This window comes from Trachurus trachurus (genome assembly GCF_905171665.1).
Source record: "Trachurus trachurus genome assembly, chromosome: 7".
Lineage (NCBI taxonomy): Eukaryota > Metazoa > Chordata > Actinopteri > Carangiformes > Carangidae > Trachurus > Trachurus trachurus.
Window position 1 is genome coordinate 32,983,932 of NC_139901.1, and position 72,089 is coordinate 33,056,020.

General features: G+C 41.5%; 3 protein-coding genes across 4 annotated transcripts; 1 reads left to right on the top strand and 2 right to left on the bottom strand.

The window, feature by feature from the left end:
* Positions 1-8,677: 8,677 nt before the first annotated feature.
* On the top strand, positions 8,678-26,430 carry nckap5l (NCK-associated protein 5-like; the record flags this gene model as incomplete). Its single annotated transcript, XM_083975680.1, has 12 exons — positions 8,678-8,818; positions 10,002-10,070; positions 10,174-10,212; positions 10,493-10,612; positions 11,708-11,800; positions 12,927-15,560; positions 16,458-16,933; positions 20,780-20,909; positions 21,019-21,091; positions 22,084-22,359; positions 23,458-23,609; positions 26,121-26,430. 12 exons carry the CDS (start codon positions 8,678-8,680, stop codon positions 26,409-26,411), a joined length of 4,494 nt encoding a protein of 1,497 aa, XP_083831806.1. The 3' UTR covers positions 26,412-26,430.
* A 2,930-nt stretch (positions 26,431-29,360) lies between these two features.
* tegt (testis enhanced gene transcript (BAX inhibitor 1)) lies at positions 29,361-41,026 on the bottom strand. The gene is made up of 10 exons (XM_083975372.1): positions 40,909-41,026; positions 38,891-38,994; positions 38,605-38,713; positions 37,583-37,703; positions 36,931-36,979; positions 36,354-36,451; positions 35,400-35,479; positions 35,188-35,288; positions 33,688-33,763; positions 29,361-30,428 (listed from the first exon to the last, which is right to left on the bottom strand). Exons 2-10 carry the CDS (start codon positions 38,944-38,946, stop codon positions 30,405-30,407), a joined length of 714 nt encoding a protein of 237 aa, XP_083831498.1. The 5' UTR covers positions 38,947-38,994; positions 40,909-41,026; the 3' UTR covers positions 29,361-30,404.
* Positions 41,027-46,016: 4,990 nt separating this feature from the next.
* ctdsp2 (CTD (carboxy-terminal domain, RNA polymerase II, polypeptide A) small phosphatase 2) lies at positions 46,017-65,388 on the bottom strand. 2 transcript variants are annotated; one of them, XM_083975366.1, is made up of 7 exons: positions 64,362-65,378; positions 57,785-57,948; positions 54,636-54,737; positions 51,989-52,045; positions 49,289-49,381; positions 47,514-47,699; positions 46,017-46,214 (listed from the first exon to the last, which is right to left on the bottom strand). In XM_083975366.1, exons 1-7 carry the CDS (start codon positions 64,432-64,434, stop codon positions 46,089-46,091), a joined length of 801 nt encoding a protein of 266 aa, XP_083831492.1. In that variant the 5' UTR covers positions 64,435-65,378; the 3' UTR covers positions 46,017-46,088. The 2 variants fall into 2 exon arrangements, with proteins under 2 accessions (XP_083831492.1, XP_083831493.1); XM_083975367.1 differs by lacking the exon at positions 49,289-49,381 and having other exon boundaries at positions 64,362-65,388.
* Positions 65,389-72,089: the final 6,701 nt, after the last annotated feature.

A 72,089-nucleotide genomic window follows, 5' to 3' on the forward strand; every position in this document is an offset into this window, starting at 1 on the left:
ATTTTACAATGAACCGATCAGTCTGCATTAAGTTTTATTTTATTAAACTATAGTTACGGTACACGGCTACACTACCGTCTTTGGTTACGCTCTGGTTACGGTTAGGACGTCAGGGGCGCATTGCATTGTGGGATACAGAAGGCCATGTAGACTGGTCAGATACTGGAAATATTTTCCGAATCAGTACGACATCCGGGAACTTTTCGCATACTGCAGATTTTGCTTTTGTTCGCATACTGCATGATGCATACTACATTTTGGCCAAATCAGTACGTACTAGCAGTATAGTATGCGGTTTCGAATACAGCCTCAGACTGTATTTCATTTCCTTTGTTGTCATGACAACCGCTGCTGTCTGCAGGAGGCTACACAGCTTAACCCGAGAGGAGGGGCCCAGTTTCAATGTTTTGTTTACAAACTGCAACGAACAAAACTCCAGACTCTACCTTTAAGATCAAGATCAACTTTATTTGTCATTAACAGAACGACACAACCACATAAATACTTTGTACATTACAAGACACAGGACAGAGCGTTGTAGCTACACGTGGACAAAACATCTTGACAGCACACATGACATGAGACTTTTTATTGATCCCACATGCGGGAAATGAACTGGCAACCGTAGCAGAACAGGACGCGTAAAGACTGAAGGAATAAAAATATAAAGACTTCACTATGTACAACGATACCTAAACAAAAAATATGTGGGTCAGTGACAGATAAAAAATTGTTTTAAAGGTATGCATCAGATTTGTTAAAATGTAGCTACATTTTGTATTCATGTTGGGTTTATGCTGTTTCAAATGACATGAACCATTTGTTTTAACAAAAGTAAGACTGAATACCTCTGAATATCAAATGGTGTAACCACAAAAGAATGATAAATATTAAATAGGTTATCCACCTACAGTGAATTTAAGTGTACTTATAAAAAGTATAGCCTACTTTCTTCTGAAAACATTGAATTGAAATAGATTTTTTGCTGAATTTCTATATTCAAATTTTAATGCATTTTAGCAACACTGGACTGGACATCCTAAACACAGCTTTTCTTCTAAATGATGTGACAAATTATGTAAAATTTGTCAAGAACCATAGTCTTGCATTGCCAAAGTGAATTACATTTATTCCACATTTGAGTCTAGATTTATTTTCCTGTAAATCAGATTTTTATGAAAAAAAAAACCTTGACATTGGGTTGCATCACGTCATTGACCCATGTACTATTATGTATAAAAAAATATTTAAATAGAGAAAAAACTATACATGATGTTTGATCAGAGTTAGTGCTGTTTGGATGGACATGAACTGTTAATCATCACGTTTCTAACAGGCGTTAACAACAATAATAGATTTAATCATTTAAAAGAGACTAATTGTGACAGCAGACACGTCTTAAATAAAAACAAAAAGAGTAAATGAAGCTTAGAATAAGTTTAAAGAAGTAAAAGAGACCGTGTCCACCAGTTTCTGTCTCACTGAATCACTTCAGTTTTTTTCTGTTTTGACGTCGTCAATAAGAAAGATAAATCTAAATCTAAACTTCACCTTTCAGTCGGTTTCCATATTGAGTCAGTTGATCAGTTTGTTCATTGGTCTTTGGTTTTATTTGTTATTTATTGATTAATCGATCGATCTATCGCTGCGGCTCCAGTTGGTCTTGAATTTATTAACTTTAACGTCGTTGTCGTCGTTGTGTTAACGAGAACAGGTCTGACCTGCTGCAGTGGCTGCTGGGTAATCTGTCCACCGGGACACATGGCTGTCTATTTACACTGTGTGTGTGTGTGTGTGTGTGTGTGTGTGTGTGTGTGTGTGTGTGTGTGTGTGTGTGTGTGTGTGTGTGTGTGTGTGTGTGTGTGTGTGTGTGTGTAAGAGGACGACACTCGATCCTGGGCCTTTGTTCACTGACTGTGGGACTCGAACCTGCGGCGGCTCTTTTGTCAGAGTCGGTTAACCCTTCGTTTACTGACGGGCGGAAACAGAGAGAAGCTCAGTTGATCTGACCTCAGGTGTTTGTTCTGCTGTGTGTGTGTGTGTGTGTGTGTGTGTGTGTGTGTGTGTGTGTGTGTGTGTGTGTGTGTGTGTGTGTGTGTACATAAGGTGTGGAGGGAAACATTACACTCATGTCTCTGATTGGTCACAGCACAGAGTCAGACTAACGATTAGTTTCATTATTGATTAACTGCAGATTATTTTCTAATGTATTTTATTTGTTATTTATTATTGTCTGTTATTTGTCATTAGTTTAGTATCAGACATGAAAAATCTAATTATAAAAACCACAATAATTTACAGTCCAAGTTGAGTTCTTATGTTTTATTTTCAGATAACATCAAATAAAATGATCCAATTAGAGAAGATTTATTGAACGAGGATCAATAATTCATTACTATCTTGATTCTCATGAGTTGTTTTATCCGTGATGATCATGTGGTGAGATTCTGATCTGAACACTGAGGTCAATGACTCCCCCCCCTCCCCCACCTCGCCCCCTGGTACGGCAGCCCCACTGGGACACACTGAGCCTCTGTTCACAGGCTACACACACACACACACACACACACACACACACACACACACACACACACACACACACACACACACACACACACACACACACACCAACTGTAACTTTAATTGCACGTTAAGTTTTAAGTGTTTAATGTTAAAGATAGACGTTAAACAACCAAATGTTTTACACCAGTGTTTTTCAACCTTCTTTGAGCCACGGCACATTTTGTTCATTAAAAGAATCCCGCGGCACACCACTAGCCAAAAATGTTACAAAATGACACAGTGCAGCCTAATACAGTAAATATAATACACATTGTAGTGGCTATCTAAGTTCTCTTCTTTGTTCTTCATTTCTTGATCTGTTAACCAGTCATGAGAGATGACAGGAGACCGTTTCTACTCGTCGAGCTGCAGACGTGGCGGTAAAACGACTTTGTCGCTTCCGCCATCACTCATTTATTCAACACTTTCTTTACAACAACGCTTCACTTCCTGCTCTCGCTACGGAAGCCGCACAAGCCCAAACATCAACACAGACGGCTCAAAACTCAAAGCACATTCAAACATGTTACTAGTTAACATAAATCGGCGCAAATGACAGACAATAATAAATGGCGCTTACACACATATTGTCTCTTACAGTGTAGTTAGTTTGTTCTGAATCACTAACGGTCATTGCTAAGGCCAGGTCATTGTGCAGGCTTCTGCCACTACACCCACTGACATAAAATAGTCCTATTTTATTAGCCGACTATTGCAGACACAGATGCTCAACAAAACCAAATTATTTTAGGAGCTAAATGATATTTGTTTGGACACAAACTGTTAACTGATAACAAGAACTTTCTTCTTCTTCTTTTTTTTTTAGCAGCTCATGGGGGCTTGTCAACTGGTGCCTTCAGCCGTATTTCACAGCAAAGCGTTACATGAGAGGACTTACACTTAATGCTGTGCACTCCCTGTGATAGAAAGTCAGAACAAACTTTAAGTGCAACGCGTGCTTCGTTACACACGGTCGGCACAGACACTGGATGGAGAGTTGAATCTCATCCGTTAACGGTTATAATTGCTTAGGAAAAAAAAAATCTAAATGTGCATCCCTAGTTTGGATCAATTAAGTTAAATTTGATCATTCATTCAGTTTTATACAACAAACGAACATAAAAACAGACTCGGTTCAGTTTCACAGCAGCAGTGAAGAGTCTGGTCTGAGTTTATCTTTAATTAAAATCAGAGTCTGAAGTCGTGAAGTGAAAGAGCTGAGAGTTTAAAGGTTCAGGCCTGGTGCATTGTGGGTAATGAGGCCTCCTCCTTCTTCTCCTGTGGTGTCTGATGGAGCCTCATGACGTGAACCAGTGCAGATGAAACGAAGCCACAGAACCACTCGGGTATATTTAGACCCTCTGCTGTTGTCTTTGGGTCCACGCTGTAATTTCACTGTGTGTGTGTGTGTGTGTGTGTGTGTGTGTGTGTGTGTGTGTGTGTGCGCTGCCCGGAGCTTTAATGTGCATTAGTGTATTTATAACTGCAGCTCTCTCTCTCTCTCTCTCTGGTTCCTGGATCTGGGCTGGGATGGACGATGATCTGCATCGATCACTCGTCCATTAAACCTGCTGCTTCGTGTGTGTGTGTGTGTGTGTGTGTGTGTGTGTGTGTGTGTAGAGTCGATCGTGGATCAATAATCCTCCTCCGACTCTCTGATGTTCAATAATCTTCCTGTAAACACTCGGCTCTCGGCTCCAGTTACAACTCACTGCTGATGGAGCTCTGCGTCCAGGGCCGGCCCCTGGCATAAACCCTCTATGCGGTTGTTTAGGGCCACAGCCGTTAGGTGGGGGGCCACATGATCAGAAAGGTACCGGGGTTCATCAAGTCATTTAAACATCCTGAGGTCTGCACGTGCAGCTATGAGCTTTATATGTAATGTGAAGTCAATATTCAGCTTCTTTTATCTCACATTTGAGACATTTGGTGAAAATAGAACGGCAGAATGACAACATTTGTGCTCAAAAAGCAATCTTACAAAATTTCATTTTAGACTTGTTTTCTACACTTATCTATTACTGTATTCATATCCTATTTCAAGCACCAAAACAGTTCATTCTCATGACTGAAGGAGTGTTTTCACAAGGGATTTGACATTTTTCAAAAAGCAGACCTCAAATTTCCAGCATTTGGCCTAAATTATTTCTTTCTACAGTGTTGTAGGACAAACTGGCCTCAGTGTGCTTACAGCCGAGGTTCTAATATTTAGACATAAAACACTTGAGTATTGTTACATCTGCAAGTATCTTAAAAAGATCAATTTAAGAAATTATGTAAAAGTCGAGAAAATGGCCTCAAACCTCAGAGGGAATAAACATGTCTGTATTCAGTTTTAACCAGTTTAACCATTTGGTGTTTGCGCTTAGAGTGCAGGGCCACAAACAAAAACCTTGTTTAGGGGGCCACCAACATCCTAGGACCGGCCCTGACTGCATGCTGAGGCTTTCACCCTGTGTGTGTGTGTGTGTGTGTGTGTGTGTGTGTGTGTGTGTGTGTGTGTGTGTGTGTGTGTGTGTGTGTGTGTGTGTGTGTGTGTGTGTGTGTGTGTGTGTGTGTGTGTGTGTGTGTGTGTGTGTAGAGCTACATGTTGTGTGTGTGTGTGTGTGTTATCATCCAATACCAATAATCAATAGGAAACCTGAGACAGGAAGTGATGCGTTCAGGATCCTCCACACTATAAGAATCTGCAGCTCTGATTGTTTCCTCTTTTATTCAGAAAATGATCTGAATCTTGTCGGTTTCATTTTAACGTCATGATGTCACTGATGATGTGTATTATACATTATATATCATATATCATATAGTATACATTATATATTAGTATATGAAGGACAGTGGGAAATGCAGAGACTGCTTGATGAAAAACTGTCCCTGAAGGCAACGTGCATCAGTGGTTTTGCATGAATTTCCCTCTACAACAACTCTGTGTGGTAACGTTGTGTTATTATCTCATAGCGTGGTGAATGTGCAGCTCACAACTTGTCCACCAGAGCGTTGTGGAGTTGTTGGATTGTGTATTTGATGAGTTTGATGAGGGGAAACCAAGAAATCCCATAATGAGCCTCCGTAGCGTAGCTCTGAGCAGCTCACGGCTCTGCTCCGCCGTTCTAAAAATAGCTTGCACCGACAATTAAAGGTAATGAACCTACTGCTATGACTATAGGGATTATGGTGATGGGCCAGTTTGTCAAAATGTTGAACTATCCCTTTAACAGTGTTACAAGAAAACACAGTTAGAGTCGATAAAATCAGGATTTAAATGTTTAAATAATAAAATCACATCAGAACTCATGAGTCACTCACATGGAGCTCTGTAAATATTTGAGTGTTTCTGTGTATACAACCGTGTGTGTATGTGTGTGTGTGTGTGTCAGTGTATATGTGTCAGTGTGTGTCAGACTGTGTGTGTGTGTGTGTGTGTGTGTGTGTGTGTGTGTGTGTGTGTGTGTGTGTGTGTGTGTGTGTGTGTGTGTGTGTGTGTCAGTGTATATGTGTCAGTGTGTGTCAGACTGTGTGTGTGTGTGTGTGTGTGTGTGTGTGTGTGTGTGTGTGTGTGTGTGTGTGTGTCTGACACGCTGCTGTAAACTGTGCCAGTTCCTGATTGGCTTCCGGCCACAGATCCAGGTTCGTCTCATCCGCTCTAATGATCTTTAAGATGTAACAGTTGGATCTGGGTCCACGTCACACACACACACACACCTACTACACACACACACACACACTGACACACACAGACACACACACACACACACACACACACACACACTGAGACACACACACACACACACACACACACAGTGACACACCTGGAGCTGAGCCTACTCTGCTCCTGGTCGTCGGCCATGTTTCCTGCAGAGCTGCAGTTGCTGCTGAAGCTTCAGACATGAAGAGAGTCAGTGTGTGTGTGTGTGTGTGTGTGTTTGTGTGTGTTAGTGTGAAACAATCAGGGATCCTCAGATACAGTAGGTGGACAACAAGTGTGTGTATTATGTTGTGTTGTGTGTGTGTGTGTGTCGTCAAAGTCCTTATACATACAGAACGTCTGTGTGTGTGATGGTGTTGAAACTGGACCTGGTGTGTGTCATATAAACAGTGTGTGTGTTGTTGTAATGATGTCAGTGTCAGTGTGAAGTGAAGCAGACGTCCTCCTCTGTGTGTGTGTCCGTGTGTGTGTGTGTGTGTGTGTGAGGCGTTCGCTGACAGTGGGAGACAATCAGCGTTATAATCTGAAGTGTTTGATAGTTTTGATTCAGAGACAAACATGTCGACTTCCTCCTGGTGAACGATGCGTTCAAAGACCTCAGGACTGTGTGTGTGTGTGTGTGTGTGTGTGTGTGTGTGTGTGTGTGTGTGTGTGTGTGTGTGTGTGTGTGTGTGTGAGACCATCTGCTGCAGGCCTCTCTGAACACGGCTCTATGTTCAGTTCAGTTCAGTGAATCAGAATCAGAATCTGAACATTTAGTGGAAAGATCAATAACTTTGACGTGTTATTAATGTGTGTATGAAGATAAATGAAGTGTAAAAATGTGTAATATGTGAGTAAAACCATGACAGTGACCAGTTTTGTATTTATTTTTACCGTTAGTGATCATAGTTCCTGCTCCAACAGTTTATTATATGAGTCATTGTTGGATATTAATCAACACAGGAAAACAGTTGTTATATCATTTATTTATTTTGTTTATTATATTTCTGTTACTTTTTGGTTATTTTATGCCTTTTTAAATGTATTTATTTACTCATTTTAAAGGATTATTTGATTTATATTTTAGGCGTTTGTTGCCTGTATTGTAGAGGGACAGGACAGCACTAACTGTGTGTTTGAGGAGGTTTGTTTTTGGGATGGAGGAATTCAAATCTCTGAGCTGTGGTGTTGTGTAATGATCGTGTTTGTCACATGTGGTTACGACCTGGTAGATGAAACACTGAGGTAACTCTCTAGATAAGGAGTTCCCAACCACCGAGAGAGAATGAAAACAATATATAAATGGTTGTTTTATCTAATTTACACTTTCAGATGTTTTATTTTGGAAATTGAAACTGTAAAGTTGTCCACCAGTGACCGGTCAGCGGTGGTTTAAAGGTTGGGGACCACTGCTCTATAACACGTTTCTATAGAAACACCAACAGGCTTCATATGTGAGTTTTGTCGGGTGTTCATGTGATAGTCAGTGTTGGGCACGTTACTTTTGAAAGGAAATGAGTTATAGTTACTATGGTAGTTAATTTAAAATAACTGAGTTAGTAACTGAATTGCTACATTATGAAAGTAACTAATTACCAGCGTAAAGATTACAAAGCGTATCTTTTTCCAAACATGCTCAAATATGTCAAATTGGGCCTTAGTGTATCGATCGATACCCGACACCGATCCGATACCACCGGTGTTTGGCACGTTACTTTTAAAAGGTAATAATTAGTTATAGTTACTTTCCCCCAAAAGTAATTGAGTTAGTAGCTGAATTACTACATTATAAAAGTAACTATTACAATATTTTTTATATAGGCTATATAAGATGATCAAATATGTCATATTACTCGCCCCCCCCGAACCTCCGTTTATCTGGAACTAACCAACTCACTCAGTATTCCTCCACACAAGCGGAGGACTGAAACAAATGTGTATATAACATATAACTACACTTTAAGAGGTGTATTATTATTATTTAGTGACGGGACTTCTTGAGTCAATTAACGGAGCATTTTATTGTCAGTAACAGTAACGGCGTTGTAACGGGGGAAACAGTAACTTTTACTGGAAAAAGTAGCGCCGTTAGTAACGCTGTTTATTTTACAACGCTGTTATTCCAGTCACTGGTGATATTAGATGTAGAATAACAACCTGCTGAAGCAACGAGGTGAAGACGATGAGACGACCTGTCAGTCACCTGCTTCCTGTGATTCTACACGTCAGAGAATAAACTCTGATCCTCGTGTCTGGTTATAGATAGAGGAAGTTCTGTCTCGGCTTCGTTTCCCTTCCACTGCATCTGATGCTTCCTGCCTCCTGTTTGCAGAAGTGATCATCTGTCTGTGTGTGTGTAGAGATCGTGACGCTTCACAGTTTCCCTCTAAGTGTGTGTGTGTGTGTCTGTGTGTGTTGTTGTTGCAGATGAGAACAATGTCCGATGAGACTGAGCAGAGAATGTGCGACGAGGACTTTGGCTCGGACGAGGAGGGCGAGGAGGCGGACGTGGAGTCGTACCTGGAGGACAACAGCAGCGAGCTGATGGACCGACTGAGGGAGCTGGAGGTGAGACACACACACACACACACACACACACACACACACACACACACACACACACACACACACACACACACACACCCAAACAAACAAACACACACCCAGCGAGAGACACAGAAGAAAACATTTCAGTTTCATCCTGAACTCTCTGCAACAAACTGGCCTGAGGAGAAACGATACTACAACAATTTACAGAATCTTGAACTTCTGTGTTTGAGACACTTGTTTAGTTTTAGTTTAGTTCCTCTAGTTTTTGAAAAATTATCTATTTTTAAAGGAATAGTTCACCCAAAATAAAATGTTTCACTCATTATCTCCTCCCCCTCATGTGGACTAAGGGCTGGGAGAAGTTTCAGAGTCCTCCGTGGCTTCTCTGAGTTACAGGGGGTCTCGGTGTAGCAGTGCATGTCCATATAACGGTTGCAAATGAATACCAACTGTCTTCGTAACAAAAAGACACACCAAAAAACATCCAAATACCTCCATGCTGCTCGTATGTAATGTCCGTCTTCTATTGAAGCCCCAACATGAGAAATTGTTCCCAAAAAATTTTAAAAAGTCTATGTTTTAAGCTTGTTTGTAGCGGAAGCTCCCAGTGTCTCAGTTCACTGCTTAGTGCAAATCGTGCGAGATTTGAGACTTTGAATTTTGGGTGAACTATCCCTTTAAAAGTGTTACAGCCGCTGTAAATTAGGGCTGTCCCAATCCGATATTGATATCGGATATCGGTCCGATATCAGCCAAAAATCGGATTATATCAGGCTGCATCTAAAGTCTCTGATATAAACGCTCCGGTAGAAATTAAATAACTTAAATGAACTTGTCTTGAACTGTTTGCACTTTAAAAGTATATTTTTTTATGGATTTATGGAGTTTATTTTTCAGGGTCTCCTAATTTATTTTTTATTTATTCTATTCAATTGATTTGTTAATAATAAATGGGTCAGTTTTTCTCATACTGTTGCCTTTTCTAACATCCCACTCTACAAAATAAGTAATGAAAGTATGTATGAGTCGTGCTGATATCATATCATATCGGATCGATATCGGTATCGGCCGATATTCAAGGCTGCAATATCGGTGTCGTATCGGAATGAAAACACTGAACAATATTTACTACTGTGACTCATCTCTGATTGATTTGGTGTCAGGTTCATGATGTTTTTTTATTTTTATTTTCTGGTCACAGGCAGAAAACTCAGCTCTGATGTTGGCCAACGAGAGTCAGAGGGAGGCGTACGAGAGATGTCTGGATGAGGTGAGGTCTTCACGCTCATCAATAACTAATAATTGAACAGTAAACGACAGATTTAGTGGAGTCGGTGTGTGACGTGTGTGTCTGTGTGTGTCTGTGTGTTCAGGTGGCCAACCACGTGGTCCAGGCGCTGCTCAACCAGAAGGTAAAACACCTGGTAGACCGAAATAAACACACTTAACTAAACTAAACTAAACCTGAGTCTGTTCTCTGGACGGTTTCACTGTAACATCGTAGACTAAGGTGTGTGTGTGTGTGTGTGTGTGTGTGTGTGTGTGTGTGTGTGTGTGTGTGTGTGTGTGTGTGTGTGTGTGTGTGTGTGTGTGTGTGTGTTTGTGTGTGTGTCTGTGTGTGTGTGTGTGTGTGTGTGTGTGTGTGTGTGTGTGTGTGTGTGTGTGTGTGTGTGTGTGTGTGTGTGTGAACAGGATCTGAGAGAAGAGTGCATCAAGCTGAAGATGTTGGTGTTCGACCTGGAGAGACAGAACCGAGCACTTTGTGAACTTTTCCAGCAGAAACTGCCAAACCAGCCCACGGCTCACTATCAGGTAAACCAGCTCCTTCACAATAAAAGCAGACGTTTGTGTTAAAGCTCCTTCAGAATAAAAGTAGATGTTTGTGTTAAAGCTCCTTCACAATAAAAGTAGATGTTTGTGTTTAAGCTCCTTCAGAATAAAAGTAGATGTTTGTGTTAAAGCTCCTTCAGAATAAAAGTAGATGTTTGTGTTAAAGCTCCTTCACAATAAAAGTAGATGTTTGTGTTTAAGCTCCTTCAGAATAAAAGTAGATGTTTGTGTTAAAGCTCCTTCAGAATAAAAGTAGACGTTTGTATTAAAGCTCCTTCACAATAAAAGTAGACGTTTGTGTTAAAGCTCTTTCACAATAAAAGTAGAGGTTTGTGTTAAAGCTCCTTCACAATAAAAGTAGACGTTTGTATTAAAGCTCCTTCACAATAAAAGTAGATGTTTGTGTTAAAGCTCCTTCACAATAAAAGTAGATGTTTGTGTTAAAGCTCCTTCACAATAAAAGTAGACATTTGTGTTAAAGCTCCTTCACAATAAAAGTAGATGTTTGTGTTAAAGCTCCTTCACAATAAAAGTAGATGTTTGTATTAAAGCTCCTTCAGAATAAAAGTAGACGTTTATGTTAAAGCTCCATACAGTATAAAGGTAGATGTTTGTATTAAAGCTCCATACAGTATAAAGGTAGATGTTTGTGTTAAAGCTATTAATGTAGATGTTCTCTTATTCTTTATTTTTTATTTTTTATCTGTCTCTTTATCCATCAACTCTTTTAATGTGCATGTACAGGATGAGTGCTGCTCTGAATCTAGTATATTAATAACTGAAGATATTTTATAAGATGATCTGGTGTTTTGACCTCAGCTGATGTGTGTGAAGGAGCTGAAACGGTTAAAACACGTCGACTTCCTGTTTGTGCTGAGCTCTGATTCTCCAGCTGACTCACTGAGTCATGGATCTGAGTCTCTTCACTCGGCGTCTTATTGTTCCACCAGATGCCAGAACAATGCAGCTCCCTGCTCGTCTGTGTGTGTGTGTGTACAATGGCCTCTAGTGTGTGTGTGTGTGTGTGTGTGTGTGCGCTGTCATCATAATAACTGCCTCCTGCCTCTCCTGTTACAGGTCCATGCAGGACCGCTCCCAGACTACAATGCACAGCTGCACAATGACTCTGCCAAACAGGTGGAGCCTGCACAGACTGAAGCACAAGCCAAGGTGATTATTCTCCAGCAGCAGCTACTGTTTCACTGTGACGTCACAGCGCCGCTCTGACATTTCACTCTGTATTGTGTTTTCAATGCTGCGACTCCTGCTGCTAATCTCACTTCCTGTAGGCTACGCATGCACCCAAAGCCCCACCCCGACCACGACCACGACCAAGTCTTGATCTTTAGGGACCGGTCGATATTTATTGAAGGGGCCCCCAGGGAGGATAATAGGGGAGGGTCGTGCTTCTTTCATTTCAGTCTGAGGGATGGTCGGCTAATTTTACTTTAAAGGTTGGGTCTGGAGTTTTGTGCCCAAAAATAAACATTAGACTTATACAAATGAAATCCGTCTTAATCATCACCTCTGGGCTTCTAGTCCTGTGTGGTGGTGTCTGTGTCTGCAGCCCCTCCCCCTGCCTGTATTTTGGTCTTTTGCTTTGTTTTGTTGTGCACGTACGTCAGAAGCTGATTTCATTTTAGCTCTAAACTCTGTTTATCAACATTTCATTTTTAGGCGAGAAAGTAGCCGTTTAGATCAGCAGTGTGTCGTTAATTTGTCTAAATACCAGCTGTTTACAATTTTTAATTTGGCGCTACTCAAGCTAGCCGTTGTGACCAACGCACTTCCGGTTACTTTCACAAAATAAAACACCCGTTGCCCTTTACATACAGAAAACCATGACGATAGAATTTGTGCTTTTACTTTGAAACAGGAAGCTAACCTACCCTCGATGTAGCTAGCTTGAACCAAAATAAAGCGTCTTTGCTTGAACCCTCCGTTTTGACCGATCTCGTCCCGTTAGCGGCATTTGACCGCTCAAGATGCCTTACCGGAGAGTTTTGTCAGCTCTGAGATGAAGATCGGCCCGCCGGTTTCCCTTTAGAGTTGCTGAAGAGTTTCTCTGATGACTTTAGGTGGAGGCAGGCTAACACTACCCATACACTTCCAGTGTTTGAGCTAAGCTAATTACGGGCGATACGGCTCTATCTCCCTTGTTACTGCACGCACAGTCGAAAGGATGGTGTCTATCTGCTGGTCATGGACTCGGGAGTGAGGCAAGACACGTGAAAAAAAAATGTTGGCGTATCTCTTTAATGTGTCTTTTCTTTTTTTCCTGTCCTTCCTTCTGCAGGGAAACGGCTACCGCACACAGCACTCCTCCCCGGGCCCCCGGGGGCCGGCCGCCTCCATGGAGGCGCTGTCGCCCTTCTTCAAGAAGAAAGCTCACATCCTGGAGGTTCTGCGCAAGATGGAGGAGACGGACCCGCTCAAGTTCCACCCGTCCACCGCCGGCCTGTCCTTCTGCGACTACAGCCAGGTGCTCATGTCCACCGAGGCCGTGCTCGCCACCGCCGCTGCCACCGCCACCGCCGACCCGCTGCCCCTCCCGCTGCAGTGCAAACCCCACCACAACCACAACCACGCACACTGTCACTGCTCCTGCTCCGACGCCACCGCTGCTGCCACCGCCGACACGCACCAACACGTCAACGGGGACGGGGCGGTGAAGAGCGAGGGGGGGAACGCCAACGCCGCCGCCTGCTGTTTACACTGCAAGAGGAGCCCGGACGGCCCCAAACCGCCCTGCAACAACCACGTCTGTAGCTCCGCCCCCAAAGCCTCCGCCGCCGCCGCTGCTGCAGCTGAATGTCACAGTAAAAGCCGAGCAGCAGACAAACACCATCATCACCATCATCATCATCATCATCACCAGCAGCCGACGGCGGCGGCGGCGGCGGGAGGCTCCGTCCACCCGTCGGCGCCGTCGGAGATCGAGGAGGCGCCGGAGCAGCAGCCGGACCGTCCAGACTGTGACCTGCAGCCCAGCGACGGCGTTCACAACGGCCTGGCGCTCTCCGACGACCCCTCGGAGAAGGACGGCGGCGCCGGCGGTGTTGGCGGTGGTGATGGCGTCTCGGAGCAGGAGGAGGCGTCGTCCTCGGTCAGAGCGAGCGCCTCCGTCAGCCCCAGCTCCTCCTGCCTCAGCGACGTCAAAGCCGCCGCCATCAACTCTCCGTCCAAGCTGCTCAAGTTCTTGAAGATCCCCTCGATGGGGGACAAGTCGCCGACCAACGCCGCCAACGCCAACGCCGCCAACGCCAACGCCGCCGTGCGCCTGAGCCCCCAGCTGACGCGCAGCTCCCGCATCCCCTGCCGCACCAACAACTACGAGGTTTACCACTCGCCCGTCCCGACGCGCCGAGCCACGACCACGGAGCGGTGCAGGCAGCCGCCGCCGCCGCCGTCCAGGTCCGAGTCCTACCCGGCCACCACGCACTCGGCGCCGACCTCGCCGCCGCAGCAGCCCGAGGGCGAGGACGTCGTCTGCACGCCGCCGCCACCGCCGCCGCCCGCCAAGGACGTCAGCTACAGCAGCCTGTCGGCGCCCAAAGCCAAGGCCACCGCCCACAGAGTCCCGCACTACGAGAACGTGTGCGACGTGGCGGCGAGGGACGAGGAGTCGCCGCGGCTCCTCGCCCCGTCGCAGCCGAAGACCAACGGAGGAGGAGACAGGAAGCTGGTGAAGTCTCTGCCGGAGAGCGTCCTGAACGCCGCGACGCCTCAGAGGAAGCAGTCGTCGACCTCGTCCTCCTCCTCGTCCTCAGATGGCGAGGAGGACGAAGACGAGGATGGCGAGGAGGAGGAAGAGGAGGAGGAGGAGGAAGACTCTGACAGCCCGGTGTGGGTCAACCACCACCGCCACCACCACAGCCTCCCCAGCGCCTCCTCCTCCGCCGCTGCCTCCGCCCGCGGTAAAGCTCAAGGCCGCGTTTCCACCGCCGGCTACTCACGCAAACAGGAAGCGGACATCAGGGAGGAAACGGCGACAGTGGCACAGACTCCTCCCCCTGCTCATCATCATCATCCGCCACCGCCTCCTCCGACGAGGAGGAGCGACTCCTCCTCCATCCCTAAGAGGCCGGGTGCAAGTGCGAGTGCGAGTGCCGCGGCTGCAGCGGCTGCAAGGGGGCCGGCCGACTCCAGCCACCACGCCTTCAAGGACCGGCTGGCCGCGCTGGGGAAGCTGCGGAGCTCGGAGGACCTGCAGGCCGGCGGCGGCGGCGAGGGAGGAGGAGGAGGAGGAGGCGGCGGCTTCGTGGAGGAGCAGAGACACTCCAGACACACGGACTCTCTGGACGGGAAACATAAAGCAGGAGCGCCGGCGGTGGCGCCGGCGGGGCTGAAGTACCCGGGCTCGGCTCAGATGTACGAGCAGCAGCAGCAGCAGCAGCCGCCGCCGCCGCCGCCATCGGCATCGGGGAGGTCTCACCCACCGCCACCGTCGTCATCGTCGTCGGGGAAACAACAGGATCTGTGTGTGTCAAAGAGTAAGATCGGCCTCCCGTCGCCCAATGCCGACGCCCCTCAGGTGCTACGCAACAACATCAAGTGTCCCGGCTCCTTGAACCTTCCCTACGGCGCCAAGTCCGGTCCCCACGGCGGCGTTAGCAGCAGCCCCAACAAGATCCCGCCAAAGTCTCCGTCCAAACCGTGTCACCACGGCCCGCCGCCGCCGTCCGTCCACCGGAGCGGCGGGAAGTCGTCATCCTCCGACGCCGCTGCTGCTGCTGCCGGTGCCCCTCGCTACTCGTCCAAGTCCGAGGAGAGGACGAAGATCAGCGGGAAGGGGAAGAAGAACCCAATGTACGGCGACAGCCTCCCGCCGCCGCCGCCGAGGCCTCCCGCCTCCTCCGAGGTGGAGAAGCTGCCGCCGCCGCCAACGCAGCCGCTGGCGCCCAGCCCGCAGTCGGCCATCGAGCAGAAGGTTGGTTTGTTTGTTTATTATACGGATCCCCTGGGGTCCAACAGTATCAAATATACATTCAATAATACAAAAACATTATAGAGAGACTTTATATAAAAAAAACAAAAATTAAAAACAAAGAAAATACAAAAAACAAGTGAGCAATATACCTCACCTAACAAAACAAAACCCATACTCTATACCCCATAGACCAGAGCGGCATTTTTATGCAAATGAGAATGACTGATGCATCCTGGGTAATTTAGGGGCAGCACCCGGCATTTTTAAATTGCACTCAGTGGCTTTTTGTGTTTTGATGGAGCGTAGACTAACTAACAATCAATTTGAATGTTTTATTTTTTGTTTCTTTTGTAGCACTATGTCTCATAATTATTTTGACACCCTCTTTGAAACCCACCGTTCACGCTATCTTGAAAAATTACAATTAATTAATCTACCAGTATGCTCCTTTAACCTCCCACAATGATCAATGACTCCACAAAGTGGCCAGAAATGTCTGAGCCAGACATCTACACGTATTTGGTGGAATCACCGGGAGGTTTTGGCTAAGTGTTGTCTGTAAATAGCCTGTTAATAGCCAACTTTTTGTTAGTTACTTTGTCAATTCAGTTAGGCTGAACTTTTCAATGGAGGGATGCCGGGCACTGCCCCTAAATTACCCAGGATGCATCAGTCATTCTCATTTGCATAAAAATGCTGCTCTGGTCTATACTCCATACTCCCTACTCCATAGTGAGCAATATGCCTCACCTAACAAAACAAAATCAGAGTGAGCGTTTCCACTTTAGTATGTGATGACTTACTAACAAAAAAATGGATAAAGCACAGTAACAAACGGGTTCTCTCACACACATAATATCTGCATATTATATATGTGTACATTATTTCACAATCAAGGTGATGAAGGGCATCGAGGAGAACCTGCTGAAGCTGCAGGAGCAGGACCGAGGAGGCAGCGGCGGCGGTGGCGGTGGCGGTGGAAGCGGCGGCAGCAGCGGGGAGGTGAAGCAGAAAACGTCTAACGGCATCGCCAGCTGGTTCGGCCTGAAGAAGAGCAAGCTGCCGGCGCTGAGCAGGAAGACGGACGGCGCCAAGGCCAAGGACGAGAAGAAGGAGTGGAAGATCAACATCGGCAGGGACTCGGCCAAGACGGCGGCGAGCAGGTGCAAGGAGGGCGTGGAGGGGCTGAACATCTCCACGCTGATGGAGAAGGCGGAGGGGCTGCGGCGCGCGCTGGAGGAGGAGCGGGCGTACGTGGAGCGGTCCGGCCGCGGTCACTCCTGCGAGGTGGTGATGGACCCGACGCAGGGCCAGCTCGCTGTCATGTACCGGGGAGCGCGCTCCGACAACTTCATGCAGCAGCTGCTCAACAGGTGAGAGGACGACATCATCATCATCATCATCCTCTTCCTCTTCATCTCCACTTCTTCATCTTCTTCCCACAGTTTACTTGGACAGAGCCCCATACTCCCTACTCCATGCTCTCTACTCTCTACTCCCTATTCCCTACTCCCTACTCAATACTCCATACTCCCTACTCCGTACTCCATACTCCATACACCCTACTCCCTACCCCCTACTCCCTACTCCATACTCCCTACTCCCTACTCCATACTCCCTACTCTGCTCAACAGGTGAGAGGACGACATCATCTTCCTCATCATCTTCATCTCCCCTTCTTCATCTTCTTCCCACAGTTTACTTGGACAGAGCCCCATACTCCCTACTCCCTATTCCCTACTCCATACTCCCTACTCCCTATTCCCTACTCCGTACTCCCTACTCCATACTCCTTACTCCTTACTCCTCACCCCTTACTCCATACTCCCTACTCCATACTCCCTACTCCATACTCCTTACTCCTCACCCCTTACTCCCTACTCCCTACTACATACTCCATACTCCCTACTCCTTACTCCATACTCCCTACTCCCTACTCCCTACTCCATACTCCCTACTCCATATTCCCTACTCCATACTCCCTACTCCCTATTCCCTACTCCATATTCCCTACTCCATACTCCCTACTCCCTACTCCGTCCCTACTCCATACTCCTTACTCCCTACTCCTTACTCCATACTCCCTACTCCCTACTCCGTCCCTACTCCATATTCCCTACTCCATACTCCCTACTCCATACTCCCTACTCCATATTCCCTACTCCCTACTCCCTACTCCCTACTCCATACCCCCTACTCCATACTCCCTACTCCGTCCCTACTCCATACTCCTTACTCCATACTACATACTCCCTACTCCATACTCCCTACTCCTTACTCCCTACTCCTACACTCCCTACTCCATACTACATACTCCCTACTCCATACTCCGTCCCTACTCCATACTCCCTACTCCTAACTCCCTACTCCATACTCCCTACTCCCTACTCCGTCCCTACTCCATACTACATACTCCCTACTCCATACTCCCTACTCCTTACTCCCTACTCCTATACTCCCTACTCCATACTCCGTCCCTACTCCATATTCCCTACTCCTAACTCCCTACTCCATACTCCATACTCCCTACTCCATACTCCCTACTCCATACTACATACTCCGTACTCCATACTCCCTACTCCATATTCCCTACTCCCTACTCCATACTCCATATTCCACACTCCATACTCCCTACTCCATACTACATACTCCGTACTCCATACTCCCTACTCCATATTCCCTACTCCCTACTCCATACTCCCTACTCCATACTCCATATTCCACACTCCCTACTCCCTACTCCATACTCCCTACTCCCTACCCCCTACTCCCTACTCCATACTCCCTACTCCATACTCCCTACTCCCTACTCCATACTCCCTACTCCCTACTCCCTACTCCCTACTCCCTACTCCCTACTACATACTCCCTACTCCATACTCCATACTCCATACTCCCTTTTCCATACTCCATACTCCCTACTCCATACTCCATACTCCCTACTCGGGCTCCAGACTGCAACTAAATGGTCGCATTTTGCGACTAAAATTTGATACAATGCGAGTAAATTTTTCATCTACTCGCGCATGTGCGACCAGTAAATTTGCCCCGATATTTTTTTTTTTTTTAATGACCACTGCGATTGGCTAATGTGTGAAAAGAAGCGTGTGTTTCTTTTCTCTACATCTCGGAGCGGAGGAGACGTCTTTCCACAGCGCAGCTCCGTGTGAAACAGCAGGAGACACACAGACCGGCGACCTGCGTGTGTGTGTGTGCTGTACGTCACCCGTGATATTTTTTTTTCTTCCGACGGCTCGCTACAAACCTTAAACATCCCATAATATGCTCGCGCTCTCAGCAGCGGTACTCAAATCGTCATAAGGGAACGAAGCAGGTTGACTCGCATTGCAGAACAGCGCTGCACAGAGGCTCCCAAACGGAAATGATTATTGATTGATTGTTGATCGATAGATTTTTTTTTTTTTTTGGCCGTGCGGCGGGGAGGTGGGGGGGGGGGGGATTGATGCCAAGGAGTCTGTGCACATGTGGCTCAATCAGGGTCAACAGCCAAAGAGGCCAAACTACAGGGGCTGTCCTACACAGGGACCTTGTCCCCCAGGGTGGGGGGGTCTGTGGGTCTGTTCTTGGATGAGTTTACCACAAGGTGTGTGTCTAAACATTATAGTTTCTGCATTTATCAAAGTTTTTATCAGTAATACAGTGAAAATTTACTTTGCAAGTCGATTTCGGTGTGCGCCCCTAAATTTTCTGTTTGCGCTCCTAAAATTTTAAGTTAGGGGCCACTGTGCTCCTAGTCAAAAAAGTTAGTCTGGAGCCCTGATACTCCTTACTCCCTACTCCATACTCCATACTACATACTCCCTACTCCTTACTCCCTACTCCATACTCCTTACTCCTCACCCCTTACTCCATACTCCATACTACATACTCCCTACTCCCTACTCCATATTCCATACTCCTTACTCCATACTCCATACTACATACTCCCTACTCCCTACTCCATATTCCATACTCCATACTCCATACTCACTACTCCTACACTCCCTACTCCTACACTCCCTACTCCCTACTCCATACTCCATACTCCCTACTCCCTACTACATACTCACTACTCCATACTCCCTACTCCCTACTCCTACACTCCCTACTCCATACTACATACTCCATACTCCTTACTCCCTACTCCTTACTCCCTACTCCTACACTCCCTACTCCATACTACATACTCCATACTCCTTACTCCCTACTCCTTACTCCCTACTCCATACTCCCTACTCCTTACTCCCTACTCCTTACTCCTTACTCCCTACTCCCTACTCCATATTCCCTACTCCATACTCCCTACTCCCTACTCCGTCCCTACTCCATACTCCTTACTCCCTACTCCTTACTCCATACTATATACTCCCTACTCCTTACTCCCTACTCCATACTCCTTACTCCTCACCCCTTACTCCATACTCCATACTACATACTCCCTACTCCCTACTCCATACTCCCTACTCCTTACTCCCTACTCCATACTACATACTCCCTACTCCTTACTCCCTACTCCATACTCCTTACTCCTCACCCCTTACTCCATACTCCATACTACATACTCCCTACTCCCTACTCCATATTCCATACTCCATACTCACTACTCCTACACTCCCTACTCCCTACTCCATACTCCCTACTCCCTACTACATACTCACTACTCCCTACTCCTTACTCCCTACTCCTACACTCCCTACTCCATACTACATACTCCATACTCCTTACTCCCTACTCCTTACTCCCTACTCCCTACTCCTTACTCCCTACTCCTTACTCCCTACTCCTTACTCCATACTCCCTACTCCATACTACATACTCCATACTACATACTCCCTACTCCCTACTCCATACTCCCTACTCCATATTCCATACTCCATACTCCATACTACATACTCACTACTCCATACTCCCTACTCCCTACTCCTACACTCCCTACTCCATACTACATACTCCCTACTTCCTACTCCCTATTGATTGATTAGGACTATCTGAGTGTTGATCAGCTGACTGGTTGTAACCTGCTGCATCATCCTCACCAACTCTGCCACAGTGACTCAGCAACAACACCAGCAGCAGCTTTTTTGGGGGCTCCTGTCACCATGGCAACACGAAGCAGCAGAACAAAACCAAGCAGCAAGGAAGAAGAGACAGAAAAGACCGGATAAATAAATAAATAACTGAATAAATGAAATGTTTTCTGTCTCTCTCTGTGTCTGCAGAGTGGACGGGAAGGACGTGATCGCCGTCCCTCAGCGCCGCCTCTCCTTCGACTGCAAGACGTCCAAACCCGTGTTCGCCCAGCACAGTGATGTCATCAGTCACACCAGCAGCCGCGACGACATGGACAAGGTGAGTGATGATGACAGTATTACTATTTATTTTATTTTATTTTTAATATCTGTGGACTAAATACTGGTGAGATTCAGATTTAAATCTTCTCCTCCTTCTTCTTCTTCAGGGATCAGAGAGAATCGGGAAAATCACGTCCGATGAAAACCTTGCAGACTCAGTTCACTCTCAGCACTTCGCAGGTGAGTTTGTGATTCTCTGTGAAACTGCATCTGGATTCTGGACTGATGTGGACCTCGGCTTGAGATAAATAATAAATAAGAGTGATTCTCTCCTGCTCCTGTGAACCAGTCGATCAATAGGAGGATATTATCTGTAACCATATATCTTGGGAATTCAAACTACTGTAACTCCAAAGATAGAAATATTCTCTGAGTTTGTTTCAGGAAACTGTTTTACAGATCAAACAATGACTCACAGAAACCTGCAGATGAATTAAAATGAAAATATTAGTTGTTGCTCCAGAAAAGATAATAAAGTTACTTAGACCGGGTAGAAAACCAGCACGTAATTTGAATGAGAACAGTAGTAACGAACTAGAGTTTAGCTATATGTTTTTCACGCCCTATCACTGTTTAGACAAATCTGAAATGATTGAAGAAACATTACTATTTCTGTGTGTGTGTTTTGTGTTGCTATGTGTTGTATTTATTCAGTTTGGGGGAATCACAGTGTCTAGAAAGCATCAGTGGCTGCAGCTGACAGGGACAGCTAACAGTAGCTAAGCTAACGGCGGTAGCTAAGCTAACAGCAGGACGTCAGCTGTTAAAACCCTCCCGTTGTGGGACACGACATGAAACTACTCCAGTTAGCTCAGTCTTGTTGGAACTCAGATATCTGCTGGAGAAAATATTTTTTCATGGAGCGTTTATTGAGTCACTGAGTTATTAAAGTTAAACAGGTAGCTAACCGTTAGCCCGGCTAATCTATGATAACCATGACTAATTACAAAAATGTGCACACAGAAATAGTAATGTTTGTCCAATCATTGGTTTTATAAACTTTACAAACATCAGATTAGTCTAAACGGTGATAGTGACATGAAAAATTAGATATATATAGTGAAACTCTCGTCCGTCACTATTGTTCTCATGCTGGTTCTCTACCCGGAAGTAGTTGTAAACAACAAGGAGATTCGTTCTGAGCCTTCCATCCTCTTCCTCTTCGTCCTCAGGTTCTGGAGCCTCCACCTACACCCTGGACAGCGGCATCGGGACCTTCCCTCTCCCCGACTGCAGCAGCGGCGCGGCGGGTCGCGGTCTGTCTAAGACGCGGACCGGGTCGGACCGCCACTCCTCCGGGTCGCCGGGCCGCGCCGGCCGCCGGGCTCGAACCCTGGACCGCGAGCTGACCAACCAGGAGGAGAGCTACATCCCACACAAACAGCTGATCCCAACCATCCAGTACGGAGCCGTGATGGAGGGACGAGGGACCGGGGTCATCAGAGAAGGTGCCGGCACACGGACACGCCGTTGTTATAACTGTTATAATAACACCGTGATTATTACACTGTTGTTATTACACTAAACACTGTGGTTGTAACACTGTTATTATAACACTGGTTATTACACTGTTGTTATAATACTGTGGTCATTACTTAAGCAATATATCACGACATGTGATATATTGCTTTTATAAAACAGTTATAAAACAGTTAACAATAATGACAATATAAAAGAGGGATACGCAATCAATTTCATGTAGTTTTATTCAACCAGAAATACATATTATCCAATAAAAAGCTGTTCCCAGCTGTCCAGACGTTAGCTCCAAGTAGCTCTGCATCTGGTCTTTTCCTCTGTCACTGCTCAGTCCCCTCTACCATTGTTAACCCTCTGGAGGTCAAAGTTCACCTTAAACATGTGAATTCAACTACTTTAGTCCATTTTTTAACATCGTAGAAACATCGACTGTCTGTTGCTACGGACTGCAACAGTCCGTTGTCATGGATACATGACAACAACTTCCATTCACCAGTCATACGTGCCTGAGGCGGAGTGATAGCCTACACTGTGATAAGGCTTTAGAATAGTAGCCGTGGTATATGCTCAATATACCACGGTTAACAACCAATCAGATCGCTGGATTTCACCTTTCTGTTCTATAAACTGTAATTATAACACAGTGGTTGTTACACTGTTATTATAACACTGGTATTGTAACACTATGGTTATAACACAATTAAACTTACAGTGTGATTATAACACTGTTGTAATAACACTATGTTTATAACAAAGTGGTAACACTGTTGTAATAACACTATGTTTATAACAAAGTGGTAACACTGTTATTATAACACAGTGATAATACAATAATTTTCCATTGATCAAATCGATCAGTTACTGGAAGTTTCTAGTTTCTTCAGTTGTCAACATTAAGTTTCATGATGATCAATCCGATTAATAACCAATATCTGTATTGATCAATAACCGATATCTGTATTGATCAGTAACCAGTATCTGTATTGATCAATAACCAATATCTTTATTGATCAATAACCAGTATCTGTATTGATTAATAACCGATACCTGTATTGATGACTCCACAGACAGAGAGGCGCATGGGGCCCACGTGTTCTCACCGCGCTCTAAGACCTGGACCTTCCCCAACCTGAAGACCCCGGCCGGACCGGCGGAGGTTTACCTGGCCGTGGAGGAGGAGGAGGAGGAGGCCGGGACCTTCGGCTCGCCCTTCAGAGGGGTGAGGTCACCTACACACACACACACACACATACATCTACACACATCTACACACCTACCTACACACACACCTGGACACACCTAGCAGACAGGCTGTCAGACAGTAGGAATAAAGTTAAATTGGAAAAGGTTGAAGGTTGACCAGAGGTTTTTATCAGACGGTTCAAAGGAAACGTTCCTGAAAATGAGCTGGAATTTAAAGGGATAGTTCACCCAAAATTGAAATTTCACTCATTATCTCCTCCTCCCCCTCATGTGGACTTCTCTGAGTTACAGGGGGTCTCGGCGTAGCAGTGCATGTCCATATGACGGTTGCAAATGGATACCAACTGTCTTCGTAACAAAAAGACACACCAAAAAACATCCAAATACCTCCATGCTGCTCGTATGTAATGTCCGTCTTGTATTGAAGCCCCGAAATGCAAAATTCTTCCGAAAAAAATTAAATAAGTCTATATTTCAAGCTGTTTTGTAGCAGAGGCTCCTCTTCTTCCGCTACACACATATGGAGGTATGTGGATGTTTTTTGGTGTGTCTTTTTGTTATGAAGACAGTTGGTATCCATTTGCAACCGTTATATGGACATGCACTGCTACGCCGAGACCCCCTGTAACTCAGAGAAGCCACGGAGGACTCTGAAACTTCTCCCAGCCCTTAGTCCACATGAGGGGGAGGAGATAACGAGTGAAATTTCAATTTTGGGTGAACTATCCCTTTAATATAAATATATAAATATAATATCATATTATTTTAGATCTGCTTCTGAATTACATTTACATTCATGCAGATTTCATTTCAGGTTGAGTTTGATGTTTGTTTTCAGCTGCTTTAGAAAAGTTTTGTCTTTGAAACTGATGATTATGAACAAACACAAAAACACACTGTAACATAAAGTGACTGTGACACGGTTTAGATTCAGTTCTCGACTCGTCGTTCAGATCTTTTCAGCAGAAAACAGAAGAAATCAGATATGAGGAATGTTTCTTGTTGCCCAGAGCAGTGAAGGTCAGTTTACAGCACGGGGAACTTAACGTGGTGTCAGGTGCAAACACAAAAGGTACAAAAAATAGTAAAAGGCAGTGATAAAATAAGATAAAATAGAAATTAAAAATATTCTGGTGCAAAAAATATGCATATACTATATACACATTTTATTTTATTTTTTTCTTTTGTCATGAAACAAACTAAACGAAGCTCCAGTGATTGAACTGATAGTTTTCTGGATGTTTTGTGGTGAACAGAAACAATCTGGGTCAGTGACAGACTGAAAATACACAGGCAGTAAAGTAGAGTTACATTATTAAAATCTGCACTCACGTCTTACATAATGTAAAAAAAAAACCACTGAGCCACATTCTCCCTCTACAAATTATTAATAATCTGAATATTAAAGTCTCCCGGTGGAGGTCGACCCTCTGTGACCCGGAGCGGCTGTTACATAACCAGCGCTGCCGGGAAAACGCCGTTTATAAATAAAGAGAGTTACTACTTTATCAGTAATGAATAATCAATCAATAAAGTTACAGTTTCCCCTGTTGCAACCTTGACTCAAGAAGTCCCTTCACTAAATATTAACACACCCGTTAAAGTTAAAGTTAAACGTTATAGACACATTAGTTTCAGTCCATCAACTGGTCGGAAAGAAGCCGTTTATCTAGAACTTAACCACCTCACTCATAGTCCTCCAAGTAATTTGACATGTCTGAGCATTTTTTTAATAATAGTTACATTTCCTGCCAATTACTCACTTTTGTAATGTAATAACTCAGTTAAGTACTCCACTGTAGGTGGATCAAATTTTGAATATTGATCATTCTTTTGTGGTCACACCATGCAGCATTTTCGGGGGCATTCAGTCTTACCATTGTAAAAAAAAAAATGGTTCAAATGTCTTTTCAAATGACATAAAAATGTACATTATTATAACAGAACTGATGCTTTTAAAAACCATTTTCTTTAAAGATATTTTTGAATTGCTCATCTTACTAACCTTTCTCTGTCTGACCCATATGTATATACTATATATATATATATACAGTAAGAGTCACAACTACAGACAGATGGATGGATGGATGGATGGATGGATGGATGGATGGATGGATGGATGGATGGATGGATGGATGGATGGATGGATGGATGGATAGATAGATAGATAGATGGATAGATAGATAGATAGATAGATAGATAGATAGATAGATAGATAGATAGATAGATAGATAGATAATCTAATCTCGATCTAATCCTGAAGGAAATTCCTCAGTCAGCTGCTCCATACATTCTGATAGAAATACTAAAAAGAAGAGAGAGAAAAAAACAAAAGCAAAAGAATACAAGATAAATATATATATGGCGGTGCGGTTGCACATCTGCACATCGGAACGTATTCTTCATGTTGCATTCACGTGAAATCGGGCAGATGTCAGACAGACAACAGACGCTTTTCAACGTCACGTACGTAACGTAACGTGTCCATCACTGTAACATCATCTCTTCCTCCTCTTCCTCCTGTCAGAGCCTGAAGGCCGGCGTCCTTCCTCCCTCCTCCTCCTCCTCCTCCTCGTCCTGCAGCCGTGTGGTCGACCCCGGCAGCCTCCCGGTGCCGGTCCAGTCCGGTCTGAGCCGGCGGGGGGGGAAAGGCCGCGCGCCGAGCGTCCCCGAGATGAGCCGCGAGGCCGGGCTGGAGCTGCTGAGGGAGCGGCCCGAGGAGGCGCTGTCGCCGAGCCGACCGCCGGTCCCCGAGACGCCCGAGTCCCTGAGCGACTCGCTGTACGACTCGCTGTCGTCCTGCGGCAGCCAGGGGTAACCACGGCAACCGGCTGAACGGACGGCTGAACTGTGATGCTGCTGCTGCTGCTGCTGCTGCTGACTGAAGAACCTGTGGAAGATCAATCAGCTGCTTCTCTGTTGCAACTGGAAAATACAAATAAAGACGACGACGGATCGATGGATCGATTATAGACTCTCCTCAGGATTTACAATAAACATGAAGCCAAAAGCCACAGAGTAACACACACACACACACACACACACACACACACACACACACACACACGTTATGCCACATGATCTAATAATAACGCCACATTTTGTAATAATTAGAGCCGCAACAATTAATCGATTAATCGTCAACTATTCTGATAATCTAATAATCCGTTTATTTAAAGAAAAAAAAATCCAGATTCTCTGATTCCAGCTTCTTAAATGTGAATATTTCTGGTTTCTTTGTTCCTTTATGACAATAAACTGAGTCTCTCTTTGGTTTGTGGACAAAACAAGACATTTGAGGACGTCGTCTGGTGGTTTGAGAAACACTGGTTGATGTTTTTCAACATTTTTTTACATTTTATTGACCAAACAACTAATCGATTAATCGTTTAAATAATCAACAGATTAATCGATAATGAAAATAATCGTTAGCTGCAGCCCTAGTAATAATGCAATATGTTCTTGAACGCAATATGTAATGAACTTTGCTGCATTTTGTAATAAGTTGTTACAAGATGCAACAAATTATTACATATCATTTCTATATTTAAAAAAAGGTGCAACACTCGCATTTTGTAATAGCTAATGCAATATGTAACAACTTATTATTGTAATAATTAGATAATTGATAATTATTCAGTCAAGATGGTTTTATTTTTCCACATTTATTTAAGCAAATGTATCAATTTTACACCAATAAACTAAATCCTTCACAGTTTACACTTCCAAAACGAAAAGAAAAAAGAAGCCAAATTGCGCCTTTTGTAATAAGTTGATGCATATTGCACCAAATTATTACATTTTCTATATAAAAAAAAGTGCAAGACTCGCATTTTGTAATAACTAATGCATTATGTAACAACTTAATACAAAATGCTGCAAAGTTTATTAGATGTTGCGTTGAAGAATTTTATCACAAAATGCGGCAGATTGTACATTGTACAGATTTGATACATATTGCACCAAATTATTAAATTTTCTATATAAAGAAAAAGTGCAACACTCGCATTTTGTAATAACTAATGCATCATGTAACAACTTATTACAAAATGCGGCAAAGTTTATTACATATTGCGTTGAAGAATTTTATCACAAAATGCGGCAGATTGGTGCAAAATGCGGCGTTATTACATCATGAGGTGAACATTTAATACGTTATTATTACATAATGTGGCGCAACACACACACACACACACACACACAAACACACGCTCTGAAGTGACTGTGGACACTTGGACTCTGATGTAAAACAGGACTGCAGACGCATGGCCGAGCTGACGATTTTTAGCACAAGACGCTGTCACTTCCTGGTAGTTGTTCTGCTGCGTGTCTCTTTCTGCGCTGACATCATCGCCATGACATCATCGTATCGTCATGACATCATCATCATGTACTGTACTGTACCTTTAAAAACTCTTCTTTCTGTTCTCTGCATCGTTTCATCTTCACGTCATCATGTTATCTGCTCTGGGAGGATAAAACAAAACAAAACAAAACACGGAGCTCCTTAAAAAAAATGAATGTTCATGTCTGTGATTCTTAATTACTAAAAAAACTCATCATGCATCACGGTTTTAAATGTATAAACGATTTTATCGATCATGTTGATTTTTTTTTTTCTTTGCGACCGATGAAGGTTGTCAGAATACGTCTGTTTTAAATCATAATACATTTAAAGGTAATATATACCAGCAATAATAACATAGATAAGAGAAATGGCTACACTATTCAATGAATATGTATTTCTATTATTTATTTATTTTAAAATGTACATCGTTTGCATTCATCTTTTAATTTTGTAATCTTTCTGTGAAACTTGCTCCTGGCTTTTATTAGTAGATTCTGTTCATATCTCGTATCTCAACATCTCATCTGTTGCTGTTTGTTCTTTAGCCGATAGAGGTATGATCTGTACCGACTGCCGTTTTTCAACTTTCTAATTAAAATGTTTTCATTTAGCTCCTTGTGCTTCTTTAAAGTTCATGTATGAAACTGTGACGGCGTTAACAGAGCTGAAGGGATTCAGTGCAAATCTGAAGGTTACTTTATTTTGAAGTTATTTGCATGGGGGGATTTCTATGCTTTTATTTTGACAGGACAGTGAAGAGAGACAGGAAACTGGAGTAAAACTGTTTCAACTGCTCAACATCAACATCTGTGACTTTTTAAATATAATTTACAAGAAGAATTAACTCACTACTAAAATCTTACAAAGTCTATAGAACTGTTAATTAGCTCTATTTATGTAATTAATATGTGAATTACAGATTAATGCACTGGTGACATTGTTAAGGCTGCAGCTGACAGCTTTAATTACTTTAATTGACTGATATAATGACCTTTCTATTTTTTTTAATCTTTGAAATACATTATTGAACTGTTTGTCTGAAAAATATGAAATTTACAGCGAAGTGACAGAAAATATGCAAATTTAAGACCAAATATATAAAAAAAACAAGTGTTAATGTCTGGCAAATGTTGATCAGTTCTTCTAATTATAATTCAGCAATGGCGTTCAGCTGCTTTCAGCATTCACACGCATTTCCTTCAGGAAATACAATTTCTAGTTATAATATGTTGAACTGCTTCTTGTCTGATGAAGCAAAGAAATATTAAATCAAAGCAAAATATTTGCACAAGCATTCAAAAAGCTGATGACTGATCAACATGTTTTTTTATTTTCTGGAGCTCAATTGGATAAATTCTTCCAATTATAACCTAATAATCTAATAGTAAACCAACAGAGACACACTCACTCACCTTTCAATACGTTCAACACATTTATTTGAGCAAATGTATCAAATTATTAGTTTCAATTTTACATCAATAAAATAAATCCTTCACAGTTTACACTTCCAAAAAGAAAAAGAAAAGAAGAAAGAAGCCAAATTGAAAGGTTAACGTCACGTCATTTGGCAAACTAGTTTCTAGACAACAGATAATTAATTAATCAGGAGGGAAATTTACAGGGAACTGGTTTTTAATCATTGATTATTTATTTATGAACTGGTTTTGTTTAAAGTTGTAAATCTGAACAGACTGAACCGACTCCTCCAGCGGCCTCGATCCAGAACCAGAGCTCAACGCTTCCTCTCCGCACCGACATTATTATTATTATAATTATTATAATTATATCCAGATATCTTTAGGTTTCATCATCATTCACACTCAAAACCTGGTCACAAAACTAAAACGATCAGGTAGGAGGAGGTTTCTGAGGGGAACTGTTGTCAGAATCCGGAGGGAGGGGGACATTTTATCGTGTGACACCACTAAAGAAAAAGAACAGAGGAAAACCTATAAATAAGCAAAATCAACAAAAAAATAAAATAAAATAAAATCACAGAAGTTCAAAATGAAACAAGGATCATTCTGAGAAGCTGGCGACCCGCTAAAGAGGAGGAGCCTATGTTTAATTAATTAATCCATGGCACTAAATGACAGTAATATAAAAGTCCTCGTTAAGTGCTGCTTCACAAAGCAACGGCGCCCTCTAGAGGCTGCGGCCGATCACTGCAGCGCCAACACGACTCTCCATTCACAAGCCAAAGACGACGGGACTAAGCATTATATTAGTGTACCATCAACTTACATTCAACCCCGGGTGTAAGTTCCAAAACTAAAAGAAAAGAAAAGAAAATAATGTAATATAATAATAAATCAAAAGGAATTTTTAATAATAATATTATAATAATAAGACCACAGAGGAGTTAATTCAAGAAATGAAGACAGAAAGTGAAAAGCACCAAGTGCGCCGCAAATTGTGCCTTTAATGACTGATTGTTGTTATTTTCCAGCCTCAGATGTTTCTCTACTTCTTCTCCTTCTTCTTGTCCTGAGAGGAAACACAGATAAAAAACAGAATTAAAACACACATGACTCACTACAGATACAAAGAAACAAAGACCCAACTCTCATGTTTCTCGGAAGAGTAACCGAGTACATTTACTGTTGAGTATTTCCTCTTCAAACAGAGGTAATAAATTAAACTCATTTTAGAGAACAACGTTTCTGTCCAGAGTTACAGTTTTTCTTTACGATCGCTATGACCCGTTTTTCAATACTTTTAACACTTCACACAGTTACCACAACATCAACATAGATGTTAACTGGTACATTTTCAATTGCTTTCACACGGTTTGTCAAAACAGAAAACCTCATGTTCAAAGCCAAACCTAAAGGTCAAAGTGAACAGCATTATTATTCACATCGTAGACTGAAACACATTCATGACCTGTATTTTGTTTCATTGCTTTTGAAAAACAGTTGATTGAGCTCACAGCTCATCGCAGCCGATTCTTTTTTTTTCTTTTTAGTGAATAGTGAATGACAGCAAATGTAAATGCAGATTTTCTTTCTCTTTACTCTAAGTAATTTTCATTTGCAAATACTGTAATACAGTTAAGTGTTTACTGCAAATCCTGTCATTTACTGTCTTCTTCTTTCATAAACTACATTCTGCAAAGCTGCTCTGAGATGGGCTGAGTGTTACAAAAAAAAGGAAGAAAATTCATGCCCAACAAATGAAAAATGAAGAGGGGTTGTAGCAACCAAAAACGTAATAACTGCAAATAATGTAATAAAACATTTGAGCCAAAAACGTAATAACTTTTTGTCGATAATGTAATAAGTTATTACATTATTGGCTCCTTATTATGTTATTGGCCTAGTATTAAAACCCTTTGAAAATGTAATAACTGGTGCCAGTAATGTTATAATACATAAATATGACTGCAGTTCTTGGAAATAAAATACTTTTTTGCAGTTTTTGTGCAGTTTGCTAATAATCAATAGTGGATGACAGTCATAATATTTATTCATCCAAGATACGTACTATCTTTCATCTCTCTGGTCTTTCTCCTCTTTAGCCAAATAGATATGACATTGGCTCAAAAGTTTTATTACATTTTTGGCATGTTATTACATTATTGGCTTTATTACATTTAAAATGGCCAAAATTATTACGTTATTGGCTGTTATTATGTTTTTGGTTGCTACAGGGGTTCAAAATAAACTACAGCACGTACATCAGTTTATGATCAATACAATAATCCATCTATTGTAAAACAGCAGATCTGACACATGTAAAGTGATTGGAAGACAACATGTGTCAGTGTTTTAGTAGACTGGGTGAGTTGTGTTAGTGTATTATTGTATTTTAGAAATGTGTGTCTGTGTTTAGTTACACTGTGTGATTCTGAGCATGAAATTAACTGTTTGGGGAATTGTGTGTTTTAGGTGTGAAGAGTTTTGAAAAAGTGTTTTTAGAGTTGAAGAACGGGTCATAGCGATGGTAAAAAACTGTAAACTGACTGAGCTGCAGTGTGTGTATGTATGTGTGTGTGTGTGTGTGTGTGTGTGTGTGTGTGTGTGTGTGTGTGTGTGTGTGTGTGTGTGTGTGTGTGTTTGTGTGTGTGTGTGGTCAGACTCTGAAAACTAAATGAGACACTTGTTGTTGTGGTGATGTAACGTCGTTTAGAGGGAAACATAGTGAGTCATTAAAGGATGAGTCTGGAAAATGAGTTCAACGAATCCCTGTGAAAACACAAACAGCAACAGAAGCAGCAGTTTGAGTCTGAAGCTCTGAACCATCTGTTCATACGACCATGTTAATCTGTCCAAATAGGTCAAAATAAATAAATAGAGTTTCAGTTTTAAAAAGCCTGAACCACTTAACAAACGACACATAACCATCATCATTATCGTCATAGGAGGAGAAGAGGAACTAGTGAGGACAGACGTGACCAGACTGAATGAATAAATTAGATGTGGGTTTTTTTAGGGACGAATGAGTTCATGTGAAGAGTTTCTGTTGAATTTCTCATGTTTTTTTTTCATGAGGTAAAAACTCTGCAGTTACAGAGTCAGAGTTTATTTTAGTTTAATCATCAGAAGAGACGACGGGTTTCAGTCTGAAGCAGCTGATTCTGAACTATCAGGAAGTTTTATTTGACGATTAATGATCGTAAAATGAGTCGTGATTAATGATTTAAATCGTCTTGTTTTGGTCATTTCATAGTTTAACCCTGAACATAGTTTAAAGGGATAGTTCACCCAAAATTCAAATTCCTGGTCCGTCCAATTTGGACGAACCGGGAAGAGGAGCTTCCGCTACAAAACAAGCTTGAAATATAGACTTATTCTATTTTTTTCGGAACAATTTTGCATTTCAGGGCTTCAATACAAGACGGACATTACAGACGAGCAGCATGGAGGTATTTGGATGTTTTTTGGTGTGTCTTTTTGTTACGAAGACAGTTGGTATCCATTTGTAACCGTTATATGGACATGCAGTGCTACACCCTAACCCTCTAGATAATGAGTGAAATTTGAATTTTGGGTGAACTATCCCTTTAATACACATATACCTGATGAAGAAGTAGAATTGTTGCTGCCTCTTTCCATTGATAATCTATTATTAATAATAATCTTATTGATTTAGGATAAAAGCATCATGCCTGTTTATGGGATGTGACTCAACAATTCTCAAATAAGCAGCTTTGGACATTTTGCACATTACACCTGTTTATAACCTTTAATAAGGTAAACAATCCTTTTCTTCTTTTGCTCTTGTAGTGAATGTGGTTAGTGAGTCTGAAGAAGAGCAGCACGCTCCAAACGTTACTATTATTGGATGTGCTAAATAAAATCACGTAAAGGGAGCTTGAGTGTGCGGTCGCCTCTTTTCCTTTTTCTTTATGTATTCATTCATTTTTGAGACCAGCACCTTTTTATTGGATGTGCGCGACTTTTCTACTTCTACTGAATGTCTGAATGAAATTTTGTTTCTGTGGCTGTTTTAGAGAAGCACTATATATAAAAAAAAACATATAAATATACATAAATACATTAAAGAAAGACAGGTTATACTGCACACCAGAACAGTCTCGACCAGGCATTATCCCCAGTTAAAGGTGAAGCTTTAATCATTACAATTAAAAAGAAATTAATGTTTCATTCTGTGTGTAATGGATCTATAAAATGTGTTAGTTTCACTTTTTGAATTGAATAACTGACATAAACTTTTCCATAATGTTCTAATTTATTGAGATGCACCTGTATAAGTCAGTATGTGTTGTGTTGTTGTGTTGTACCTTATCGTTCAGGGCGAGGATGACCATCAGTTTCCTGAAGATGGTGATGAAGTCGAGGAACAGGTCCACACAGTGCCTTCAGAGACAAACACAACACAACCACAGTTTAGACTAGGGGTGTACAACCAGAGCAGTATTTGTATTCGGATTTGGGGAAGAAACCGGAAGTGGGCGCACCGACTTCAGCTACGCCGAGCTAGTGCTACGCCGAGCTAGCCGGCTAACTTCCGCTTTAGCTCTCGGCTAACTAGAACGGGAATAAAATAATTTAATGGTGCGGCTGTTCTAGACTTTCCAAATGTACTCGGACTGAATGGATCAAATTCTGGTAGAGAAACCAGTCGTTCTGCGGGAGTTGTGACACTCAAAAAACAATTATCCAGCGTTTTATAGCCGCTAGCCTCTTTTCCCATTATTGTCAATGAGAAAAATGCTAAGTTTTTGAACGGTGACCCTGGAAGTATCGGCAAAGATATTCAATAAATGGAAAGATCCTCCATGAGCGGCTCCAATGATAGAATTGGTTTCACTTCCTGTCTCTCTAAATGGGCGTGGCCAACCGTCACCACCTCGTCTGTGAACGTGTGTGTGGATTTATACAATCTGTAGGTAGATGAAAGTGAGATATTTATATTTTCTTCTGATAACATTAAATATTTACACTACTAACAGTCATATTTAACATGACAAAAATTTTCACGGGAGTTTGCGGCCGTTTGTTTGACGTTGCCATGGAGATCTGAGCCAAATCTGGCGAGAGTGTGTCGTCGTAGAGACAGATCAGGTCTGGAACAAAGTGGATTTTCTCCTGATGTGTCCGTCTGAAAGTTTCCATTTTGGTGTCAAACTGTTCAGAAGAGATGTGACTTGTGACAAATGAGTCCAAAATTTACTTCAGTGACTGTGGGGAGAAAGGACAGACCATAATCGGTGTTCACATTAAATTGTCCCATTGGAGTCAATACACTCCAGGCTGCCTCTGGTCTCTCTAAAGGGGCGTGGCCGAGCAGAAGCCTAGTGACATCATACAGGAAGCTGACTCATCATGGAAGCTCTTGGTTTAGAAACCGTCTTTGGCAACCCTAACGTGTTTGGCGCTCTACTGGTGTTGTGCTTCTATGGCGGCGCACCAACGTTAAGGTGCATTAGCGCCACCTACTGTGTTGGAGTGTGAACCAGAATCACCTGGTTATGTTGCTGTTGCTGCTGCTCATCCAAACGTTTCTTTTTCTTTAGAAAAAAGCTCCCGAATAATGAGGAGAAACTTCGGACAGTAAAACTATTCGGGATCAAAGCTTTATTCCTGTACTTATAAATACGTATTCGGGTTCGGGTACACTCCTAGTTCAGTCTGTGTCTGTGATAAAGAGTGACAACCGGCTGTGACAGCTGAGCTCCTGTCACCGTTGTCAGACACTGCTCTGTCTCAGCTGTTTCCTGTGGGACTGGTGGATTTGCATGACATTTGGTTCAGAGTGATGCGGTGGATGAAACCCTCACCAGACGTAGTCCTTGTCTCCGTTCTCTGCTTTCTCGATGATGAGCTGAGTGTCGAACAGGACGAAGCCGCACATGATGAGCAGCCCCAGGTACATGTGAGCCTGTCGCAGGAAAACACACAAACAGACACACACACGGGTCAGGATCCACAGCTCAGCGACACCGAGCTCGTCGCAGCGAGAAGAGAAGAGGATCATCTTCATCTAAAATACCTTGAAGAGCATCAGAGATCCAAAGAACATGTTCATGATGGAGAGCAGGAAGAGGAGGGAGAGGCCGGACATCAGAGTACCTGAGAGAGGACAGAGCTCGTTGATTCACTTTTAACCACGTTTCCATTCGCTGATCAATAAAAATATTAATGAGAATAATGTTGGTTCTAGTGTGTTTCCATCTAAGAGCTTAAAACTGCTCAAATTATCTATAAAACAAATAATAATAATATGTTTCCAGGTGGCGTCCAGAGGATGTTTCAGACTGGAACCAGTAAATATGAACTAATAACAAAAGGTACGAACAGATGTAAAACAAAGATGTTTATCAATTAAAGGAGTCAATCTATGGAATAATTTAGAAATAGAAAAAGAAAATATGTAATGTGATGAAAAACTGTCCCTGAAGGCAACGTGCATCAGCGGTTTTGCATTAATTTCCCTCTAAAACAACTCTGTGTGGTAACGTTGTGTTATTATCTCATAGCGTGGTGAATGTGCAGCTCACAACTTGTCCACCAGAGCGTTGTGGAGTTGTTGGATTGTGTATTTGATGAGTTTGATGAGGGAAACCAAGAAATCCCATAATGAGCCTCCGTAGCGTAGCTCTGAGCAGCTCACGGCTCTGCTCCGCCGTTCTAAAAACAGCTTGCACCGACAAATAAAGGTAACGAACCTACTGCTATGACTATAGGGATTATGGTAATGGGCCAATTTGTCAAAAATGTTGAACTATCCCTTTAACAGCTGGACTACGAAGCATAATCGATATACAATTTATCAGACAGAACTGTTTCCATCAGAATCTGTCATCAATCAAGAGAAAATCCGATGAGATCGACCGTATTAACTTTTAATCGACATTCATCATGACATTTAATCTAATTTCACTGTTTCCATGAGGAGTTTTTTTTAATTCAATGTTGTTTAATGTGAATAAAAAGGTGAATCTACCTCCCAGGAACAGGTAACTCCTGCGTGTGGCGTAGAGAGCGCTGAGGGTGAAGCAGATGAAGATCATGGAGGTTCCCATGAAGGCCGTCACGATGATGCTGAGGAGACAGAAAACTCTTTAACACACACACACACACACACGACTGTGTTTTACAGAGGATGATGGAGTTCCCTTTGTTTCCAGTCGTTAGCTTCTCATTTTCATTTTTAATTGGACCTAACCAACTCACGTATCCCTCCGCCCAGGGTTAGCGCCCGCCGATCAGCAGTTGGTTAGGTCCAAATAAAAACTGTGTTTTTCCTGAACTTTGAAGGGCTGGAAAAAATTATATTATAGTGAACAATGGAACTGTGTATTTTTTTTCAGGTAAAACCTCTTTTAGGCCGTGAAAATAGGCCGTTTCTTTGGGTCTGTTCACAACACTGTATGTTGTAAATCTCTGGGCAGGGCTATTATGGGCTGGCGTTGCTAACGGGAGGAGTGCAGAGAGTCTGCTACTGCAATTAAAGTACTTAGGGGCTATTTGTAGATCATACAACCCCACTTTAAAAAAAAGATACTATCCCTTTAACAAACCTGGGATTGACAGCGATGACAAAGTCCAGAGTGGGACCGAGGCCGACACCTGGACACACAGACAGAGAGACAGATGTTAGACTCTGATCAACACTGGTCACCTGCTGAGTTATGTAACACTAATAACTAACTGACAACTACTTCATCACCTATTCTGTCATTCATTGTTTTGTCTGAAGTACAGAAAGACAGAGAATGTCTTGTTTTAACTGACCAACAATCACAGACACTAAATTTAACCAGAAAACCTAAAGACAGACAATTACGCTCCTGTAAAACAGAGATAAGGAGATGAACTTCCTCTATAAGAAGCTACACACAACAATTATTGTGTCATTTTTCATTGTTAACTCAACAATTAAACACTTTATCGCTCTTAAAAAATTCTAATTTCTACAGCTGTGACCAGGTCACGTCTTATTTGTTATCATGAGCTTTTATCAGGTACATTCGTATGTCAGTTGTATTTTAATGCGTTACTTAATTGTTGCTCTGTTGGTTTTTATGTTGCCTTCAACATCTGGCCAGGGACGACGGATGAGAACTAGCTTTAGTGGTGAACTCTGGCTCACTTGCAGTTTCTTTTAAATACTGTTGATTAGTGTTGTATTGTCGCTGTTAAATAAATAAACCAGTGAATGAACCAGTTTACCTGTGAGGAAGGCGAATCCAGCCAGAATAGCCAGTCTCTTCCTCTCCGTCTCAGAGTTGTGTGGCGTCATGGCGAGCCAGAACATCATCCCCAGAGAGCCGAGCACCGACAGGACGCCGCCCTGAGGACGAGGACACGGTGAAGATCAACAGGTGAAGGTTGAAGACCAGACTAATGCTGCGTTCAAAACAACTCGGAAGTCGGAAAAAAAACGAGCTCCGAGTTGTCAAAAACGAATTGAACGGCGTCGAACTCGGAAATTACAGGTTGGAAACTCGAGTATCAGAGCTCCGACTTTCCGACTTGACGTCACAACAACATCAAAACATGGCGGCCCTCGTCTTAAAAGGTTAGAATATAAACATTTTAAGTTATTTGTTGAGGTTTTAATGCATATTTTTTGTGTATTATTGCAGTATATGAAATATGTTCAAAGGGACAACGAGGAGTTTCTCCAGCGGCAGAACGAAAAATTCCGCGACAATAAAAAAGTCTCATATTAATGTGGATGAATCTACGTTACCACTTGTTAATGGTCCATTTTAGATAAATATATGGTTTTGTCTCTATGGTTATTTTGTTATTATTAGTGGTGGTGGAAATGCTGGGCGAGCCGACCAGCGTTTCTTTACTTTCGGTTTTGTCGCGAGTCATGAGAATAACGCCGCCGAATCTCCGTTTATGGTGGGAACTACGACGGTATGTGATCGTCTTCCAACCTCTGACTTTAATTCTTGATGAATGAAAACATGAGTCTGTCTTGCACCGGTCAAAGAATTTCACGGTGCGGAGGCTCATAAATGTAGTGTGAAAACACTTCGCTTTAACAAAACTCCTCGTTGTCCCTTTAAATTAAGCTGTGATTGTTGTATTGTGTGAAATTGTGGTCCTCGTATGTAACGGAAATAATGTAACGTTGTTTTGAGCGCAGCATAAAAACACATCCATGGCCACTTGATCATTTGACAGTTTTTTACACCTCTGACCTCCATCATATTCTACTTTCTCTGAGTCTGTGTTACCTGGAAGAGGCGTGTGACCACATGGACGTAGGATCCGGCTGCAGCCATGAACATACACACGGCCAGGCTGGAGTACACATTCTTCAGGTGCACTCGGGTCGACTGGGATCTGCACACACACACACACAATGACGACAACAACACAGAGATGAAGACAACAACTCATCAGATAACAGGAGGTACAGCAGCTATGACGTACGGCACATAGCTGTCTGTTGGTGAGCGTGTGTGTGTGTGTGTGTGTGTGTGTGTGTGTGTGTGTGTGTGTGTGTGTGTGTGTACGTACATCTGGGAGAACTTGAAGAGAGAGTCAAAGTTGATGTTGCGGTCAAACACGTTCATGATGGAACCAGGAAGTGACGTGTGAAGAGAGACGGGATCAGCTGACGTCTGATGGACAGAAACACGTGTGAGTTGTGACCACAGATTATACAAATATAACATAGACAAAAAAAATCATTCAGCAACTACATTTACAACGCTTTTATTGTTTTTATCTGATTTTAATTTAATTTGTTCTATTTGTTTTATTATTATTATCTTTGTTTTCAGGACCAGTTGTTCCTTTCTGATTATGGTTCCATGCTTTCATCCTGACTGTTTAATCTCACTCTGTAAAGCAGATCAGGTTTTTGGTTTTATGCTTTTGATGACTGTTATTTTTACTTTGTAACTGTGTTTTTAAATCTGCTATACAAATAAAGTTTATTATTATTATTATTATTAACACAGACTTTACCTTGTGTATGTAATTTATGCTGCTCTGTAATTAAACCTTTAGACACAAAACACGTGTTTAGTTTAAAGTGAAACACTGGTACGAATTTAACCTCTGACAGTATATCTTAAACAGTCCAAACAGTCCAATATCTTAACATTAACAGGTGTCCTGCTGCAAAATGATAAAAAAAAATTTAAGTTTCACTTCTGATGCGGTTATTTCTGTACTTTCCCTTTAGTGACATTTCAAACAGAAGAACCTGAAGTTCCAGTGTCGCAACATTTATTATAGATGAAAATCTGAATTTCCTGCCACATTATTATCATCTCATTCTACTTTACTTTAGTATCTGTGAGGAAACTTCTCATGTTAACGACACTACACTGGGTTCATGTAACAGCCGGTGTTGTTGTACTTCAGATGTTGTACTCAAGACCACCAATTTGGTTTCTGTGATGTAATTCAATAAATTACAGATAATTCAAATAGTTGTACCAAAGTCTCTGCTTGTGTTAAACCATCTGTCACCATGACAGCAGTTGGAGGAGACTTCAGCAGCTTCTGTGCTGTGTTCGTCTGTTCAATCCAAACTTTGTTTACATTAAATATGGTTTAGATTTTACATCAAATCATCTTTTCTTTTTAAGCTGAGGGGGAATAATGTTAATATCAAGACACATGGTTATTATTATGAGGACTGGGACTGAACACAGTGGTGGTCTTGGTCTCAGGTTGGGTGGTCTTGACAGTATTTTTACTTTTTAGTTTCACTTTGCTGCTGCTATTTCTGTACTTCCACTTGAGTAACATTTCAAACGGAAGAACCTGTGTCACAACATTTATTTCAGATGAAAATCTGAATTTCCTGCTACATTATTCCTCTACCTTATATCTCATAATAATAACGTTAACTACATTACACTACACTGGGTTTATGTAACGTTAACAACTGTACGTAAGAAGATTCAACACCAAACACGGTCGGTTTCTTTCTCCATCAGATAAGCTAAAACACTTCCTCTAAAATACGTGTTAACTTAGCTCACAACCACCTAGATAAATAACGTTACATTCTCCAACAACACACGGCTGGTTCACCTCTAACCTGTGGTTAAAGTGTAATAGTTGGATGAACAGGTGAAACATTACACAACAACTTATCGTTATCGCTGCGGCTTCCTGTCACTAACAGTTAGCACAGCGTCATGTTTAGGAAGCTAACAGGCTACTAGCATCTGTAACTTAGCTGTGTTTGTTCGCTAACAGCTCAACTATTACAACACATTTATATTTATTTGACTTATAAATAAACGTGTTGTTAGCCGCAGGAGAGACGGTTCTAGTTAAACACGGTGCAGTGTCCCAAACAGACTGAGGTAAGTTAAGTTAACCAACACCAGCAGCTGCTAACGCGTTTAGCTCGCAGCGGCCTGGCTAACTGGCTAACGTTAAACTCAACTCTGTTCGACGGCGTCAGACTGCTCGTTCTTCTCCGTTAATAACCGTTAAAAACCGTTACAACCCGACCGACAGACCGGGGACTCGAACACAACACGGCGGCGGTGTCACGGTGAACAACAGACCTGTGTGTGAGTGAGTGTGTGTCCTCTCCTCGGCTCCAAGCTTCACTCTCCGACTCTTTATTTATTTATTCCTGTGTGTTAACTCAGGAGGAGGAGGAGGAAGACGTGTCAGTGCGCGCGCACAGCAGCGACCGACCTGCTGATGTCACCATGGAAACGCCCAGAATAATGACGACACCGAAGTCCGCTTCAGACTGGGAGTAGCTGTCGTGTTTACCCTGTTGATGGTGATTTTATTTTGTTTTGGAGGAATTGTAGCCTACTGTTTGGGCTCCCTGACCAAAAAAAACAAAACAAGGAAAAAGCCAACATAACTTTTATTATCAACCTTATTATTTTAATGGCAAATTTTCATATTGACAAATGTAAGTTCATTAAAAAAAAAAAACCTTAGCGGTGAGCTCAAGCAATACATAACCTCCATCAAATTCTCAAGCAACCAGAAAGCGATTAAGACTTTCTATATATGTGAAAACTTGAACATTTTTTTGTAAACTTGTAAAAAAAAAAAAAAAATCCCCCTGGCATATAATATCATATAGATGTGCTTTATGGTTGCATTTTATTCTGAAAAACTGTTTTATAATGTGAAACAAAGTTTTGAAAAAAAAGAAGAAGAATAAAGTAGCTGTGTTTACCCATAGACTGTAAGACATAAGATAAGTCTCTCAATAAAAAATAAGAAAAAAATAACTTAATACTCACTTATATTTCTAGATGTGTGTGAATTATAGAGACACTGTCTATTTTGAAAAATCCTAGATTTCCAGTTATGGGGAGGATCCAAACCCCATCCAGATAAATTTGCTGTTAAATATTTTTATACAACCACTCATTTCATAAAATAGTCAAATCAAACATATGGAGAAACATGTAGCCTAGTTTTACCTGAGTTGGAGGTATCTCAGCTTTATTTCCTCCATCCAGTTTGTAGTTTTCTAGTGTAGCCTATTGTTCACACTGTCTAATACTAAAACAGGTTCTTCTCTGTTTGTTGGTGAATGCAGGCGCGGTGGTCTAAATGTGAAAATATAAATTATGTTCACAAACAGGTCTCAGGTTTGTGTTTTAAACTGTCTAAACTTATTTCACAAGTGTAAATAGATGTAGTTTTTTAACCCAGTTGTTGTCTGGAGGATTTGTTTTATTTAACAATAGTAAATGAATAAAAATTTACAATACCAATATAGAACGTCTCTGACAATACTGTCAATCACAACGTAAACATTACATGTCGATTATGAAGCGAACTTCAGCGCGATGGAAAGCGCTGATTCTCAGAGGGTGAAACGGAAAACACGACGGTTCTTCGTGTTGCTAGCTGACATTTAAACAACTCGTGTGGTTTATAATTTGTTTAATTTAAAACCAAACACGTTTTTATCCACAGAAAACCGTGACCTGCTGTGTTTTATTGCGTTGAGTGAGTCTACTACGGTTGATTTTCGGACTAGAGCTACTTCCTGCTGGTGTCACCGGGTAATGTCCTCGGTTCGCCTAAAATGGCGGACTCATAAAAGCAGCTGCACCGACAACAGTCAACGGCTCATCATCATCATCATCATCATCCATCAATGGGCAGCAGATTAAAAACACTGATACGTGTCTGATCAAACCCAAATATGAAGGATTGATCAATAATAAACTGATTAGAATCTAATACTAAAGTAATTTATACTCAACTACACTTTAGTATTTCTGTTTCACTGAGTCAAATCATTGATTACTAATATTTCCTGTTGCATTACATCTAATAAAGTTTGTGTAACACAGCAATCCTCATAGAATTTAATGAATTATAATTAAATAAAACATTTTTAGAACACTTTCTTCATACTGATCTTCAACCTATTACAATTCAAATAATTTTCAATAATTTCATACTCTTCATATATTGTTTCATCTCTTCAAGATTGGTTCAGCAATTTCTTCACTTAATGGGCTTTATGCACAGCTCCACTACTTCCTGTCTTACATTATTGGACCAACTGATTAATCCAGGTGTGTCTGACCTCACAACATTGATCAGACACACCTGGATTAATCAGTTGGTCCAATAATGTAAGACAGGAAATAAACGAGCTGGCTTATTTCAGGAAGTAGTGGAGCTGTGCATAAAGCCCATTCAGCGTTGTTTCAACAATTTATTCAGCTTCCAGCTTTCAGCATTCACCCGTATTTCCTTCAGGAAATGCATTCTCTAGTTCCTGTTGCAATACATCACTAATAAAGTTATGAGCAATCCTCATAGATTTTAATGTATTTTAATTAAATAAAACATTTTTAGAACACTTGCTGTTGCTAAAACTGTAATTTTACATAAGAAAATAAGCAGGACTTTTACCTGCAATGCAGCCTATTGTACTTATCAAAGTATTTCTTCCTCTTTTGGAAAACCACTCCATCTCAGAGTCACAGTGATTCATGGTGCAACAACAAGCTACATGACCTAGAAATGAATTATGCGACACAAATACAGATCATCTGTTTGTCTCAGACTTAAATAATGTTGGCTATGTTAATTAGCCATACCATAATGTAAACATAACCCCTTACAAATATTAGTTTGGTACAAAATAACTGTATATTATCGTAGAAAGAATGGCCCCTTGTCATATTTAACTACTATAGACTTATTAATACATAAAAACTGTTGGGTCGGTATGAAATAGATCATTTAAGTACTTTAAAATACAGTATTTCAGTAAATGTAATGCGTCGTGCCTGTACTACAATGTTGTAGAAAAGGTTTCATGGTTATTAAAGATAAGTAGTTTCATCAGACTATTGATGAAAGGTGTTTGTGTCAGACAATAGAACAACACACGAAAACAGTAAAATATAACCAATTTTTATTTTAAAATAAAAACTGGTAGCACCTTGTCTTTTATAGTTTTGGTCAAATCATTTAGACAAAATGAGTTTTTGATTTATTCTTCTGATAGACAAAGACAAATTGTGACTGTCTAAACAAGAACTTTTGGTCATCACAACTGGTGGATTTTCATTGTCATATTTTCTTTTACTAGTCAACATGCAGGCAATAATTGCATCAGGCATTAAACATCATAGAAAAACCATATTACCCAGGAAACATAACCCCACAAAATATCTGCTGTAAAGAAGTTAAAAAAAAAAAAAAAGACATATTCTTGCATGATTGAGTCTTGGATTTTCATGTTTTTGATTTGCTTTAACTGCTGATGAGCTCCGACAGCAGAGTGTTTGTTATTCAGGCACAGATAAAACAGTCAAACGCAAGGCCAGCCTCAAAGTTGGCAAATGGACAATACAAAAATGTAAAGCACTAAGAAATACTGGACAATACAGGTTTTTTTTGGCCAATAAATACAGAAAAAACACTCATACATGTTCAAAAACAAGAACAAAAAAATCAAAATTTGATATTTTCAAGTGTTGCACTGCAAGTACCACAGCCACATGGCGTTACACTTGCTCTCGACAGTGTTTTCTCACGCTCAGCATGACACATCAGAGTGTGTAGGCCCACAAAAATCTCCGTTCAGGCAGAAACACCCCATTCTCTGTCCGAATTTCAAAGGCACAGTTTTTATACTTTCAGCACTGTCAATATAAAACAAGTGCAAGTTTGTTTTGTCATATAGTAATAAAAGAATAAAACATATGAACAAAAGTGAACGGTTATTGACTGAAAACTGTGGCGTCGTTTATGGTCCTATAATGTGGCGACATATTCCAGTGTGTCTGCTCTCAAACGGCATCGCCCTGTTAATTTAAATTAAAAAAAACCAAACCCATCGGATCTATCTGAGCGCTAAAATGATGTCTGTCTGTTTCTCTTGCATGTAAAAAAAAATGATAAGAAAAATACACTTTTGTTTTGTTATTTTTTGCTGTTCATTTACAGGTAAATAAGGCTACAGTTATGTTTACATCTGCTGAATGCAATTATTGACTGAAGAGGAAGAGGTACTGTCCATGTAGTTACAGAACTGGGTTGCATAGAGGAACCATGTTCACCATTTAAAAATAGATTTCCTTATAAAACAACCTATAAAAAGAAATCAATAAATGTATAAAATCTGGTGGAAAGTTTTAAAAAAAGAGCTGATGTTTTTTTTTTCTGCTGTTGTTCCTTAAAGGCACAATAATTAAAAAAAAAAAAAAAAGCACAATGTCCAAAAGTCAAGTCAGGGCAGGCAGGCTTCTGCTTTGGCAAAAGAACCGTGGTAATATTATTCACACTAGTGGAGTGATGGTGACGGGACCGGCTGTGGCTGTTGTGAAAAAACCAGAGTAGACCAGTAGAAAACCAGCATGAGAACAATAGTGACGGACGAGAGTTTCTATATCTCATTTATCATGTCACTATATCACCGTTTAGACTAATCTGATGTTTGTAAAGTTTATAAAACCAATGATTGGACAAACATTACTATTTCTGTGTGCACATTTTTGTAATTAGTCATGGTTATCATAGATTAGCTGGGCTAACGGTTAGCTACCTGTTTAACTTTAATAACTCAGCGACTCAATAAACGCTCCATGAAAAAATATTTTCTCCAGCGGATATCTGAGTTCCAACATGACTGAGCTAACTGGAGTAGTTTCATGTCGTGTCCCACAACGGGAGGGTTTTAACAGCTGACGTCCTGCTGTTAGCTTAGCTACCGCCGTTAGCTTAGCTACCGTTAGCTGTCCCTGTTAGCTGCAGCCACTGATGCTTTCTAGACACTGTGATTCCCCCAAACTGAATAAATACAACACATAGCAACACAAAACACACACACAGAAATAGTAATGTTTCTTCAATCATTTCAGATTTGTCTAAACGGTGATAGGGCGTGAAAAACATGATATATAGCTAAACTCTCGTTCGTTACTATTGATCTCATTCAAATTACAGCTGGTTTTCTACCTGGAAGTAGAATGTAAACAACAAGGAGATTCGGTCTATTGTTCAATCTGTGGTTTTAGTTTAGTGTAGTTTAGTTTAGTTTTTCCAGAGCGTTTGTTTTCCTTCACCCCGCGCTGCTAATACACTTTTTTATAAAACAGAGGCTTTTTGTGCAGAGGTGAGGAGGAAAACAACACCAACACCACCATGTGGGAACCCTGTAGTGTTGTATATATCTCTATGTGTGTGTTGTGTTGTGTTGTGTTGTTGCAGCCGTGGCCCTGTCGGCCCTCAGCCGGTCTCAGTGTCCACGCAGCTGGTCCAGCCGCGTGTAAACGTTATCAGCTTGACTTAGTTCTTCAAACACAGGCAGAAGGTTGAGCAGCTCGGCGTCTTCCACGTCATCAAACCAGGACACCACAGGAACCTAAAGGGACACACACAATAAACCTTTCAAGAATAAACTTAAAACCTTCCTTCTTAATCAAGTATATAGTTATGGATCTGAGTATGGCATCTTTTTTAAAGGACAATTCTGGGCAAATTCAACTGGGGGCTGTATGTTCCTAACATTTTAGTTCTAAAAGAAGGAATCTGAAGGTTTTCAGTTTAATGTCTCCTGTTTTGCGGTAGTTGTGTCTGTCCCCGCGTCGCCACAGCAGCGATGAATGGGAGCGGATTGAAGTTCTGCTGCTTAGGCTGTTTCCATCCCTCAAAGCCACAGACAGCGTCAGATGGAGACTCAAACATGCACCCAGAAGTTTATTTACTTCAAGCAAGCCGACAAGTTTGTTAGGGCTGGGAATCTTTTATTTTCCCACGATTAGATTTGATTCTGAGTTTTGGAGCTATGATTCGATTCAAAATGGATTTTCGATTCAAAACGATTAGATTCCTAATGATTTCTGCTTCAGTCTGTCGGTGTGAAAGGATCCTCATGATCTACTCCAGTCTGCTTTACAAGACAGAATGACTAAAGTGTCTTTTTCACATTTATTGAGTTTTAAACATTTATCCATGCTTAGATGGAATTGTTGAAACTGTTGCATAAAAGCAACATCACATATTGCTTAAGTAACAAAATTAAAAGTGCCTCTTTATTTAAAATAAATAGTGCAGTTAAACAGCTGCCTTTTAAATTCTAAGGAAACGGAGGCCGACAGCAGCAGATTTGTTTAATTTTTTAAAAACGATTTTGAGACATTTTCTATCGATTCTGAATCATATTAAATGAGAATTGCGATTCTTATGTGAATCAATTTTTTGGCACATCCCTACTGTTTGTAAAACTAGATCTAATTCAAAGTCTGGCGGAGTCGAGACCCAAGTTGACGCTCGGTGTGTTCAGGTGCAGTGGGAAGCTCCCGTTTGTGTCATAAACACAGGAATATCAACTCTGGACTTGCTTGAAGTAAAAAAACTTCTGGCTGCATGTTTGAGTCTCCATCTGACGCTGTCTGTGGCTTTGAGGGATGGAAACAGCCTAAGCAGCAGAACTTCAATCCGCTCCCATTCATCACTGCCGTGGCGACGCGGGGACAGACACAACTACCGCAAAACAGGAGACATTAAACTGAAAACCTTCAGATTCCTTCTTTTAGACCGAGCTGAATTTGCCCGGAATTGTCCTTTAAATAAAGGCATTTTAACTTTTTGTCAAAACAGAGCTGCCTTGGTATTTGTCGAATCTAATATTATTATTATTGGGTATCGTGTGGACACTCACAGCGTTGTTGGGGTGGAAGATGTAGGAGGCAGGAGAGTTATCCAGGATGAGCGTTTTGTGGAGATCTCTCCCGAGGCGGCTCAGGTCCTTGACGTAGCAGCCCTGGTGGAATACACAAGATTCCCGGAATAATCGAGTCCGGAAAACTCCGCACTGGTCCAGCAGGTCCGTCACTGGGTCTGCATACTGCCGGGGGGGAAGGTCAGGGTGGGGGGAGGAGGGGGGAGGAGGGAGAGTGGGACGTGTGAGGCAGAGGAGCTAACGAAGCAGCTTCTACAAGTGGAGGATGTTCAGTCTGAAGTTACTACGGCAACAACACATTGTCGTCTGCTCATGTGCAACATCTGCAGCAGCTGTTCACAGACTCACAGCTGGAACGACATCAGCAGATTAAACTGAGCCGATACGACGACGCTGCAGCATCACAACCACTAATAAACAAGGTGTGTTTATTGTGTGTAATTTAAAAGTTAATAGGAAAATGTCCTAAAAACATGAAACACAATAACAACATTAAAAAAAAACACTTAAAAGGATAATTAACTTATATTTCTTTCATTCTGTCTCTGTCTTTCTTTCTGTCTGTCTTTGTATTTCTGTCTGTCTTTCTTTCTTTCTTTCCGTCTGTATTTCTTTCTTTCTGTCTTTGTCGTTCTCTCCTTCTGTCTTTCTTTCTGTCTGTCTTTCTTTCTTTCTTTCCGTCTGTATTTCTTTCTTTCTGTCTTTGTCGTTCTCTCCTTCTGTCTTTCTTTCTGTCTTTCTTTCTGTCTTTCTTTCTTTCTGTCTTTCTTTCTTTCTGTCTTTGTATTTCTTTCTTTCTTTCTGTCTGTCTTTCTGTCTTTCTTTCTTTCTGTCTGTCTGTCTTTCTTTCTTTCTTTCTTTCTGTCTTTGTATTTCTTTCTTTCCGTCTGTCTTTCTTTCCGTCTCTTTCTTTCTTTCTTTCTTTCTTTCTTTCCGTCTGTCTTTCTTTCCGTCTCTTTCTTTCTTTCTGTCTTTGTCTTTCTTTCTTTCTGTCTTTGTCTTTCTTTCTTTCTGTCTTTCTTTCTTTCTTTCTTTCTTTGTATTTCTTTCTTTCTGTCTGTCTGCCTTTGTCTTTCTTTCCTTCTGTCTTTCTTTCCGTCTTTGTCTTTCTTTCTTTCTTTCTTTCTTTCTTTCTGTCTGTCTGTCTTTGTATTCCTTTCTTTCTATCTTTGTCTTTCTTTCCTTCTGTCTGTCTTTCTTTCTTTCTTTCCGTCTATCTTTCTTTATTTGTCTTTCTTTACTTTGATTTGCTTAGTTTTGTTTTGTCATCTTTTCTCTGACCTTTACTTATCTCGCTGCTGTATTTATGTTGAGTTGTAATTTCTAGCTGCACGATGAGGTGAAGTGTCAAACAAAAGACTGAAATAAACTAAACCAAACTAAAAATAAAAGTATAACAATCTTACATCATTGTTTTATCTATATTAAGTCATTTGCAGCAAATGAAGTCGGTCACAGTCAGTTTCAATCAGCGGTGCAGCCGTTATCTCTGCATAAGAACCAGCATGTGTGTGTGTGTGTGTGTGTGTGTGAAACCTGTTTTAATGTAATTAACTCTAATTCTCCGCTTTGAAATCAATTATGTCAGAACTCAGTGTGAAGTTGTGAAGAGCTGACGCAGCCGAGCAGACGTGTGTGTTTTAATTAGAGGTGTTTAAAGCTCAGGTGGCTAACGGCAGCGAGGAGGAGGAGGAGGAGGAGTCAGAAGAAGAAGAAAACACTCCACGGCGGCGGTGAATTAAACATGTTTGTACCTTAGCGAGGCTGGCCGTAAACAGCACACATTCAAACAACTCTCCCATTCGCTGCAGGAACTCGTCCACGTACGGCCGCTTCAGCACATACACCTGCAGGACAGACACACACACACGTTGTTATCACACAACTAAACACAACACAACACAAACTCTAATAACCAGGTTTCCTTCTGCTTGTCCAACGAATTATCTGAAGATCGATAAAAGTATTAATGTGAATAATGTTGGTTCAGGTGCGTTTCCATCTCAGACCTTTAAATTAATAAAAAGCCGTGCGTAATGATGAATGTGCTGTTTAGCGATCACATTGGTGTGTTGAGTTGTTTTCTTGCAGTTTGACGTGTTTCCATTAGAGCTGCAACAATTAATCGATTATTAAATCCATTGTCAACTATTCTGATAATCTAATAATCAGTTTGAGTAGTTTTTTTAAAGAAAAAAAGTCCAAATTCTCTGATTCCAGCTTCTTAAATGTGAATATTTCTGGTTTCTTTGTTCCTTTATGACAATAAACTGAGTCTCTCTTTGGTTTGTGGACAAAACAAGACGTTTGAGGACGTCGACTGGTGGTTTGAGAAACACTGATTGATGATTTTCAACATTTTATAACATTTTATTGACCAAACAACAGTCGTTGCCTGGAAACCACTGAGCCACACGCACGCCAGCCAAGTTAAGTTGGTAAATAAAATAAAAGCTTAGTTAAAGTGTTTTTATTTTAGAGAGATTTAGAGTATGATTTCAATTTAGTTTCATATTTGTTCTCATTATTTTCCACCCAGGATCTTCCACAGTCTTTTAGTTTCATTTTGTATTTAAAAAAGCAGTTTAAAGAAATCTTCTGTAAAGAGGTAAAACTCAAACGCCAGAGTATAGTTTACGTTTGGTTCGACCTTGTCATTTTGAAGTGCCTTCATCATTTCAAATATCGATTGTAAAACATAATTTACAATTATGCATCTTTCTGTGTTTACTGCAGCTGGAATACGTAGCAGAATCGACATAAAACACGTTCGCAACTCACATTTATCCAACAAACAACTGTTTCCATCAGAATCTGCTGCATTAACTTTGTATCGATCAAGAGAAAATCCGATGAGATCGACCGTATTCACTTTTTTATCGATATTCATCATGACATTTAATTTAATTTTACCGTTTCCATGAGGCGTTTTTAATCCGTTATTGCTTAATGCGAATAAAAACATGGTTGGTGTCAGTTTTTAACGTCTTCTCGTTGTTCTGGTTCTGGTTCTTTTCCTGTGTTTTTTCTCCACCCGTTCGTTCGTCTTCAGCTGCAAGTAGCCGGTTCCTGAAACAAGTAATCAAGAATAGGCCGTGCCAGAGTTAACCAGCCTATCCTGGATTACTTGAACCAGGCAGAGGCCCACGGGGCGGTGGAGGAGGGGGGGTCCCAGGCCCACGGGGGGTCGAGGTGGAGGTGGAGGTGGAGGAGGAGGAGGAGGAGGTAGAGGTGGAGGAGGAAGAGGAGGGGGGGTCCCAGGAATCTCATTTCTCTCTTTAATTACGTTTCCACATGTCCCACAGTGAGAGGCCGAGAGGTTTCCAACATGATCTCTCTCTCTCCTCGGTGGCAGCGACGACGACGATGACGATTATATCTCTTATAGAGCCGCAACAATTCATCGAACAGTAATCGATTATAAAATTTATAAAAAATGAATCATTAGATTTACACAGTGTAACATAACCCGATTTGTAATAGAGCAGGAGAAATAATGTCTATTGAACGCCTCCTTTATTCATTCATTTTGCTCTGTCATCTTTGTCTAGCTGCTGTATTTATGTTGAGTTGTAATTTCTGTTGCAATAATCGATTATTAAATTAATTGTCAACCATTTAGATAATCAAAAAAAGTCCAGATTCTCTGATTCCAGCTTCTTAAATGTGAATATTTCTGGTTTCTTTGTTCCTTTATGACAATAAACTGAGTCTCTTGTTTCCATCCACCTGTCCATCGAATTATCTGAAGATCGATAAAAAATATTAATGTGAATAATGTTGGTTCAAGTGCGTTTCCATCTCAGACCTTTAAATGAATAAAAAGCTGTGCGTAATGACTCATGTGCTGTTTTGCGATCATATTGGTGTATTGAGTTGTTTCCTTGCAGTTTAACGTGTTTCCATTAGAGCTGCAACAATTAATCGATTATTAAATTAATCATCAACTATTCTGATCATCTAATAATCAGTTTGAGTCGTTTCTTAAGAAAAAAAGATTCTTCAATGTGAATATTTCTAGTTTCTTTGTTCCTTTATGACAATAAACTGAGTCTCTCTTTGGTTTGTGGACAAAACAAGACATTTGAGGACGATGTCGTCTGGTGGTTTGAGAAACACTGGTTGATGTTTTTCAACATTTTTTTACATTTTCTTGACCAAACAACTAAATCGATTAATCGTTTAAATAATCCACAGATTAATCGATAATGAAAATAATCGTTAGTTGCAGCTCTACACACTTATTCATGAAGACAAGTGACTCTTTTTTTTGCTGCTGTTTGTGTGTGTTGATGTGTTTCCTGTTTCTACTCCCACCTCTGTCCAGTAGGGGGCGCCCTGCACCGTCACACAGACACAGAAACCTGGCTCGATCGGTTTACAACGACCCATCCCTTCTCCGCCCAATACACACACACACACACACACACACACACATGCAGTGGTGTATTTACCTGGTGTGTGGTCCCCTCTATCTCCACAGGCACGATGAAGTCTGCGTTGCTAATGGGCTGCAGGGAGGAGACACACAGAGAGACACGGTTCATGTTCGTTCACACGAGCTGCTGCTGCTGCTGCTGCTCTGTACATTCACATGGAGTTATTACATAACAAGTGCACACGGAGGAGCAGCACACACACACACACACACACACACACACACACACACACACACACACACACACACACACACACACACACACACACACACACACACACACACACGGTATATCAGTCGCTTTACTGTGAGAATCAACTCAGAGATTAACAACAGACTCATCCTCCTTCTCAGAAATGATATATAAACGAAATAAATAAATACAAATATCGTAGTTTGGAGCTCCAGAAAGAAACAAGCTCATCTAATTTCTCCTGTGGGACGCTGTCGTTGTTGTTTTCAGCACAAGGTGTAAGCGAATTAAGCAGCTGCTTAGCGTCCCGTGACCACAAGGGGGCCCCGAAGAGCAATTAACTTGTTTAACGCTAAAGTGACTTTGTAACGTCTGACGATCCCTGGAGAAATCCTGTGTAATTACAAAAAACCTTTAAACCTTTAGTTTATTTAAAACCCAAAATAAAAAAAAGCAGATAATGTGTTAATAGTAAATGTATTGTCAATTGGTTTATCTTGTTAGGTTTAGTTGTAGGCCTATATGACGTTCAGTTTCGACCCCAGGCTGCACTTTGAGCTGAATCTGGTTCCGCTTCGAGATTAAAAACCAAAGATTGGTTTAAAAACATCCCAGGATAGGATGATGGAGGTTGTAGCTGGTGTGTAGATGATCAATCATCAGTATTAAGAGCACATTTAGTGGCCTGAGATCCCAAAACTGCTCAACCAAAAGACTCAACAGATCCTTCATCCCCAGGGAAATCAGGCTACACAGTTTACTAGTATGAGCAGTTGTATTTTATGCACTTTATTTTAAGTCACTTTGCAGCACCAGTATCAGTCTTAGCAAGCATTGGTTTTAGATGTAATGTAAAGGTTTATCTATTCATTCTGTCTATTTATTGCTATTCTATCTATCTATCTGAGTGGATGTATGCATGGGCTGCTAGCATCGAGAATTTACTTCAGAATCAATAAAGTTTATTCAATTCAATTCAATTCAATTCAATTCAATTCTTGGCAGTAATAGAGGGCCCCAGAATAAGATTTTGTTTAGGGCCCTGTAGCGTCACATTGTGTAATAAAATTCTTGAACGCAATATGTAATAAACTTAACCGCATTTTGTAATAAGTTGTTACATAATGCACCAAATTATTACATTTTTTTCATTTTAAAAAAGTGCAACTCTCACATTTTGTAATAATTCGGTGCATTATGTCAGTGGTTCTCAAACTGTTTTACACCATGAGCCCTCAATTAAAGCAGAAGTAAGCGATCCGGTCGTTTTGGCTAATGCTGCGTTCCAGGCAGGCTTTTGAAACCGTAAATTACAGCTTCAAGTCACAACTTACGACTTTGTAGCGTTCCAGGCAACCCACTCGTGTTTTTCCGACCTGTTTTACCTGTGAAAGTCACTATAACGGCCACTCGTAACTTCTGACCCGTGAACTCGTACCAGATCAAACTGGTACCACTTCACAGGTCGGAAAAACACGAGTTACGAGTTTCCTTGAACGCACCATAACAGTCCTCGTCCCTACGTCACCACATTCACGGTGTCCCTTGGCTGCACACACAGCCCTGCATGCCGTTCTCTCTCCTCATTGGATAAAAACTGTAGGATACGAGAAAAGTTTTCTCCTGGGCTCAGAGCAGAGCAGAGGGACTGAGAGACCCGTGTTTGAGACCAAACACTCTATGTAAGTGATTGCTGTCGGAAGATATAACTATTTAAGACTTATATTAACACAAATATATCACTTACTTCTGCTTTAACACAAATTAGACTACAAACTCCAGAAATACACACTGAAGAACATGAAGAACGTTACTTTTTTAGTCAATGTACGTTAAAATTAGGGCCAATGGCGTGAATTTTTGGAAATATTGTAGAGGAATTTCTGGAAAAAAAGTGGTACAATTTCTCCAAAAACTTTTAAACATTTCTAGAAAAAAAAATAGTAAAAATTCTCAAAAAAAAAGAGAATAAAATTCTAGAAAAAAGCAGTAAAAAAAAAAAAAAAGAAAGAAAAGTTTTTTAAAGATTCTAGAAAGAAGTGGTAAAATTTAAAAAAGAAAGTAAAAAAAAAAATTCTAGACAAAAGTGGTAAAATTAAAAAAAAAAAAAAAAAAGTGAAAAAAAAAAATTCTAGAAAGAAAGTGGTAAAAAATTTCTTGAAAAAGTGGTAAAATTTCTAAATAAATTAATAATAATTTCTCAAAAAAAGAAAAGAAAAAGTTAAAAAATTCTAGAAAAAAGCGGTAAAATTCCAAGAAAACGTTGAGGACCCCTTGAACCCTCTCCAGGACCCCTGGGGGTCCTCAGACCTCACTTTGAGAACCGTTGCATTATGTAACAACTTAATAAAAAATGCATCAAAGTTTATTACTTGTTGCGTTCAAGAACTTGACTAACTCCAACTAAATTGTGTTTGCGTTACTACTATTACCACATCCCCATGACGACGGCGGCGCTGCTGTGCGGTACCTTGAAGGAGCTGTGCACCAGAGTCTCGTCCAGGTCGATGACCACGCAGATCTTCCCCTGGTCGAGGTCGTTCACCTCGGGCAGCAGGCTGACGTCGTCGCACTGCAACCACACACACACACACACACACACACACACACACACACACACACACACACACACACACACACACACACACACACACACACACACACACACACACACACACACACACACACACACACACAGTTCCCTCTTTTTAATAACAACGCCCCTCATCCGTCTTGTCGGTTCTATATTTACAGCTGAGGAACATGATGAGACCCGAAACGCTCCGTGATTCATACGACAGTCGAACCTCGGCTGTTTGACTTCACCGCTGGGAAATTAACGACTGTGGAAGAGCGTGTGTGTGTGTGTGGTCTTAATTATTTACTTTTTATGTTGTTATATATCGTCACCATTAGCATATTTATGTCTTTCATTACACTTCCGATAGCAGCTTATTAAACTCTACAGGAGAGCAAATCAACTCCGTATAATCTCATTTTCACATCCTGCGTCATTTTTTGTTTCGAAACTGAAATTAATTATTTAAAATATTGCATAACAGAAAAAAATAAAAAAAAGAAGAAACATTTATCCAGTAAAGGAAGGTAGGTCAAAATTTAGATGAATCGTCTTTCAACAACAACGGCGTTGGCGGCGGCGAGGAGCCAGTTGCAGCAGCAGCAGCAGCAGCAGCAGCAGCAGCGTGACCCCGTCGGCACCAAAACTTTAATCCAGTTTCATTTCCAGACAATAAGCAGAGGCTCTGTGCTCACGCTGCTTCCTGTTGGCTGCAGGCAGCTCATTACAAATGCTGAAGCCGCTACTAATAACATGATAATATATAATAATATAAAGATATAATAATAACATGAGGTTTATATTGTGTTTTACGTTTGATGTGACGTCATTTTAATGTATGGAATCATCTGGGAAAGGTCCTAAAAGCATCGAAGCACAATAACAACATAATAACTTTTTTTGACTTATTATTTATAATTCTCTGTTTTTATCAGTGTCATACATTTCGTTCATACATTCGCTTTTCTTATATATTGTTGATACAAATGAAACATTAGATTTACATAGTGTAACATAACCTGATATGTAATAGAGCAGGAGAAATAATGTCTATTGAACGCCTCCTTTATTCATTAATTTCAAGTTGCCATGTCAAACCAAAGACACAATTAATCAATCAAATCGAACAATAATCGGTTATTAAATTAATCGTCAACTATTCTGATAATCTAATAATCAGTTTGAATAGTTTTTTTTAAAGAAAAAAAGTCCGAATTCTCTGTTTCCAGCTTCTTAAATGTGAATATTTCTGGTTTCTTTGTTCCTTTATGACAATAAACTGAGTCTCTCTTTGGTTTGTGGACAAAACAAGACATTTGAGGACATCGTCTGGTGGCTTGAGAAACACTGATTGATGTTTTTAAAGGGACAACAAGGAGTTTTGGAAAAGTGAAGTGTTTTCACCACTACATTTATGAGCCTCCGCACCGTGAAATTCTTTGACCGGTGCAAGACAGACTCATGTTTTCATTCATCAAGAATTAAAGTCAGAGGTTGGAAGACGATCACATACCGTCGTAGTTCCCACCATAAACGGAGATTCGGCGGCGTTATTCTCATGACTCGCCACGAAACCTAAAGTAAAGAAACGCTGGTCGGCTCGCCCAGCATTTCCACCACCACTAATAATAACAAAATAACCATAGAGACAAAACCATAGATTTATCTAAAATGGACCATTAACAAGTGGTAACGGAGATTCATCCACATTAATATCAGACTTTTTATAACCAAATAGAAACTCCTCGTTGTCCCTTTAACATTTTATTGATCAAACAACTAATCAATTAATCGTTTACATCATCGACAGATTAATCGATAATGAGAATTTAATCGTTAGTTGCAGCTCTAAACTAAACTAAACTAAACTAAAAATGTTTATCTTCCATCATTGTTTTATCGATATAAAGTCAGATGAGTTCAACTTTAATCCAGTTTCATCTGCTTCCTGTTTGCTGGAGGAAACTCCTCAGTGTGAACCAACATGGCATCTCATTAAACCCCCCTCCTCCTCCTCCTCCTCCCTCTCTACCACGGTGGCGAGGCTCTAATCAGGCTGACAGCGCTCACCAGCGTGGTCGCTCCGCTGCTCTGCCGCCCGGCCCCGGGCTTTAGTATTTTTCTCTCCACCTCAGCAATTATCATCCACAGCCATCGTCGTCCTCTACTCTCTCTCTCTCTCTCTCTCTCTGTGGCGCTCTCATCTTCCTGCCAGGATCGAGTGTGAACATCAAAGTCGCTCCGTATCCGCAGACAGTTGAGTTTTTTTTATGGCTTTAAGATGCTCAGAGCAGGTGCAGCCGTGGTTTGAAACAAAATAACAAAAGGAGGCTTAAAGACAATAATAATAAGAAGAATTGGAAGCATGTTTTTGTTTTTACAACAGCATGCTCGGTCACTCTACTCAAACACCGCCTCTTTTATGATGACTGGCGTGTGCATGTGTGTGTGTGGGTCGACGATGAGGAAGTAAAAATCTAGAATAAACACAAAAATAAATCATGGTTGCTCTCCTTTACTCAAACTAGAGCTGCAACTAACGAGTATTGTCATTATCGATTTATACGATTAATCAATTTAGTTGTTTGGTCAATAAAATGTTGAAAAATGTGAATCAGTGTTTCTCAAACCACCAGACGACGTCCTTAAATGTCTTGTTTTGTCCACAAACCAAAGAGAGACTCAGTTTATTGTCATAAAGGAACAAAGAAACCAGAAATATTCACATTGAAGAAGCCGAAATCAGAGAATTTGGACTTTTTTTTCTTTAAAAAAACTACTCAAACTGATTATTAGACTATCAGAATAGTTGACGATTAATTTAATAATCGATTATTGTTTGATTAATTGATTAATTGTTGCGGCTGTAACTCCAACGCCTCCTCTTTCATGGCGACTGGTGCATGTGTGTTGTAGGTCGATGGTGAGGAAGTAAAAATCTTGAATCAACACTAAAATACATTTCTTCAAAAACGGACCAGAGCGATCCCAGGTTTCGGTGGATGTGAATGTTAGATAAAGGAAATAAAGAGCAGCGTTACCTTGACAACGCATCCATTTTCCTGTGAATCCAGCAAAGCCTGCTGGGAAGGCAGCGGTAGTGGCGACGGAGGTTTGGGGCCATCCTGAGCTTGGAAGCAGCAGAAGAGCGCTTTGAAGATGTTACAACTCCGAGGCTGTTTCAGCGCCGAGCGGCTCACCTGGCCTGTTCACACACACACACACACACACACACACACACACACACACACACACACAGAGACACACACAGAATATTAATTACATTATATAACATATATTTGCAAATCGATGAAAAGTTGACATTGTAACTGGGTTTTAAATCCGGCCGCTTCATGCAAAACATTAGCACACGGGGAAGACGAACGTCCTCCTGTCTTCTTTTATACTCACTCAGTTTTAATCTCCTTAATCCATTTGGTTTTATATTTTTAAATTATCGCTTTATGGTGAATCGTAAACTTCAGGTAGATCAGATAACCGGTACGGAGCGGCAAAAAATATACAGGAAGAAGACCAACTTCCTGTTCCAGTGTGGACTGGATTGGACAGATCTTTTATACTCACTCAGTTTTAATCTACTTGGTTTAATATTTACCTTTTAAATTCTCGTTATATGGCGGATTGCAAATTTTAGGTAGAACACAATACGGCGGTACGGAGCGGCGAATAATATACAGGAAGAAGACCGACTTCCTGTTGGGACTTCCAACTCGTATCTTGTTACTTGTTATTCGTCGCTGCGTCCAAATGGTCGATGGAGGAGGCGACGGAGACGATACCACGGACACAAAGAGATGGAGCCGTGAGAGAAAGAGTGTTTTAATTATCATCATCCATCTAAAAAGCATCTAAGATATAATATTCACACTTAATATTAATTGTAAATCGATGAAACATGAACATAATCACTTGATCAGGTGATTATTTTGGGCTTCTAATTGCGAACATCTCAGTTTTTTAAATCGTGAAAAGACTTCAGAGTCAGTTAACTGGTAAATTATGCAGTTACGTTATCAAGTATGGTGAAAAATATACACGAAAGAAGACCGGCTTCCAGTACGGAGCGATGGCGGCGCCCTTGTCCGCCATCTTGCCTGCAGACGGGTACTGTTGTGGCCGTAATGACAGATTACAGAGTCTCTGAGTCGCCCTTGTGGCCGATTCCCAGATGAAAGACGATCATCGTAGGAGAAACCACGGTCGTCTTACGTCGTGTGAGACACTGTGAGGCGGGTTCAAGGACGCACGTTGTCAAAGAAAACCGGTGCTAAACCCAAACCAACGATCGCCTGCCATGGAGGTTAAAAGAAAAACAAGAAGTCGAGAAAGAGGAAAGTTTGGTGGCGCCAGTTTATTTGATGTTTCCTGCAGCTGCTACCATGAGCGGCTGTTTGTGTTTGTTCTGCTCGTGGACGTATCAGTTTCCCTCTCACTTCGGCTTTGCTGCGGTGCACGCTGATGATGACGGTGCATATTGGCGTACGTACGTTGTAACCTGACGTAATTCAGTAGTTAAACGGTCACCGTACAATCTGCAGGCATCACACTTGACGTCGTACTAAAGTTTATTAGACCCACTTCGTCGCTTAGCGTTGTCATCAGGGTTTCCGCTACATGCTTTTTTGTCGTGGTGGTCCGCCACGTCTAAATCATTGGCGCCACTGCTTCAGTATTGGGGCAGACGCACAATAATAATCTGATCTACTCTTCTCCACTACACTCGGTTCCATCACAGCTGAGTTCTTCCTAGTTCCCCCTCGGCGAGGGCGAGGTCGTCATGCAGCGTTGTCTCGCTCTTTCTTTTCTCTCCTCTCGTCAACTCCAAACTCACTCGTCTGCTCCTCGATCGCGGACCACAGCGTTGTTTTCCACGCAACCGTCACTTAACTCGTGTAAAAGAACAGTGAGAACAGTCTCACTACAGATCAGTGGGCGCTGTTACCGCCGGTGTGTCTTTTAAATTAGCGTGTTTGATTCTTATGTCGGACGTCGCGCTCGAGTGCTAGTGGAAAAGCAAAACATAAATAATTCAATACATAAATAAATTAAAAAGTGGAGCCGAGTTGCGCTAGCGGAATAAAGAATAAACCGAAGATGTTACTGCAGCCCAGAGGTTCAACACCACGTTGCCTACACCTTTTGTAAATCCTAGCAGAAACACTGGTCATGCAAAAGATCATTAAAATCACACAGTGCATAGAGCATTACATGTTTCACCAAAAAAAGGCAAATTTACTGGTTGCACATGTGGAAGAAGATGACAAATGTTACTTGTACACTCTCAAATTTAAAGGGCAGTCTATAATCAAAACAACAACACATGAGATATCAGCAATAAAAGACCAGAGAGCGCTCAGCTAATGAGTTGTTTGTTAACGTATAGAAGCAGCTTCTTCTCTCGTCCATCTGTCTGACACGATGATGATGATGATGATGAAGGCACAACACAACAGACATGAGGCATATGAAATCTGTTTTTAATGCGTTGCTGCCTCTGCTGCTGCTGTAGAAAACCCAATAATACACTATACTACCATATAATACACTTTAAACACAATAATACACTATACTGCACTGTAAATCCCAATATTACACTATGAAACACAATAATACACTACACTACACTAAAATACACTATAAAAGACAAATATACACTCTAATAAATTATATTATACTACAGGAGAGTGGGGGGAAGTCAGTGATAACCTGAACAACAACACATGTGATGATGATGATGATGATGGCACAACACAACAGACATGAGGCATATGAAATCTGTTTTTAATGCGTTGCTGCCTCTGCTGCTGCTGCTGCTGCTGGAAATGGCTGGTACATGTTATATAATCACAGAGGGCGGGAAAACCCACACTCCTCCTCAGCAGCAGCAGCAGCAGCAGCAGCAGCAGCAGCAGCAGCAGCAGCAGCGTTAGGCAGCTCTACCTTCAACAGAAAAACACAGACAGAAAACATTCCAACCATTTTAAAACTCTGGGACGGTTTGAGAGCCGAGAGAGAGAGAGAGAGAGAAAGAAAGAGAGAAGCAGCCTGCAGCCAGACAAGACGGACAACAGACAGAGAAGCAGGCGTGTGTGTGTCGGTGTGTGTGTTGGTGTGTGTGTGTGTGTGCTGGACAGACGGTCACACCTCGGTGCAGCTCGGTCTTTGATCGGCCTCTGTAACGATGGGAGTCCTCGCTGCATAAAGGCTCAGAGAGCAGCAGGAGGAGGGAGAGGGAGGGGGAGGGGGGAGTTCCTCCTCCTTACAAGTCCCTTCTGCTGCTGCGCTGTTGTTGTTGTTGTTCATGTGAGGACTTGTTTGATTTGATTTTATACATCCGTCGTCGTCGGTATTAAAGCTGCTATAAACACACTCACACTCAGTCAGTCGGGCAGCTTGTATGTGTGAAGCCTGAGGAGTTGTTTTGATGACGAGGTCTCTACTAAAGCTACTGTCATTTAAAAAGTGCTTGGAAATGAAGAAAGAATGAATTATATGTGTGAATTCTACTTGAAATGTGTGAAATCTATGTGGTTTTGTTTGATTATGTTTGTTAATTCAAATGCAAAAGCCTCAGCTGCCACCAACACACACACACACACACACAGCATGTTACACAACAACTCCCAAGCTCTGGATCTTCACAACATCGACATCTACTCTTCGTTTTTATTCATCTATGTGAAAGTAGAAAAGATGATTAAATCTAAATCAATACAGTGGAGTCACGTGACGCGTGTCTATAACAACAACCAGAGAAGCCGAGCAGCTGCTTATTGATCCGCCACAGGAGGAAGAAGCAGCAGAAGAAGATGTGTTCATATATTGCTCCATGTATGACATAACACATACATTACATTAAAGCCGCCCGGCTGCCAGAGGAGCAGATTAATCCTGCAGAGGTTTATATCTCTGACACGCTGAATATCACAGAGAAGCGCTCTGGCCAATCAAACCACACACATTCACATATATATTAAATATATGTATATGTGTTCATATAAAGGTGGATTAGTGAAGGTGGATGAGGCTCGGAGCTGAGGAGCAGCAGAAGCCTGTTTCAGTTTCAGGGCCGAGAGGCGTCAAACAACGACATCTTTGAGCGGAGCTACAATGGGCGTGTGCAGAGGGTGTGTTAGTGCATTCCTGCTGTCAATACCGCCACGGCACCTGGTATTTCCACACACACACACACACACACACACACACACACACACACATACACACACACCTCTCTGGCTGCTCTGGTGGTTTTTGTTCAGCGTCAAATAATTCAAAAAGCAGCAACAAAAACAAAGTCCCAGCACTTGTTTCCTGACACCCAGAATAAACAGCAGCCAGAACCAGGACCAGGACCAGAATCTGGACCAGAATCTGGACCCTGGTTCTGTGGTGACAGGACCCAGGAGGGGAGAGGGGGGGAGGGGGGAGGAGGAGGACTGGGACAGGGCCAAACAAGCTGGAACCTGATAGACATGAACACTCAGACTGCTGAGGCTCCGGAGAGCTGGACACCAACAACAACACCACACTATAACACTACACACTATAATACACTATAACACACTATACTGCACTATAAGACTTTATATTATACTATAATACACTACAACACACAATAATCCACAATAGTACACTATAAAACCCAATGATACACTAAAATAGTTGCGCTGTAAATCCCAATATTACACTATGAAACACAATAACACACTATACTACACTAAAATACATTATAAAAGACAAAAATACACTCTGATAACCTATATTATACAACAGGAGAGTGGGGGAAGTCAGTGATAACCTGAACAACAACAACACATGTTGAGGAGCGACACACACACACTGACACAATAAGAGCCCAGAGAGAGAGAGGTAGAGAGAGAGAGAGAGAGAGAGAGAGTACAGAGAGAGAGAAAGAGAGAGAGAGAGAGAGAGGTAGAGAGAGAGAGAGAGAGAGAGAGAGAGAGAGAGAGAGAGAGAGAGAGAGAGAGAGAGAGAGAGAGGGAGAGAGAGGGAGAGAGAGAGAGAGAGAGAGAGAGAGAGAGAGAGAGACAAAAACAGGATCAACAGTAGCTAAGCTCTGGATGGCCGAGCCGCTGCGTAATGGAGACTGAACTTACACTTACACAGCTTAAACCAACACTACACAACACAACACAACCATGTGTGTGAATGACTGGGCCGAGCCGAGCCGAGCCAGGCCGAGCCGAGCCAGGCCCAACCCATCTACACATCTACAGTATAGATTATTGATTATCAGTATCAGTTATCAGCTGATTAGTCTGATTAATCTCATATTTATTTATTAATCCATTAGCAGTTTGATCTGCAGGTGGGGAAATACAACAACAGCAACAGCAACCAATGAGAAGAGCAGATTAAACTCCTCCACGGTGTATTTAAAGGAGTTAAACGTGATTATTACAGGTTATTATCAACTGGAGCCCTATTGATTATCAGTATCAGTTATCAAGTGTTTCATCTATAAACAGTTTGATCTGCAGGTGTGGAAATACAAACCAACAACAACCAAGGAGAATATGAGATTAAACTCCTCCAAATGTGATTATTACAGGTTGTTATTATCATCTGGAGCCCTATTGATTATCAGTATCAGTTATCAAGTGTCTAATATCATCTCATATTTGCTTATTAATCCATTATTAGGAGTTTAATCTGCAGGTGTGGATATAAAAAACAACAACATCCAATGAGAAGGGCAGATTAAACTCCTCCATTAGTAGTTAAATGTGAGTATTACAGGTTATTATCAACTGGAACCATATTGATTATCAGTATATTTATCTATAAATCCATTATTAGGAGTTTAATCTGCAGGTGTGGATATAAAAAACAACTACAACCAATGAGAAGAGGAGATTAAACTCCTCCACGGTGTATTTAAAGGACTTAAATGTGTTTATTACAGGTTATTATTATTACTAACTGGAGCCCATCTACACTTTGTTGATTATCAATTATCAGGTGATTAATCACATGTTTATGTATTAATCCATTATTAACACAACAACCAGTTAGAAGATATTAAGATTAAAGTCCTCCACAGTAGTTAAATGTGATTATTAGGCTATAGGTTATTAATACTAACTGGAGCCCATCTATAGGTTATTAATACTAAATACACTTTTGATTATCAATTATCAGGTGATTAATCTCGTGTTTATTTATTAATCCATTATTAACACAACAACTAAATGAGAATATATTAAGATTAAACTCAAACACAGTAGTTAAATGTGATTATTATAGGTTATCAATACTAACTGGAGCCCATCTACACTTTTGATTATCAATTATCAGGTGATTAATCTCATCTTTATTTATTAATCCATTATTAAACACAACAACCAATGAGAATATATTAAGATTAAACTCCTCCATGGTGTATTTAAAGGAGTTAAATGTGATTATTATAGGTTATTATTAACCCAATCGTAAACAAACACACCGAGCACCGACCGAAGGGGGGGTGGGGGAGAAGGGGGGGGCAGGTGTCGGTACTGATGTTATGTTACACACACACACACACACACACACACACACACACACAAATACACTCCCTTCCCTTCCCCTTCTCACCTGTTTTGGTTGACACTTCGTGATGGTGGACGTCGTCTTCTTTCTGCACCTGGGTGATGACAGAACTTTCCATCGGACAATCACTGAGCCCGAGTCACGACGACGATGATGATGATCCGCAAATGATCCACAACAAGTCCGCGACATCGGCTCCTCTTCACCCACCACCAGGAGCAGCAGGAGGACCAGCAGGAGGAGGAGAAGGAAGAGGAGAACCAGCTCCTTTTCGTCTTGTTTCTCGGGGTTTCTTCTCCTTCCTTCCTTCTCTCTCTGAGTCTTTCCCGCCGCTGCTGCTGCTTCGTCTTCGTCTCCTTCTTCCCGCTTCTTCTTTCTCCTCCGTCTTCTCGTCCCCGAACTAGGCACTTATATGGATATGTTTTCACTTTAAGAGTCCTTTTCCGGAGGTTTTTCTCTCTTTCTTTCTTTCTTTTTGTTTTCCCGGTCCTTCTTCTGGTCGTGTAGCCGTGCTGCCCTCCTCTCTCTCCCGTCACTTTCGCAGCAGCGGCGGCGGCAGCAGCAGCAACGGCAGCAGCAACAACATGGAGAATCCAGGCGAGAGAAGGAAAACAACCGAGGAAATGGGGCAAGGGAGGCCGGTTTCAAGCCCCCCTCCCTAACCCTCCTCTCCTCCTCCTCCTCCTCCTCCCCCTTCCCCTTTACTACAGATAAACAACACCGACGGATGGAGAGACCTCGCACAGCAGCCGCGGGGAAAACGCCAACCAACCGCCGCCCGGAGCTTTGTCTCGTTGCCGGTGTAAAAAGGTCGAATCCGCGGCCGAGTTGTGAGTAAAATGTGAGTTTTGTTGTAAACCGTTGGGTTTGTTTTTCTACGGTCGAGACCTCGCGGGCGCCTAGAAACCGTCGCCGCGCTCTGATTGGTCGGCCCCGCAGCGAGCAGAGAGGAGGGGGGCGTGGCCAAGGCATTCCTCCCCGTAGAAAAAATACAAACAGACGCCATGACGCCGCCTCTGACGCTGCTGCTGCTGTCCGTTGGAATGAGACGGCAACGCGGCCGCCATCTTGGGTCGGTTGCATCAGTTAACAGAGGCGGAGGTCTATCAACGAAATAAAATCGCCTTAACTCACTGAATATTCAACTAATTTTCAAGCCGTTTGGTTTATTATAAATGTCAGACATATATTTATGATACAACAACAACATTTTTTTTTTTTTGAAAAGAAATTATATATTTTTTTTTTCTTTTATGTATCAAAGGAATAGTTCACTCAAAATTGAAATTTCACTCATTATCTACTCACCCTCATGTCGACTAAGGGCTGGGAAGTTTCAGAAAAAAAGACACACTTGTATTGAAGCCCCGAAATGCGAAATTGTTCTGAAAAAAAATTAAATCAGGCTTCAATACAAGACGGACATTACATACGAGCAGCATGGAGGTATTTGGATGTTTTTTGGTGTGTCTTTTTGTTACGAAGACAGTTGGTATCCATTTGTAACCGTTATATGGACATGCACTGCTACGGCGAGACCCCCTGTGACTCAGAGAAGCCACGGAGGACTCTGAAACGTCTCCCAGCCCTTAGTCCACATGAGGGTGAGTAGTGCAATTTGAATTTTGGGTGAACTATCCTTTTAAACATACACTTATATACTCAAACACACACCCACAGGCATAAATACACTGAAATGTGTTCTACAAGGCTCTGATTGGGTCTGACTGCTTGTCAGAAACCGACCCAAGATGGCGGCCGTGTTGACGTGCTCTGAGAAGCAGAAGACGGCATCGAGGGGGCGTGGCCAAGGCATTCCTCCCCGTCCCGCACGCGCCGCAGCGAACACATTCCAGTGCTGCTGCTGCTGCTGCTGCTGCTGTTAATGCTGCTGCTGCTGCTGCTGCGGATCGATAATGAGATCACATTGTTTGTAAATTATTAAAAATAAATAAATAAATAAGTAGTCCTATTGATATCTGAGATGAAACGTTACAGCAGGTGAAGAGGGACCGAAGAGGGACCGGGCTCATCCAGACTCTTATTTTGAAATTATTCGACGTGACGTTTGTTTGTTTTTTTGTTTATATAACGTTTTGTTTTTCTACTACTACATCAGTTTACTGCTTTAATGCGCAGTTTTTATGATGGACTATCATTACACTTGAATAATTATGATTGTTATAATTACGTAACCACACAAAAGAATAAAATAATACTAGGCCTAGGCTATAACAATTATGAAGTGCGTGGTTAGGTGTAGGTGTGTCACTGGCGTTAGTTAGTTTTACCATAAGATTATATTATAGCCTATTTGACTTCACAGTAACTATCAAACCCACTGTTACTGAGTAAGATCATGATATCAATCTGTGATTAATATAGAAACCAAAACCACAGTGCATTACTGTTATTATTAGCATTTATTTTGCCTTTTACTTCCCTTTTTAACATGAATTATTAGCATTATTTAAACATTTAATACGTTGTTTATAACACTGTAACACTACAAGTGCTTATTAATGTTAACAATGTGAACTAAAAGGTTGAGTTACATGTAATAAACCCTTAAAAACAAACAGTAGAGTCCTACTGTAGGCCTACCTGTAGTAATGCAGATGATGTGGGCCAGTCTTCACCTGAGGGTCTTGGACCACCAGACCCTGGACTGGACCAGACTGTGGACTGGACCTCATGTCAGAGCTTCATGTGTGGAGGTAACAGAGGACACAGTGAAACCAGTGACCCAGGATTCTTCTTTCGTTTTCTCTCTCTCTCTCTTCTCTCCAGTGACTCGGTTGTAAAAATGAAACTAACTTGTTTTGCCCTGAAAACTTTTCTTTCTTTTTTTTCTCTCTTCTGGTCGGGGGGATTTTTACTGAGCCACAGTGTGACGGTAATCACCCTACATGAGATCAACAACAACAACAACACGGCTCTGATGCAGCAGCTCCAGGACCAGGACCCTGTTGCTGCTGTTAAAGGGATAGTCCACTCAAAATTGAAATTTCACTCATTATCTACTCACCCTCATGTCGACTAAGGGCTGGGAGAAGCAGGCCCTAGGATTGTGGTGGCCCTAAACAAGATTTTGTTTGTGGCCCTGCACTCTAAGCGCAAACACCAAATCACTGGTTAAAACTGCATACAGACGTGTTTATGCCCTCTGAGGTTTGAGGCCATTTTCTCGACTTTTACATATTTTCTTAAATTTATCTTGTGTAACAATAGTCAAGTGTTTTATGTCTAAATATTAGAACCTCCGCTGTAAGCACACTGACGCCAGTTTGTCCTAGAACACTGTAGAAAGAAATAAATTATTTCTTTAACCCAAATGCTGGAAATTTGAGGTCTGCTTTTTGAAAAATGTCAAATCCCTTGTGAAAACACTCCTTCAGTCATGAGAATGAACTGTTTTGGTGCTTGAAATAGGATATGAATACAGTAATAGATAAGTGTAGAAAACAAGTCTAAAATGACATTTTGTAAGATTGTTTTTTGAGCACAAATGTTGTCATTCTGCCGTTCTATTTTCACCAAATGTCTCAAATGTGAGATAAAAGAAGCTGAATATTGACTTCACATTACATATAAAGCTCATAGCTGCACGTGCAGACCTCAGGATGTTTAAATGACTTGATGAACCCCGGTACCTTTCTGATCATGTGGCCCCCCACCTAACGGCTGTGGCCCTAAACAACCGCATAGAGGGTTTATGCCAGCGGCCGGCCCTGGGGAGAAGTTTCAAAGTCCTCCATGGCTTCTCTGAGTTACAGCGGGTCTCGGCGTAGCAGTGCATGTCTATATAACGGTTGAGAACGGAGCTCACTTTTCTTCGTAACAAAAGGACACTCCAAAAAACATCCAAATACCTCCATACTGCTACCGGCGTGCAATTACTGACGCCGGCGCAAATCTCGCGAGATTTGAACGGACCAAGAAGAGAAGCTTCGAGAAGCTTCCGCTACAAACAAGCTTGAAATATAGACTTATTTAATTTTTTTCGGGACAATTTCGCATTTCGGGGCTTCAATACAAGAGGGACATTACATACGAGCAGCATGGAGGTATTTGGATGTTTTTTGGTGTGTCTTTTTGTTACGAAGACAGTATATCCATTTGCAACCGTTATATGGACATGCACTGCTACGCCGAGACCCCCTGTAACTCAGAGAAGCCACGGAGGACTCTGAAACTTCTCCCAGCCCTTAGTCCACATGAGGGGGAGGAGATAATGAGTGAAATTTCAATTTTTGGGTGAACTATTCTTTTAATGCTGCTGCTGCTGGAACTACGTTACATGACGGTTGCATCATGTCAGAAAATGCAGCTTAGTTCAGAGTCTGAACCCAGAGAGTCATTCAGAGAAACACCCACCGGGGATTCAGGTTCAGGTTCAGGTTCTGCACCAAGCTCTGATCCATATTGTCATTCACTGATCTGGGTGCAGTCGTGTTCTGAGCAGCTGAAACACATTTCACATTTCACCTTGTTCAAATAAATACCAGTGGGTCTGACACCATGTTAGGTAACGTGGTCAACCACTGGCTCCCCACATGTCTGTACTATATATTTAAAGGGACAACGAGGAGTTTCTATTTGGTTATAAAAAAGTCTCCTATTAATGTGGATGAATCTACGTTACCACTTGTTAATGGTCCATTTTAGATAAATCTATGGTTTTGTCTCTATGGTTATTTTGTTATTATTAGTGGTGGTGGAAATGCTGGGCGAGCCGACGGTTTCGTGGCGAGTCATGAGAATAACACCGCCGAATCTCCGTTTATGGTGGGAACTACGACGGTATGTGAACCTCTTCCAACCTCTGACTTTAATTCTTGATGAATGAAAACATGAGTCTGTCTTGCACCGGTCAAAGAATTTCACGGTGCGGAGGCTCATAAATGTAGTGGGGAAACACTTCACTTTAACAAAACTCCTCGTTGTCCCTTTAAATATATATATTGGTATCTTGAAGCTCTGTCTTCTCATCTCATGGTGACCTGTTCCTGTTTTAACTGAAGATGCTCTTTCTGACTTGTTGAATAGATATTAATCATTATATATATACTGTTATTTCAGTCTCAGTGTTGTGTTGGTCATTGTGGCCTTCTTCTTACGGTTGTATATTGTAATTGTTATTCAACAAATCAGAAATGCTTCTTCAGTTAAAGGGTTAGTTCAACATTTGGGAAAATTGGTCCATTGCCATAATCCCTATAGTCATAGCAGTAGGTTCGTTACCTTTAATTGTCGGTGCAAGCTGTTTTTAGAACGGCGGAGCAGAGCCGTGAGCTGCTCAGAGCTACGCTACGGAGGCTCATTATGGGATTTCTTGGTTTCCCTCATCAAACTCATCAAATACACAATCCAACAACTCCACAACGCTCTGGTGGACAAGTTGTGAGCTGCACATTCACCACGCTATGAGATAATAACAGAAAGTTACGAGACGAAAGACGAGTTACGAGGCGTTTTCGAGGGAAATACAGAGACTGCTTGATGAAAAACTGTCCCTGAAGGCAACGTGCATCAGTGGTTTTGCATGAATTTCCCTCTAAAACAACTCTGTCTGGTAACGTTGTGTTATTATCTCATAGCGTGGTGAATGTGCAGCTCACAACTTGTCCACCAGAGCGTTGTGGAGTTGTTGGATTGTGTATTTGATGAGTTTGATGAGGGAAACCAAGAAATCCCATAATGAGCCTCCGTAGCGTAGCTCTGAGCAGCTCACGGCTCTGCTCCGCCGTTCTAAAAATAGCTTACACCGAGAAATAAAGGTAACAAACCTACTGCTATGACTATAGGGATTATGGGAATGGGCCAATTTTCCAAAATGTTGAACTATCCCTTTAAAACAGGAACACTGGGTCACCATGAGATGAGAAGACAGAGCTTCAAGATACCAATATACATATACAACATGGAGGCAGTGGATCGACACTCTGCAGGGAACAACCGTGACGTGACATTAAGTTACAGCAGATATGTGGTGTGTGTGTGTGTGTGTGTGTGTGTGTGTGTGTGTGTGTGTGTGTGTGTGTGTGTGTGTGTGTGTGTGTGTGTGTGTGTGTGTGTGTGTGTGTGTGTGTGTGTGTGTGCATAGACAGAGTGTAGATGTGTAGGAGCGTTGAGCTGAAACACAACAGACAGAAACAATGAGCAGAAGCTGGTTAATAGAGAGTGAGAGCAGAGCGGAGGAGGCTCAGCCCGTTGCCACAGCTCGGCCACAATGTGAGGAATAAACAGGAACGACTGCTGCTCTGTGCATTCCTGGTGTCGGACATTTTAAGGCAGCACTGACAGATCTGTGTGTAACAAAACAAAACAATATATATTTATATATTTATTTATATATATAAAACATAATGAGTGTGGACGACGCAGCTGGAAGACGTCATGTGGTTTTTAAAAAGCTTGATGCCACTGTTTAAACTCCATCAGCTTTAACATTCATTATCTGCTGCTGCTGCAACGACGCCTCGGCATTCCTGAGAGAGGAGACACACACACACACACACACACACACACACACACACACACAGAGCTCAGGGGTCAGATGGTGTTAAGGAGGCCTGGACACACACACACACACACACACACACACGGTGCAGCAGCAGAAGCTTCATGGAAAATGTGTCCAGAACATGTGACTTCAAACAGCAGATACATGTAAGATACACACACACACACACACCTGAACACACAGATCAGTAAACAACAGTTTTTTATTGTGTGTGTTCTGTGTGTAATGATTTTTTGTCTTGTGTAATTGCATCTCATTAAAGCAGCAGCACGTTCAGCTGTGGCACAGTAATAAACCAGCATGGAGGTTGTGTTCACACAAAACATAAATCACACTCACACACACACAAAACCAGTACAGATAACATCAGTGTGTGTGTGTGTGTGTTAGAGCGGCTTCACATGCAAATCAGAACGAGGCCGCAGCACTGTAAAAACTCTAAATCTTTCCAAGAATATTTGTCTTATTTCTTGTCAAAACTAATCTCTTTCCACTTAAAATAAGACTCGTCACCTAAAAATGAACTTGTTTTTAGACAATTTTCACTTGTTTCAAACTAATTTTCACTTGAAATAAGTAGTCAAGGTGTGGAGGCTGATGCACACCTAAAAAATCTTGAAAAGCAGGTGCGTTGGAGCGTAGGATAGGAGTGAACAAAGGAAATAAGGGTCTCCCGCACACTGTCAAGTCACTTGCAAAAGACTTTAATGAACAATGTTTCAGTCCACAGGACCTTTTTCAACCGTGTTTGAAACCATGTGTGTGTGATATTTCAAATGTTTATCTGCTCCGTCTGTGCAGTTTGAACCTGATCTGACAGTTTCTGATATTATTTGTAGTCGTTAATTCAGTTTAATGAACTTTTCTGGCTCCTCAGTGGCTTCGTTTACATTTACAGATGATTTCTAATTTGCATACACTGCAAAAACTCAATATCTTACCAAGAATATCTGTCTTATTTCTAGTAAAAATGTCATTTCTAGTCAAAACAAATCTCATTCTACTTAAAATAAGACACATCACATAAAAAGTAGCTTGTTTTTAGACACTTTTTCCTTCTTTCAAGCAGATTTTCACTTGAAATAAGTAGAAAAATCTGCCAGTGAAAGCAAGTTGTTTTGTGTTTGTAATAAGGAAGAAAAAAACTTGCTCCACTATCAGATTTTTCTACTAATTTCAAGTGAAAATCTGCTTGAAAGACGTAAAAAGTGTCTAAAAACAAGCTGCTTTTTATGTGATGAGTCTTA

Excerpts from the sequence above, each read along its gene's own strand:
- tegt (XM_083975372.1), bottom strand. The coding sequence starts at position 38,946 with ATGAACGTGTTTGACCGCAACATCAACTTTGACTCTCTCTTCAAGTTC. Across the intron at positions 36,452-36,930 it reads GTCATCGCTGTCAATCCCAG|CATCATCGTGACGGCCTTCA; the intron begins GTTTGTTAAAGG and ends CTGTCTCCTCAG. Across the intron at positions 35,289-35,399 it reads GATCTCTGATGCTCTTCAAG|GCTCACATGTACCTGGGGCT; the intron begins GTATTTTAGATG and ends TTCCTGCGACAG.
- ctdsp2 (XM_083975366.1), bottom strand. The coding sequence starts at position 64,434 with ATGGAAAGTTCTGTCATCACCCAGGTGCAGAAAGAAGACGACGTCCAC. Across the intron at positions 57,949-64,361 it reads CGAAGTGTCAACCAAAACAG|GCCAGGTGAGCCGCTCGGCG; the intron begins GTGAGAAGGGGA and ends GTGTGTGAACAG. Across the intron at positions 52,046-54,635 it reads TGGTGCACAGCTCCTTCAAG|CCCATTAGCAACGCAGACTT; the intron begins GTACCGCACAGC and ends TCCTCCCTGCAG.